Source organism: Lycium ferocissimum, chromosome 7 (assembly GCF_029784015.1).
Source record: "Lycium ferocissimum isolate CSIRO_LF1 chromosome 7, AGI_CSIRO_Lferr_CH_V1, whole genome shotgun sequence".
Lineage (NCBI taxonomy): Eukaryota > Viridiplantae > Streptophyta > Magnoliopsida > Solanales > Solanaceae > Lycium > Lycium ferocissimum.
Genome location: NC_081348.1, coordinates 8591681 through 8653355, shown reverse-complemented (window position 1 = coordinate 8653355; position 61675 = coordinate 8591681). Strand labels below are relative to the sequence as shown.

The following is a 61675-nucleotide window of genomic DNA, read 5'->3' as shown; positions in this document are numbered from 1 at the left end:
GTGGTGTGGTTCAAGGTCGCGGGAACAATTTCGGTTCGAAAAAAAAAAAAGGGGCATTGGCACTGATGCCCTTATTTTGTGCTCGTCTTTAATTTTTTCCCCTCATAACAAATAACTTTTTTCGTGAGGCATAAATTTATATTTTTGCGTCATAAGATTCCACAAGTTATGCCCCACAAGACTTTTGCCTTTAATGAACTTCCCACGTGACTTTTTCCCTTAATGAACTTATGTCCCGATAGGCATAATTCAAATTGCTAAAGGGCAAAAATTAAAGACCAACCTATCTGAAAGGCAAAAATTACAGACCAGCCCGTTTGAAGTGCAAATCGTGCAATTTCTTCAAAAGAAAACAAATGCATTATATATTGGGCCTTGAAGTAGTTTTTTTAAGAAAATCCCAAGCTCTAAGTAGGAATAGCAACGGATTTTGTTGTTTAGTTTAGAAATTTTTCTGTTGTTAATTCCTACTTTCTTAGTAGTAGTTGTTTCCCAGTTATGTTTGAACAATGCATTCTGCACAACTGAAGGACGAAGATTGTGTGAAGATAATGAAGAAATGCAAAGAGTCAATTCCAAGTAAGGAGAAGGGAGGGAAAAGTATAACTATCGCCTCGGTGATGGAGGATTCGAAGGAGTACGGCACCAAAATGGCACAAAAATGGACCAAAATTTTCAAAAGGGGTTGTGGAATTTGTGATAGACCAAAAGGGTTAATCGTGCATTGTTGCACGATTTACCCCAATTCATTAACGCCCTTCTTTCCGTCCGTTAACTTTAAAAAAAAAAAAAGTGAAAAGGCAAATTGTGTACATGGACACGATTTGCTATAATTCTTTTTACAAATCGTGTACAGGCACACAATTTGCAAAATTAATTTTAGCAAATCGTGTCCATGTACACGATATATATATATATATATATATATTTGGTTTTTCATTTGTTGCCACATTCGATTCAAGAATATTTTAACTAAAACAAAGTCATGCAATATTTAAAAATTTGTGAAATAATATGGGAACATATAAAAAACACAAAAATAAGTTTAATATACATCACACATTATCTGAATAAAACGCCACACAATAAAGACAACAACATATTTGTAGAAGATTACATAAGGAATTAATCACCTAGAACTTAGGAAAAAACGTAATAACAAAAAAAAAAACAACAACTACTGATCTCGCAAGGGGCAACGATTCTTGTTATGACCCGTTTCCTTGCACCTACACTTCCAACCATCTTGGCCAGTGTGCTATATCCATTCATTCCTCCTTCATTTGTGCTCCGAACTCCGAAGTTCGCTCGTATTCCGTGTTTGCAATTAAATTGAACGGAGAAGGTGGCTAATATACCTCATCACCCGTTATGAAAATATCCATTGTACGTTTGTCTGTAAAACCTACAACTGTAGTACTTGCTAACATAGGTCTTTGGTTGAATGCCACAGATATCATAAAATTTAATGGCATGTGAACATGGCATATGGTAATTTCTCCACTTCCCACACGAACACTTTTCCCTTAAATAAAAGACTTATGAATATTCCGCCCCTACCTTCGTGTGCAAATGTATGAATCTCAAAGATCCCAGTTGCTGAATTGTATTGCTGCATGTTAGTGTGCTTTGTGCCCTCTCCCATTATTCATCGAACTTCTTTTCAACAACAGGCGGTCAAGGCTTATTATCCATAATCAATAAAGCATCATGGGAGCTTCTTTCAACAAACCGATCAACAAGATTTTTAAACGTCATATGGACCATGGCAGTAACAAGCAATCTACGAGTTTTCTTTAATAAACCGTTGTAAGACTCGGAGACATTCATTGTCATAGCCCCTTACCTATGACCTTTCGTCCTTAACCAATGTCCATTTCTCATCAGGAAGATTTTTTTAACCATAGATGCGCTGGAGGTGACAACGTTTTTATTTGTTCCATCCTCATTTTGTACTTCTTCTTCTCGATCTCAGAGTCGCCAACCACATCAAAATTCTCGGAGTCTTTGTGAGGAACTTTTTTATTAAAGTTGCTTTTCAAATGCCGAACACAAAACCTATGGTGTGTGAATGGTGGTTGTAACCATTCATGTGTTTGGACACATTGCAAGATGTCTTGATGACAGTCAGAAATAAGTCCAATTCCTCTTCTCCCACAAACAACATGGCTCCACAACAATATAAGGAACCACATCCGAGACTCGAAGCTCTCGCGTGCAACAACAGCATATGCAAGTGGAAAAATGTTATTGTTCGCATCAATTCCAACAGCAATTAACAGTTTCATCTCATACTTAGTATAGAGATGAGTGCCTTCTATTGAGATGACCGGCACATGATTTTGAATCCATCGATGCTTGGTTTAAAACCCCGCAAAACTTGAAGATGTGATCACCTTGCATTGTAGTTGATTGGTGCTCCCACTCAACAACGGTCCCCGTATTAAAATATTGTAGGGCAGCCATGTATCGGGGCGATGACTTGAAAGAACTTTCAAAATCTCCATATACCATTTCAAAGCTTTCTTATGCCCCTTTTGTGCTTTTCTATAGCTAGGAGTAAACGTATAAAACCCTTTTATTTTTTCCTGAACAACCTTAACACTGATGTGTAGGTTGATCATAATACATGGTATCAACGTATTATCAATCAGGTGACTGCTCAAATTGGAATGATCCTCCTTGTAACCATCCATGAGACAAATGTGTTTCTTAACCATTTTGTCTGTCTTCCACATAACACTTGAAATCTCTCTAAAACGGATCATCCACTCACATCCCAACATACGATGCTTGCAAATAACCTTCAAAATTTAGCTTTTGACCGGATCGAAAATGAACTCTTTCTTTTCTTGAGACAAAAGATAGTCTGTTTGACCTAATTCTTGCATTGTTCGAAACAACATACCTAATTGCATAATACAAAGAAAATTATCAACCCTCTAAAAATGGCCAAAAAAAAATGATACATTTTGAAAATTCATTGCCACCATGCTAACCTGAATTGATAAATTCTAGGTCTTTACGATCCCAAAAATGTAGGCTGAGCTGGACCAGCATCTCTCATGAAGGCAAAATCAGTCGGGCCTTTTTCTGCATTATCCAAATATGAAATCTCATTAGAATGATAGCTAACGTTACCATCACCTCTGGCAATAACGTCTTCATAAGAATGGCCATCATCACCAGACGATTGATCATCGTCTGTCTCATCGTGATCTAATGGGATATCACTATCTGACTCATCTGATTGTTCATTAGCTGCATCATTGTTGCTCACAATTTGTGTGAGCTGCGTCAATACAAGGTTTTCTTCAAAATCGTTACACCTACAAACATAGCAAAATTCTATGAGAGGTGAATGAAAATCATAAATTCATAGCAAGACTTATTTTTATCCAATAAACTCACCTTAAATTTGACCTAAAGAAGATAAAGCTAAAAGAAATCTCTAGTATAGATATTAATATTGACCCACCTTTACGAGAGGTGAGTGAAAATCATATGTGAAGAGAAGTAAGGCCGGAGACATCATACTCTTCAGACAGCTTCAAGGAGGCTACACTTGAAATAAAAATTTTGATGCTTCTTCGCCGTGTGTTATAAGAAATAGTTGATTGTTAGAGCTTTAACTCTAGTCATTAGGTCGGATAGTATCTGTACTAAATGTGTATTGTTATGGTTGACTTGTGCTGCAAGAGATGATTAACAAAATATCTTTTATTCTTAGGTATTTTAGGCTGATGTTACTGGTAATAATAGTATTAAATATGTCTTTGGTGAACATTTTGTATTGCTATTACTTATTGACTGTTATGTACTGAAAATTAAATTCAAAGCTATTGGATTGTTCATTTGTGCAGCAACTTTATGCACTTTAAACGCAAATTTTGCCCAACAACTTCACATTGAATATAAGCTTAATAAAGCTATAGGCTACAACATCCAATAAACCCGCGAGTCGAGGAGAAAGAGAGTGTGGATCAAATATGGAAAAAAAAAAAATTAGGTCCTGTTCTCTTAAAATATCGAAACGATTTTGAAGATATTATACGGAACCAAATACAAAAAAGGGTAAAGTAAAAAATACAAAAGCAACAACATAGTATGTAACTGCAAAAATATAGCTTAATAAGCAACAATATACTTCAAAAAGAGTGAATTGTTTCAACCTACTATAAATTAAAAGGCAGAATATATAATTTACCCCTGATCTTGATGTCAAATTTATGTGGCACACTTCTGTAACATGGATAACACGTTGCACACCCAATATTCGAAGTGTGTCTTAGACACACCATTTCTATTATGTGGCACTCGTGTGCTCTACACACAAAAGGGGCGAGCGAACACATTTTTTTGTGTGTCTGATAAAACCTGATATGAACAAGACGTGTCCATATTTTTTATATTCGTTTTTTTTCATCATCATCTTTCCTTTTTTTTTTTTTTTTTAAGTTTCACTCCCTTTCTCTCTCATCTACGAAATCATTGACCTCCGATAACCAAACCTTTTCCAACACAAAATCAAAAAATTTGCTTATATATATATTTGCATAATTTTGCTTATGACAATGACTGACGCGCTAGATAATCAATTCTATCAAAGAGATTAGATGATAACTGGTAAACTCTAGCGAGAATTTCGATCTTCTCGATGACGCAAAATTTTTCTAGCATCAAAAAAATATTTTCATCTCTTCACAATACACACTTTGTAAAGGAGCTGGCAAAAGGGGCTGGCAAAAAATTAATATACCAAAACGGGTATATCGTGGATCGCACAGATATCACGATATACCAAATTTTTTTTCGACAATTCAACGAAAAACAAAAAAAAAAATTATTGTATAACGTGGGTACCGATCCACGTTATACAATATAAATTGTATAACGTGGATCGTCCACGTTATACAAGTTATAATTGTATAACGTGGATGGGTCCACGTTATACAATTATAACTTGTATAGTGGGTGATCCGAATGAACTCACTCATTCTACCTATTATACAATTAATGCATGTTTGTTTTTAATATGGATGGGTGAAGTGGGAGAACATCGATGGTACATAATATTCTTTGATTTCCTTTGCTTTTTTTCCTCCTTTGTATAACGTGGATATTTTTTTCATACTCGGTAAGGCGTTGCCTAGATTTAAATCATTTTTGTTATGTTTTTAATAAAAAAAATTATTGATTTTTTTAATTTTTTAAAGCATGATTAACTCAAATAAACATTTTAACACATGCAAATAATTAAATGTGTTATATATGCAAACAGAAATAAAAAATTAAATATAAGTTAAATAAACGTCACACATTAACTGAGTAGTAAATGTTAAATTACATACTAACTATTAAGCGGCACAAGACATGTTATATATTCTTGGAAGAGTACATAAGGAAACAACAATCGTACAAGTTAAGAAAAAAACATAAAAACCAACAAGCAACAATAACTAAGTTACATCGAAACGATTAACATTATTATGACTGTTTGTTTACGTAGGGGTAAGTGAAATATAGTGTAGTGTAGTGCATTGCGTAAAAAACAAACACTATATTTCCGCCCTTACCTACGTGCAAAAAATAAATTATCATAACATAATAATTTACCGTCCTATTTAAATCAAAGTAGTTATTGTTGCTTGTTGGTTTTTATGTTTTTTTCTTAATCTGATTATCATAGCCTTTATACTCTTCCAAGATTATATAACATGTCTTGCGTTTAATAGTTAGTATGTAATTTAACATTTACTACTCGCTAATGTGTACGTTTATTTAACTTATATTTAATTTTTTATTTCATTTGCATATATAACACATTTAATTATTTGCATGTGTGTTAAAATGTTTATTTGAGTTAATCATGCTTTAAAAATTAAAAAAATCAATAATTTTTTTTATTAAAAATATAACTAAAATGATTTAAATCTAGGCAACGTCTTACCGAGTATGAAAAAAATATCACGTTATACAAAGGAGGAAAAAAGCAAAAAGGAAATCAAAGAATATTATGTACCATCGATCGTTCTCCCACTTCACCCATCTCGATATTAAAAACAAACATGCATTAATTGTATAATATTAGGGTAGAATGAGTGAGTTCATTCGATCACCCACTATACAAGTTATAATTGTATAACGTGGGTGATCCACGTTATACAATTATAACTTGTATAACGTGGATTTGATCCACGTTATACAATTTATATTGTATAACGTGGATCGGTCCACGTTATACAATAATTTTTTTTTTTCGTTGGAATTGTCGGACTTTAAAAATTTGGGGTATATCGTGGGTCGATCCACGATATACCCGTTTTGGTATATTAATTTTTTGCCAGCCCCTTTTGGTAAAGACCGTGTATTTTTATACCATTTAGGCTCCGGACTCCTTTGTAAAGGTTGAATGTACAAAAGGTTGTATCATGTTGAAGACGCCTCTCACATGAATCTAGGCTCAAATTCAAGAGGTAAACTATGGATCCTGCTAATTAAGAATATAGTTTAATGAGCAACAACGCATAAAATATTGTATATTAAGCAGCAACAACATGTCACGACCCAAAATCGTGAGCCATGACTGTGCCCCAAGAACAGCGATCTAGGGATACCAAACCATTAACCAGAACGAACTTATAAGATCAAATACACCATAATAATATAAATAGTAAAGATTGCCACGAAGCGGAGGGACAAATAACACTATAAGTCACAGTATGCACCCCTAGACCCCATAATACTGTTAAGAAGCATCTAAGAATATTTGAGTATAACTGTGGGGTTAACTCCGAAAGACAAGTAAATCAATAGAAAAGGGAAAAACTGATGATAGCCCCCACAATCAAGAAAAGAATTGGTTCACCTCAGCTGAACTCAGCAATTGCCTCGAACCAGATCAAACAAGAAAGTACGATAATAGAATTAGGATTTCTATAAAATCAAAACAACAACAAGGGTGAGTATAAGCCTAACAAGATAACTGACCCACCCGCCGTCATACCCCATTGAGCAAGTCCTCAAGAATAACTTGCATTCAATGTGTGTGTGCACACCCATTGAATATATACCCACTGTATTCATTATTTTAATGTTTATTTCAACTTTCGAGTAACAAATTAATACATTTCATACGTAAATTTTTTACCGGCCATCCTATTTGATCATGGCAATTTAATTTGTACTGACTTTTTTCAAAAATAATAATTGGTCCTTCTCAAGTTTATAGCAAGTGAATATAATGCTTTGGAGAAATGGATGTTTGACATTTTTGAATATGTAAAGTAAGTTAAAATCAAGTGATATTGTTGGAAAAATTTGAAAACATTGACAAATCACCGTTGTTGTAAAATGAGTTTGTCAAATTTGTTGTTTTGACAAATTGATGATTTGAGTTTGATCCTTATGATATCTGAAACTTATGTTTCAAATTTAAGTTCATTTAAGGTAGATTTGGGTATTGAAACGTGTATTGCAGTGTTGAAATTTGAAGAATAAGTTATTTTTGGGGAAAAAATTATTTACCTAAACTTCATTCCAAAATGTCTTAAGTGCATCTATGTATATATGCTTGAACTTCATGCAAAATGTCCAAAATGTAGCAATTGTAAAAATGTCTGAAGTTTGACCTTGCCAAGGCCATAATTGCAGTAAATATCTAAAGTTGTGTATTTCTAAGTTGGCCTTGGTAAGTTGGGTCGAACAAGGCAAAAATGTTCGAATGTTGACCTTGACAAGGTCATGCTTCTAGGCAAAAACACCCAAAGTTTTCCAACTTTATTCATAGGCTTAAGTCATAGATAGCCCCCTAAACTTTGCCACATTTTCCTCTGGGCTACCTAAACCAGGTTGTACCTATGGGTACTTAAACCGATCTAAATTGATCCTATGGGTACCTTTTTCACAATAATCAAAAATTAAGAGAGTGTATTACACTCTCCATGACGTGGCAACTTTGTCCAATGAAAACGTGACACGTGGCGGTGGGGTCCATCATAATAATTAAAAAATAAATTATACACCCCTCTCCCCTAATTTTCATCTCCTTCGCGACCGCCCCCCCCCCCCCCCCCAACCGGCCGCTCCCCCACCACCGCCGCGCGCACCACCGCCCCCAACCGCCGTCTCCCCACCCCATTAATAATTTATTTCCCTTTTCTTCTTATTTAGGTCTATCAATGTTTTACAAGACCCCAACTTTTAATGAAAGGTGAGATAAAAAAGGAGTCATAGTAATGGTGAATCCCATTTTTTTCGGTGAACGAGTCATAATAATGGTGAATCCCCATTTTTTAGGTGAACAAGATAGCAATGCTACTTTTTCGCATCTAAAAAGGAAAAAAAAAAATGGTGGTAAAAAATAACATCCAATTCAAAAATTAATTTTATATAAATAATTAAAAGAAATGAAGTGTTATAATGAAGAAGAAGAAGAGAAAAAAAAAAGGAAGAAGAAGAAGAAAGGAAGAGAAACAAACGTACGAAGGATTAAAAAAAAGGAAGAAGAATGGAGAAGAGAAGAGAACTACGCGAAGAAGAAGAGAGAAAAAAAGGAACGTATAGTGGGGTGGGGGCAGGGGGACAGTATACGGGGCAAATTGGGGGGGGTGAAGGTGGGTTAGTTTTTTATTAATTTATCTATTAAATTTTATTTAAAAGAGGTAAAATTTTAACCAAAAAAAAAAAAAATAAGGATGAAAGTACGTCCACGCGCCCAATAAAAAGTGGAATCAATCGCCGCGCCACGTAGGCGCCACATAGGCAAAAGGTACCCTAATAGGATCAATTTGCGGGTTTAAGCGCAATCCAGCACAACCCTCGATTGGTGTAGCTGCAGAAAAATGGCAAAGTTTAAAGCTATCTACGCATTTAAGCCTTATTCATAAATATTTACAACTTTAGTCCCTTATATCTAAAGCACTCCAAAGTGGTATATTTACCCAAAAAGAGAAAAGAAAAAGGATAATGGCTGTCCGGCCAAAACTATTGACAATCGGATGGCCAAGAAGCTTAAAAGATATTTTTAGCCTTTTAAAAATAATTTCATTTTGTAGCCTTTTTTCAACTAATTCCAGCATATGTATAGAAACTGTATCATTGCTGTATAGAAAATATATCATACGTATAGAAACTGTATCATTGTTGTATAGAATATGTATTCCTATAGTATATGTTTGGAAAATGTATCATTGTTGTATAATTTGTGCTTAATAAATGTATAATCAATGTATACTTACTAATTATACACGTGTTATACAATTATTATACACCCATTATACATGTTTTCAAATATTTAGGCTTAATCAACGTATGCTTACTAATTATACACATATTATACATATTTTGGGATATTTTTCGAAAGCCCAATATGAACTTCAGCCAAAAATGTTCGAATGTTGGCCTTGACAAGGTCATACTTCTTGGCAAAAAACCCCAAAGTTTGCCAAACTTCATACATAAATATTTACAACTTCAGTCCCCTATATCTGAAGCGAGTTGTATATCTACCAAATAAAAAAAAGTTCAAACTTCGACTGTAGTTTAAACAATTTTTTTTGCGCGGATTGTCCTTCTTTTGGGTGGTCTTTAATTTTTGCTGCTCAAATTGCTGGTCTTTAATTTTCGTCCTTTGCTTAAAAATATGGTCGAAAATACCCCGAGGTTTTGGGTTCGAACCTTCGCTCTCTCAAAATTAAAAAAATTGCAAGGCAAGACTTTGCAGAAAGTCTGCCTTATGTGGTAGACTTTGGTTAAGTCATAATTAAAAAATCTTGCTGAGATTTATGGTACTTTTGCCTTTATAAGTAAAACTCTCCCAAGAGTTATCTTTAACAAAATCGCCGCATAAGGCTACTCTTCCAAGACATAACTAAAAGTTTGCATTACAAGGCAAAGTCTGCCGTATCCGACAGACTTTTAATTATGTCTTAAGGCAAAATCTACCGCATAAGGAGACTTTTTGAAAAGCCTTGCCTTGAGAATATTTTAAACATTGTCCATGCATTACTATTGGGCCAGTGAAGCCCAAATTAAAAGACTCAAAAGCCCAAACTTATTCACTTCAAAAACCCTAACACCACACTCTTATCGCCTCACACACACACACACACACACACACCCATTTCCACCTTCCAAACCCCAAAAAAATGCAGAAGCAAGAAGCATCCACCGCAGTGGAATCCGTCCAATGTTTCGGTCGGAAAAAAACGGCAGTTGCAGTAACCCACTGCAAACGTGGACGAGGTTTAATCAAAATCAACGGTGTCCCAATCGAGTTAGTCCAACCAGAAATCCTTCGTTACAAAGCCTTTGAACCAATCCTTCTTGTAGGACGTCACCGTTTTGCTGGTGTTGACATGCGCATACGTGTCAAGGGTGGTGGACACACTTCTCAGATCTATGCTATTCGTCAGAGTATTGCGAAAGCACTTGTTGCTTATTATCAGAAGTTTGTTGATGAAGTGCAGAAGAAGGAGATTAAGGATGTTTTGATAAGGTATGATAGGACATTGCTTGTTGCTGATCCTAGAAGATGTGAACCTAAGAAGTTTGGTGGTCGTGGTGCCAGATCTAGGTTCCAGAAATCTTACCGTTAGATTGAAAATCTGAAATGCTTTTGGTTTCCTGGTTACGGTAATTGGATTATGTTTTTGGTTAAGTGTCGTTTCTGTTGTTTTGTTTAAAGACCAGTTTTGGTTCGGAGGATCCTAAGTAATTTTGCTGTGTTTGGATTATTTATGAAAATTTTGCAGTGCTACTTATAATGTTGTTAGTTTCGAATACCTTTTTTTTTCCCCCCTTTTTGGTGAATGTTTTGCTTGATATTCTGTGATATTTTATTAGAGATGGTGTTAGAAAACTACACATTTTTAGCAATATTTTTTTAATTTTTTCAAAACCTAAGGAATGTTCCAGATTGAAGCTAGGCAGTTAACTTTATATCCTTTGACAGACGTACATGTTTCATTATTGAACAGTTTTCAGTATGATATTTGTGATTACTGAATGAAATTGGTGTTTTTCTATCATTTGGTTTTAAAAGTATACCCAAACTACTGACGTTTTGGATACTATCAAACTTGTGAATGCCTTTAGTGAAGTTATTAAGGGTAGTTTGGTTTGTTTAGACTAATGTAGGGATTAGTCAGGAAGGGTTTAGTTATTCATGTATTAGTTATCACTTATCGTCTTCGACGCTGCATAAAATTATACATAAATTGGCTCATAACTCACATATGTGGGATTGTAAAATAATAACCGAACACCGTATTTGGTGTGCTGAATGTTATACAAAAAAACTAAAAGCTACTCCCTCTGTTTCCTTTTTAGTCTGTGTCAAAATGAATGACCTCTTTCCTAATTTGAAAATAAATTCACTCTATGAAATGATTTACAGTCACACAAATATTCAAGATCTATTTTGAACCAGAAGTTTCAAAAGTCTTCACTTTTTCTTAAATGTTGTGCCCGTCAAATGGGTTCACATAAATTGAAACTGAGGAAGTATGAAACATGATTATAATACATTAATTCTTTTCCTAACTTGCAACCATGACTCCTTAGTGAAAGTTTAAATATTGCATCTTTCATGTACAATTTTGTAACCATACATGTTAATGGTTGGGACCAACTAGATTATGATACTTTCCCCTTCTAATTACTGTAAGCGATTTCAGAGTATCTTTGGATCATTGTAGATGAAATTTTAACATAAGAGTGTTTATAATGAAAAGAAAAGCTGCACGCTCACGTTTAGCCTAGTGTTATTGGGCCCTCGCTGTAATTAAATTTTTAAGAATATCTTTAGATTATCTGTAGATGAAATTGTAGGAATGACACCAGTTAGCGGCTTATGATAGCACCATTAAGTTTTTAAAACTACTAGTTTAGCCAGTGTACTATCTAAAGATTAGCCAGCGTTGGTACACTTCACACTTGCTGCACTCTTCTTTAAGGTCTCTAATTCTAGTGTGGCTTACACAAGGAAGTTAGCCTAGACATTTGGTTCTGAAGTATTGGCTAGTTCCCAACTTCCCACCTTTAGGTTAGGAGATTGCCAATCATAATAATATGCCAATTTTAGACATTGGGATCTGAAGTCAGGCTTCGCTTGTCCAACTTCAAACCTTTGGGTTGGAAACTTTTCAAGCCTTCTGAAGTACGAATTGTACCAGCAATATGCCTACTTCAGACATTTAGGTTTGACGTTAGGCTTGGCTATTTTCCAATTTCAAACCCTTGGGCTGGAAAATTACCAAGCTCAACTTCAGACTAAAATGTCTTGTTAAGTTTGAATGATACACGTATATGCATCTTAAGATAACTTGGATATGAAATTAGGCTTGACATTTTCCCAACTTCCAACCAGTAAGTTTGGAACTTTAGACCTACATGTTTGATAATTGGAATTTCAGACCGTGGGTTTCCACCTCAGTCCCGTGAGTAAAGTTGATTTTGAGGCGATAAAATTTTGAAAGTAAATATAAGCTTTGGCTGTTCTTTAAATTAAATAGGGATCTTAAATATAGCCATTTGTGCATTTGTCCTGATAGATTATTTTTCCTCCCAGTATAATGTAACGCGAGCATATGATGAGGTTCCACAGTTCATGTTTTTTCAAGTAACGTTAAGTTAATAGATGAATTAACCAAATACCGACACTAGCTCTCTAGAGAGTTATAATAGACAAAATGAATGTATTACAAACCTAAACAACCATGAGAAGCATGAGGTGAGAAGTGAGACTAGGCAAAATTTTGGCATGGTAGTTGCATATAACCCATATATCTTGGGCGTTGTTTTCAAGTGATGATCGACAGAAAGATACCTAAATAGGTAGAAGATAAGTTGGCATGAGATGATCATGAGCCCAATAATGTCACCAGGGAGCATTTCTGTAATCCTAGCACACAGTTGTACCAGATTATACATTAAAGATGACCACATTTATAAAACAATATTACCTTTTGATGCATTTTTATGCCACGAACAACATCACCATACCCAGTGTAGTGCGACAAAGGTGTTAAAAAAGATTGTACGTTGATATTCATCCAGGCCAACTTCCATTGAACATTCTTAAGCGAGCGAGAAAGTATAACCCCATAGGTGCATATGAGATGGATGAATTTTTCACCGTGAACAGCTTTGTTATGGTACCTTATAGTGTGTCATATTTTCACAAGGCTACTACATTTTACAACCCAACTTGAAAACACAAAATTTGAGAAAACCTATGTACAAAAGCGAGATAGAGAATTTAACTAGATTATGAGCTAGCACATTTCATGTTCAAGGTACATACACAATGTTGAGATAGAGAATTTAACTAGATTATGAGCTAGCACATTTCATGTTCAAGGTACATACACAATGTTCGCTTTGGAAGGAAAAAAGCATGTCAAATAAGGTCCTCACTCAGCTCTCAGGCTGTCTGGGAATAGCTGCTAGGAAGGAAGACCCTGAAGATGACATAAAAAAGAGCAGAGTTGGCAGCTCTGGAAGCACTGATAGCATACTTCAAAAGGATTAATTGAACTTCATATATCCTCGCAAGTATGTATTTTTCAGGATATTACCATCTTCTTTATGACATTTGTATTACTTTTTTTCATCTTATAATATATGAATTCTTTAACCATCTATAAATTAGGGATATTTTTTAGTGAATTCTTTTTTCACATTGTAATATTCTACATCCTTGAATGGCCCCATTTGGAGAACAATTGGTTGCTCCGAAATTATCAACGCATGCATAGTTCTCAATTCTGTAATAGTGATAATAATGTGTGAAAAAAGTCCTTATATATTCTGTCAATATAAATCTCTGAGGAAGGTGAAAACTTTTCATCTAGTAGTCATGGAATATAGAAATCAAGAATTGGTCGGTCGACCTGTTCTTTTAATAGAACCAATGATCTTATTCTCTGAACAATCGAATATTTTGTACTTGTGTCAGATCAATTTATTATATGGTAAGACGACAAATAAATTGAAGAAAAAGAAAACGATAAATCAAAACTCAAATTCTAAGAGCAGCTTTGTCCATTGATATAAATGTCAAACAATTTAGAGGATTTAAACTGGACTGAGTTCCCTACTACAATAAAGAAAGAAGATAACAAAATGGGAAAAGATAATTTCATCACAGAAATATATACCTGAAAAGTGTATTACGTCGTCATACTAACTATACAGCATGCATCAAACCCTAATATTCGTCATAATTAGAACACGCATACATGAATAAACGATTTTTATTGCTTGAGGCTATTTTCCAGCGTGTGGTAACTCAGTCCCCAGCAGGAAAAAAAAAAAAAAAAATCTAAAATGGCCTAAACAATGATGAGCATTGTCAATAAAACTGCACTATCCAAGTTTGGTACACATGACAGTGGGCAGATCAGCTCTACTGTGTTTCGATCAACAATAGATAATCTTCGGCTACTTTCTGGTGGTGTACTCATAATTAAAATGTCAGACATGAGTATGGGCAACCTGGGAGGAAAATAGAGAAGAGAACATGTTCTATGCTGGAGATAGAAATGGCTTTATAGAGCTCGTTCCTTCCAGCCCAAGGTCCAAGGGCCGCAAACATGGAGGAGAATAAGCATCGAGAGCCTTCCGTACATTCTCCTCCATCAGTCCATCCTTCTTGTCAAGTTCATCATTGTTTTTTGCATCCTGATGACAAGTACCATTAACATCAGCTGACGAACAAAATAAACATACAAGACATAACTTTTCCATGAAACAAAACAGAGGGAAAATTATCTTAATTTCCATGCTTGAAAATGGACTGTCTAGCACCATGTTAGTCGTACTCAGGGGTGGATCTAAGGGGCCGGGAGGGTGTTCACCCGATCCCCCTCATCAAAAAATTATATTGAATATATAAGGTAATTTTTTTTTGTTTTTTATGTACATATATATATTTTGAATCTCCTAAACACATCACTCGAGGCTGGCCAAGTGGTTTAGGGGGTTCAAATCAAGGTTCCAAGTTCAAATTCCAGGCACTACATTTTTACTTTTTGAACCCCTTTAGTGAAGATCTTGAATTTGCTACTGGTCGTACTCATATGCTTTGCTAAAGCAAACTAGTCCTGCCAGTTGTCAGCTTTAATCAAAATCAACAGAGACATTGTGCAGCAAGGATTTCTAGAATTAAGAGTAGATATCAATGTCTATACTAGCTTGTGTGAGAAGGAATTCATCAAGCACTCTCAATGACATAACTGTACAGAGAAAATCTAAAACCTACACTTCCGGCAATACTGGACCTCTTATTTAGTGGAACCATGGATGTAAAGGGTCGAAATCTGACTTCTAAGTTAAAGGAGAAAATGAAACATGTTTTCTTCAGAAGTCCCGCAATGTATTTTTACTGTCTTTCGATGATATATAATTTATTCAAAGAACAAAGCTCGAAGCAAAATAGGTAGAAATTTTGAAAAGTAAAAATGATTCTCAATGATTTAGGCGTTTGTAAAATGCGACCGCTTTCTAGAGCCCTTCTTTACTCCAAGGAAAAGATGAAGAACCTCGGCAATATGACACAAGCATAAAAAGAGAACCTCGAAGTCCCTTGGGTGTGAGAGCAGTTAGAAAAATCATTTTTTCCAGTTGTGATCCATATCCTTAATGAACACAATTATTCCACAAGGTCTAAACCATCTATCGGGAGGCTCAGTACTTCAACTAGTCTCCATGTTCGTCGTGATCCACATCCTTAATGACCACAACTTCTCCACAAGCTCCAAGGGTGAAATAGATGGCATATGATGCTAGAATGTATCGCACAGTATAGACCCACAAATTCAAACAAATTTAGTTGTTGGTGTGTTCTTTATGTGACTTTGCACTGCTTCCCTGGAGCTCTCCTATGGGATGGGGTGGGAAGGGAAGGGGAAGTTCTGAAAGGTATCAATGAACAGAGTAGTTACCTGAATTGAGGCTTGCTTGAAAGTCGGAAGAAACCGAATCTTGCAATATTCGTTAAACAGAATAGTGACGACCAGGAGAGGGATAACGGAGAAGGAAGCTGAAGGCTTGGCTTTCAGTCCAAAAAGACCGATCATTGTGACTTGCATAAGTATGATTGCAACTATAATATAGTGATGAATGTATGGCCAATACAGACCACATGTCTCGTATGTAGTTATATACACATCTTCAATCTGCATTGCAAATAACATCACATTATACGTTATCCTCATATTTATTCTAAAAAATTTGAACTCACCTGCAACACAGAAGCACCAAATTAAGTATAAAGACAATGTACTTTACGTCAACAGGATACTTAACCCTGGTGATAACAATGTAGTTTAAGAGGTGTAAGAAAAGATGAATGTAATAACAACTAATTTGGAAGCTAAAATTGTAGCAATCCCCTTTAAAAGAAGAAAACTAGTAACTGAGGATAAGAACTATCACCATTTCTCGAAATGAAAGAATGAATAAAACCAGACAGTGGATATCTAGGGCCTGCAATAGCCTTGATAAGAGAAGTCTAATCAAACACAAAAAGTTGAGCTGCTTCATATAAGTAACAGTGGTGCAGGTGTACAATAGCAGCTAGGGGTGTCAATGGTTTTCAAAAACTGACTTAACTGACCGAACCGTACCGTACCGAACCGATTTTTAGGTTTCGTTTAATTAAACAGACGGTTTTTATATAACTGTATAACCGTACCGAATAATTAGGTAGGTTTTCAATTTTAGAAAAATAAACCGAAAAAATACGGAACGGAACCGAACCGAATAGAATAAGTTTATATATGTAAAATATATTTTATATATTAAATTTAAATATAATAAATATTAAAATTTTCGCCTTGGGTTTGGGATGATGAAAATTACTACAAGCCAGCAACATAATTAACACCTAAAGTTCCAACTCTGAAGCCTATTATGTTACTCCTATTGAAATTAAATTAGTTCTAGCATCTCGAGTAGTAACTAGTAAGCTACAAGGTATTCCAACGATCTTGGTTAGAAAGCTACAAAATATTAGATATCTTTCCTCTTGTATGATTTTAAATCCTCTTATTAGATAATCTTAGTAATCTCAGTTCTTGAGTCTCATCTTGATTGAATTTTCCGCCTCGTGCGATCTAAAATATGTATTATTTTTTTGTTTTTGCTTAACATTATTTTACACTACCGTAAAATAGTGGATCAATCTCCATTCTTGTCGTCTTTCATGTTTTCATGATTTATCACCTTTTAATCAGCAAAAATATCTAGAGATTTTTTGTCAAAATCCTATGTATAATATTGTGTCTTAACTTTTACTAGTGAATATTAACATGTTCTTTTTTAAAAAAAAAAAAAAAAAACAAAACTTAACCGAACCGTACCGATACCGAAAAGAAACCGACATGATGGGATGGTTTCGAAAAGTCTAATTTTGGTTCTACAAAATGAAATAACCGAAAAATTGATACGGTATAAATTTTATAAAATAATAGCCCGAACCGTACCATTGACAGCCCTACCTAAAGCACAGAAATCTTCTAAATATCCAAAGTAGTACACATGAGCACTTAAAACTTCATAAATATAAAATGTTAGTAATTCATATGGTTCTAGGTTTGCATCTATCCGCAAATTCACCAACAGGTGTAACACGGCATATTATCAAGAGGAGATACAGGAAAATGTTACATAAACTGTTTATAGTTGGGTGGTTGATTTTTTTTTTTTTTTTTCTCTTTCCTGATCCATGTTGGGTTTTTTTTCTTTCCTGATCCATGTTGGGTTTAACCGAAGTTTTAGACCAGTCAAGGAGATCTATCTCAAAGCAAAGACAGTACAAACTACAATTCCACATATGCACAAAGTAATGTGGGTCAGACTTATAAGCAGATTGTTCTTTAACACACAAATATTTCAAGTAGAGAAACTTCACCTGGTTGATGAACACCGCATATCCAAGCAGAAAGTAGCCTACTATAAATGGAAGAAGCAAAGGTGAGACCACCGCGTAAACAATCCCAATCAGCATGATGAGACCAACAAAAGGGATTATTCTATAATAAGGTAATGAATAAACATAAGGAGATTTCTTCTTTCCACAGTCCCAAGTGTAAGATTTTAGAGTATCCCATAGGAGTAATCCTGGCTGAAGCATCTCCAAAGAGAATCCTGCCAGCCCATTTGTCAAGATGTACGTAACGAAGAAATCTGCCTGAAAGAACAAAAAGGAAAAATACAAATGCAAAGATTAATAATCCACATGTCAAGTAGAATATAGTGACTATGATAGGCCCTATCAGTTCTTTATTTGGCTACAGTCAGATATTCAACATTCTGACACAGGATAAAAATAGATATTAAATGAAAAGAGAAGAGCCAATAGATATTTAAATGAAAAGAGAAGAGCCAATATATTTTCACCTGAGCAGAGACAGCACTAGCAAGACGGTTGGGAATATCCTTGGGATGAAAGAAAGATTCACCGATTTGATCCAGTAAAGATCCCGACAACAAGCTTAAAAAGAACACGTTCCCTACCAGGAAGTAGAACACCATGTTGCATGCGTTTATATCCTTCTTACTCCGCGAGATATAACCGGCTAATCTTGCTAGGCCAATCATGGCAAACGGAACAATGTAGATGAAACCATTAAGAATGGCACTAGGAAGATATCCAGTGACAATGGACCTTAACCCCGGTCTGCCACAATATTTCAAGAAGATTGAAGATCAGCAACCTGCTACACAAGTTTTCAACTAAAAAAGAGCTGTACCTAGGAGGATTCAGTAATTACCCCTGCTCCACCTCAACCCCCATCCCCACAAAGAGAGAAAATGAAAACCAAAAGGAGGAAAGAAAGCACAATCTATCTGACTTGAAAGAAAGAGGAGAAGATAAACAACAATGAATGAGCCACCTAAGAGCAAAGACAATTTTGTCCAGAACTCCATCTTCGCATTTTCTGATCTTCAATCAATGCACAGAAAAACGTTTTTGTGAAACGAGCTACTCCCTCCATCCCAAAACAATGATGTTATAACATTTGCAATATTCTTAATAATAAAAGTTATTATTTATAGTACTCCCACCAGATCAAAAAGAGTGTCCAAAGCCATTTGCACACCCCTTAAGAAAATACTAACTCCTAGACAAAAGTAGGTAATTTGACTAAATTAGCCCTAATTAAATAGCTATTGGGATTTGATCACATAGCACTTAATAGGGGCAAATCTGGAAAGATAAGGTTAATTCTTTCTTGATTTGATAAGTGGACACTCTTTTTGACCCAAGAAGAAAAGGCTAAGTGGACACTCTTTTTGATCCGGAGGAAGTACTTCTTATGTCGTTTCTAAATATGTAAATTTTTTCTCAAAGCTAATAAGGAACTGATGCCAAATTTCACACTGAAAATTACAAGCCCTGACCCTTGTATTCTCATCCCCACCATTCTTTTCGCAGCAAGGGAAGTACTTCAAAATACTAACTGTGCTGGAAAGTATGAGATATTACAGCATGAAACATGTTAAAATTTGAGAATCAAAGGCTGAAATAATGAAGAGATGAAGTCTGTACATCAAGTCCACAGCCATGGCAGGGGGAAACCATTTCTTCAGTCGATCATATTTGGCAATTCCCTGAACAGCTGTCACTGGTAACACGAAGAAGATGGTAAGAAGTGATGCTGCAACAACTATCACTATCTTGTACAGTGGCAAATGACGATATTGGATTGCCAAATTTTGCCAGATCACATCTCTCGGTTCTGGAGCCGCTTGAGTGATCCAGAGGAGTGGATTTGTGTGCTGTTGAGATTGGGCAGCTAGAACAGCGCCCCATCGTGAACTAAATGTAACAAAAGCCACTGGCAATTCCTAAGCAATGAAAATATGGCCAAATTAAACCAACTGTTCAACTGTTTAAAATAACAATAAAATTATTCCATGACCAGTTATAAGATAACAGACAAATCTTCATTACACGATCTCAACAGCACACAAAAGGCGGACAATAGATATTATTTTCCTCACTCCTATTTAGATGGCAAATTCACCAAATGACATGGACATATACCTCAAAACGCTGGCATATCATGATGGTGAACTCATATGAGATCATAATTGAAACGAAAAAATTGAGGCATTGTCTTTACAAGTGGCAAGCAATAAGAAATAATTTCCTGAACAAGCAAATCCTTTTTCATATCAACCAATCAATCTTACTATGCCTAAACCTCAAACTAGTTAGATGGGACATGAGTTATCTTTATCCGTTCCGTTCTATTCAGACCCATTTCATTCCAACAAAGTAATTTGTCCTGTACGGCAATATAAGGATTCTCCAAAACCAGAAGTTCTCCAAATCTCACAGTTATGCCTACATATATACAAATCTCTAACCAGAATAACAAAGACTCCTCGGGTACATCAGACTTCAGACCTAAACGTAAACGTAATAACAACTAATTCTTAACCAAAAATTCTATAATCACTACTTAGATCCTATATTGTGGTTTGTATTACCTAAGTCCTTATTGATCCCTCAGGCATTGTAGATATTATGAAACAAGTTTCCTTCAGTGATTTAAGGTTCACCTCATACCCTTATATCATCTTCAATCATCATAAAGTCGCACATGCAGATGGTGCATATGGAGGTTTATATAGAATGAGAAAACCTCTCAAACAAAACATAAATCTTATTACCAGAGTCGAAGAAACCAAATAGTGGAAGTTTTTGTGGTGTACTTCAGGAGATAAAATAATTAGTCTAGAAGTTGCTTTCAAAACGTTCATATCTCTTGGAGGAGGACCCGCTCCACATTGACGCAATCAGAAGCCTATGTTGCACTAAATATCCTACTCCTAAATGAACATTCATAAGACCTCTGACCTGGGCTGGTAATTCACGACGGTTGTGGCTCGAGTTAAATGAATTATGCCACCAAATGCAAAGAGTCTACTGGAGACATGGCAACAGGAAAAAATGGCAAAAAGTCAGAACCCAATGTGCAGAACAATTCCCCTATGTGTCTTATGGACAATTCGGCAGGAGAGAATTAGGATGTGCTTTGAAGGGATAAAACAGCATGCGTCCAGGATAAAAGGTAGATGTCTTCTGAATTTCTTTTTTTGGTGTAAATGGAGTGTTATGGAAAACATGGAACAGTACTATATTTATACCCTCTTAGTACCTCTATTGTTAAAAAAATGTATCTCGGGCCTAACTCAACCCCAAAAGCTAGCTCATAGGGTGAGGATTGTCCAAGTCCGTATAAGGAGACCAATGATCCATCCCATATCCGATGTGGGACTCTTAAAACTCCCCCGCATGCCTAGACCTCATTAACTGAAGCGTGGACAATATAATATGAGGGCCCAACAACGGTGAACAAAGAATTGGGTGGGCCTTGCTATGATACTATGTTAAAAAAGAAATGGATCTTGGGCCTAATTCAACCCTAAAAGCTAGCTCATACTGTGACGATTGTCCAAGTTGACCATCTACCCATCTCATATCCGATGTGGGAGTCCTAACATTTATAAATAAAACCTTCACCTTATTTTTAAAAAAAAGAATACCCCCTCCATCCCAAGTTATGTGCCTTGTTTGACTAGGCACAAAGTTTAACGAAGAAAGGAAGACTTTTGAAATTTGTCGTCCAAAACAAATCTTAGATATTTGTGTGGCTATAAATCATCTCATTAAGGGTAAAAGATGAATTATAAAGTTAAGCCATTTCTAATTATAGAAAGGTAATATTCTTTTGGAGATGGACTAAAAAGGAAAGTGTGCCAAAAAAAATTGAGACAGAGGAAGTAATTGCGTGTGCTTCATCTTACAAGTTCCTCTTTTCACCTAAAACCTTTAAACTTGATTTGTTCAATAGAGCTTGCGTCTTCGAAAAACATTTGGAGTTCCTTCCCCTCCATACAGTCCACCAAAATGAAAGCTGGAATGGTGTTGCTCTAGTTTAAATTGTGTCTGCATTAATAACTTTTAGCACCTCTTGCTTGGCCTTGATTTCAGTGACACTTCTTCTTGATCCCAGGACTTCAGACTATAGAACTCAAATATGAAATTCAAGTGATGAAATGCTTGACTTAGAAATTAAAATTTAAAAGGTACGTGATGGATCATGAAGTGTTCACTGGCAGTAAGCTATTGGTATCTGTTTTTGACAAAAACTTTAGTTAATAGTTTGAAGCTTCCTTTACAAAAATCTGAATCCCAGAGTTATTTCATAATAGAGTATGGCACACAGCAATATCAGACAAACCTGGAAACTCACACAGTTACTTCAGCTGGTCTTTAATGAAATCGAGATAGTGTTTTTAAACTGTGATCCAATCATCGACATCAACTGCTGATGAAAGCAATAGTAAGAATTACCGGCAAGTATAGCTGTGACCGGGCAGCACAAGCTCAGGAAAGAGACATACTTTATCTATTAGGATCTCGTCCCCCTCTCCGTTGTCATTATTCTGACAGATAAGGCATGCAAAGTTTACTCTAGAAGTTTCCTCATCTTCTATGGATGACATAATTTAACAGAGTTTTCTTTTTGATATATCTGACAGACTTAACCTATTACCCCAGTTAATAAACCGTAAAGAAATGGATCTTGAGCCTAACTCAACGAAAAGCTAGCTCATAGGGTGAGGATTGCTCAAGCCATATTAAAGCGCCTAGGGCTGGACATCTGGCTCGTGGGCAATTTAATATGGGGGCCCAACATCAGAAATGAGAATTGGGATGGGTCCTGCTCTGATACCATGTTAAGAATAGATATTGGCCTAACTCAATCCCAAAAGCTAGCTCATGAGGGGAGGATTTCCCAAGGCTATATAAGGAGACCACTTATCCCTTTTTCATCCTATGTGGGACTCTTCGACACCCACCTCACGCCCAGGGCTGAACATCTGGAGCGTGTGCATATATGGGGGCCCAACATCGGCAAAATAACAAGAAGTCTAAGAGACTACTATGCTAGGCTGGATCACAGCATATTATGAGAGTAGGCAGCACATAGACTGAACAAAAAAGCTTCTGGGGACCAGAGCAAGTATATCTGGAAGCAAAACAATCTGAACTCCAGTAGTGTCATTACCATCACAGACTTTTGCGGTAAATACTAACCTTCTGCTCAATCGTCATTCTGCACTGTATACGCCTTATTTCACGACCAAGGGTTTGAAGCATGTCCTCCAGCTGCTCTATTTTAGCATCATATTTCCACGCATCAGATACAGATGATTTTCTACTATGTTTCTTAGTAGAAGAAAGATGCCTCAGGTCCTCAATCTTTTTGGTGAGAGACCTTGCCTGGCACTAGGAACAATCCCATCTGTCAGTACCATGATGAGGGTAAAAAGTATAAAAATTGAACTACGGGGAAAGAAATTCTACTAGAAACACTTATGATTTTCAATCTTATCAACAACAAGGTAGAGTACCTTCTTTTATTCGCTATCCTTACCCCTTATCTTATTTCTTTTTGATAATCAGTGAAGCAGCCTGGCTAAGGCTGGCTATATCTGGACTACGATAATACTATGAGCGGCATATTTCTTTACAAGGGTTTAACTTAAAATTCTGAGGTGAATTTTAAAATTTATCAGTCATACAGTTGTAGTAGATTAATGACCGCCTTTCAAACTTACCTGTTGTGACTTGACTTGAGAGGGTCATTATGACACAAATAACGTGGACTAATACATAAGCTGGAAAGGAACATCAAACACGGTGCCCCCAACTTAACTTTGTATTCTTTCAATACTGAGATGTGTCAATTGTTTGAAGAGTGAAAAGGCAATGACTTTTCAGTTATGTCGGACCAGTAAAGCTCCAAAGAAGAGTAGACTCTTCCACTTGTGAGTAGCGTATATTATCTAGATAAATCATAAAAAGAACTACAACTAGTTCGAGATAAAGGTAATACTTCTGTCTGAAAATTTATACAAGGAACTATTACAAACCTAGCTAATGGGATCTAAATTTAAGGCGCTTAATCTGCTTTCCTTAATAAGGTAAATAACTTGCATGCACCAAGTGTAGTTTGTCTTACTAGTAGATTATCCAGATGCTTCCCATCATATAAAATTTGAGAAGACTGATATGAGTAAGGATGATGTTTGGAAAAGAAGTGGTCTATGTTGCATCCACGAGTTTTGTGCTCATTGCAAAGTGGAATTTCTCGAACCAGAATGGTGAATTGATCAGGTTCACCCCTTCTATTGCATATCTGCTGAATCCTTCTGCAAAAGATGTTACTGTACTCCTGAAGAGGCCATGGGACAGAAATTTTCATGTGATACAACTTTATGGATTATATCCATGCAAAACCCCCCCAAGAAAAATCAGTTGAAACAGTTGTATTTCCTGACCCAATAATTGTTTTTCCCCAAAACCCTTTTTACCAGCTCACAGGTATAAACAATTCCAAGTTGGATAGATCGCCAACTAGAAATGTTTTATATATGATCTGAAAAAATTCTAAAAAAAAGTAAGAATTAATTAGATATTAGCATATTACTGCAGAAAAGAATTTGAATGACAAAAAGAAGTCACAAAACCAGTATATCTAGAATGTCCTTTTTACATAACACTCTCGGCCACCCAAGAGGACTGGCTATCTTTCTCTTTACACTCAAATATCTTTGAAAGGCAAAGCAAATTCCCATTGGAGACAGCATACATTTCAAATATCACAACTTATCAACAATATTAGGAAGCAATAGCGGTCAAATTAGTCTAACACATGATTCAAGAATACATGATAGCCATTACCTTGTAAAGTAGGTACATTCCATAACACGAGACAAAGCACAAGATAGAAAAATGCACCCAGAGCCTGTGAATGACAAAATAAATGCAAAACGAGTCTATTTCGTTAGAACTCAATGATCCAATCATATAACAGACTGCATTCAACTAAAAGACAAGAATGACGATGATTATTGGCTACAAAACTCTATGTTATCTGAATGACTAAATAACAGAAAAAGAAGATTTATAGAACTATGCTAAACCAAATGATAACAAAAAAAATTTACAGTCAACTCATGCTACAAAGGTTATTCACATGCTGGCACACAAAACAACCAGTTACCATGGATTCAAATCTGAAAAAGAAGCTCCCTTTAAAGTGGTGACTTGTTTCATGGTTGGTGATATTTTTTATCCTCTGCAACATAACTGCCCAGTTATGAAAAATCTTTCTGAACATTGTGGGTCTTAGATAGGTGATGCCCAAAACCACAGCTCAATTATTACAATGCAGCAACAAAAGGATTAGAGGGAAGACAGTGGGCTGGAAACCATACCAGCATGCATTTGGTGGACTGTGTAGAAGGAAATATATACTAGATGTTTGCAAGACAAAGCTAACTCAAATCAACAGATCGGCTTGGATGTGCACTTTGTGATCTTTTTGGTGCAAAAAAGATTTTATAAACAGAAATAGAATCGATACTTGGCTTTTAGAATCCTAACAAGACTAGAAAGGGATTGTTTTTCTTTATGATTAGACTTATCTCAGCACTTTCTTAGTCCTGCAGCTTTACTATATTAACAGCTTTACAAAAATTAATTATAGTTGATGAACACCACTCTCGGAGCTCCAAATAAGAGGCAAGAATGTTCTAGTTTGTTAAGACTTATTTGAGGAGTTCTTTAACAGTGATGATGTATTATCGCATAATCCTCATATAACCATCTAACAGGCAATACACAATTTACGGTCTAAGCATTTTAACTACTATAACACACCATTTATAGCTTGGAAGCTGTGAGCAAGTTAAGAGATTAAGTTTTTAAAGACTCAAGAACCAAAGAAATTAGGGGAAAAAACATTTCCCTATTTGTTGAAACTATTGTTTTAAAGCATTTGAGATTAGAAAAACATCAAAATGTACTAGGTAGCTGTTTCATAATTTGAGGATTGGAATCGGCATCAGCTAAAGTACAGTGATTTTGCTTTAGGCACAGGTAGAGGTTCAATTTTAGCCCATGAAAATATAATCCGTATAACCCGCCCAAATTGGCTTGGTATATATTCATTGGCTTTTCATTTTACGCATAGCCGAAGTTAGCTTTCACCCATTAAAAACAAAGTCTTTTTGTTGATATAGTCATAAGAAATCCAAGAGAAGGCTTTTATTAGTTTTATTTGGACATAAAACAAATTATAAAAGCACAAATAAACAACCGAAAAATGATTATGAGTTGCGCGCGTTCAAGCTATGAGTTTAGCCCGAAATAACCTGCCCATCTTTGACCCGAGCAAAACTTTAGGCGGGTTATGACCCAATTCTTTTACTAATTCAATCCATTTTAATCCGTCCAACTTTAGTCCAAACCATCCATTTGACACCCAGTCACCCCTAGGTACAGGCTTGGATTTTGCAGCTCCTTATCAAGCAAACATGGGTTATGAGACTCAAATTTGTTTCTACCTTAAAAATAACTAGTCTCAACTCATTAGCTAGATGGTCAAATGCTTCTCCAATCTAATTAAAAACTTCAATTCCTGGTTCCTTCCTTAACCATCTACACAAGTCAAGAGACTTGGTTCTTTAATAGCTCCAGTACACTTTATTTCTTTCTCCAGGTTCTCTTTTAGTTGCTCTCCCAAACTTAAGAACTTGTTCAAATCCCAGTAGCCAAAATGAACTTGAAATATGTTCTCACATTTCTGGACATACGGACATCTTACGAGTAAGGTACCTGGTATGATGAGGAGTCAAAAAAGGGTGTTCACGGCGGTACAAAACATGCCCCTTATTGTTCAAACCTGTAGCTCCTTAAGGTTCTTGTCTGAAGTCTTTGAGCCAACACAACAATACGGAACTATCTACCTCAGTCATATCAACCTTACTGCTTCCCCTTCTTGCGTTAATTCAACTTTAGAACTTATCAGAATCCAAACAGTAGTCTTCAAAAGCACAATGAAAGTCGCAGAAATGCGTATGCTGTGGTGGATGTGTGGACACACTAGGAGAGATAGAATTAGGAATGAAGATATCCGAGACAAGGTGGGAGTGGCATCGGTGGAGGACAAGATGCGAGAAGCAAGGTTTGAGATGGTTTGGGCATGTGAAGAGGAGAACGGAGAATCTTTCGGTGCGGAGGTGTGAGAGGTTGGCTATGGATGGTTTCGAGGTAAAGGACGAAGAAGTATTGGGGAGAGGTGATTAGACGGGATATATGATTTCGGCTGAGGACATGACCTTAGATAGGAGGTTGTGGAGGACTCGGATTAGGATAGAGGCTAGGTGGCCAGCCTTTCCTTAGTAGTTGCAGTTTCGGCTCAAGAGAGCATTTGTTTATTACCTTTGGTTTATGCATCTGATTGCTGCTTATAGTTGTTGGGCCGTTGGTACTTTGATTATTTTATTTATATATAGTAGTTAATGCTCCTTTATGCCCGGACTGGTCTACCATGACTTTCTCGCTTTTGGTATTTGTGTTATCATATTGTTTTCGATATGCTTGGCCCTACGACCTTTTGTCTTGTTTTCCTCTTATCTTCCTCTCTCTCTCTCTTAGCCGAGGGTCTTTTCGAAAGGAAGCTTGACCGCCCCTACCTGTCAACAACGTACAAATCTTCCCGGACCCCCATGGTGGTGGGATTATACTGGGCTTGTTGTTGTTGTTGTTGTTGTATATGAAACAACCAGCCAGATTTCGTTGCAAGAAATGAACTCAGCAGTTGTATTAACAACTTAGCGTTCAACAACTACAAATATTGTGTGACTTATGAACAGGTCAAAGTACTGAGAACCAGTTGTAGATAACACTTAGCATACGTACGTGAGATATGTTATCTGCATTAATTTGTGGAAATATGCAAGGGTTGAGAACATAACCTGTCAGAGCCGCTGCTGATATTAGATATTGTGAAAGCATCCAAGGAATGAGAGCTTATATTTGGTCCATTACTCCCAGTATAATTTAGCGGTAGAAGTACCAGAAGTCCAACAATAGAGCAAACAAGAAAGAATCTGATCCTGAGGATGGTTCCAAGTACATATGTGAGTTTAATCCTTGCATGTCACTGAAGATAATTAAACTATTCATAAGTTTGGATTGATATGAGAATGTGTGTTTAAATATAGACGTTCACATGTCATATAATTAATTATCCTCTTTCACCTTTCAAGATATGTAATCCTCTACTTTGTGTCATTCTCTAACCACAAACACCATTGAATTTAGAGGACAGCTTAACTTATGGAGATTTACTTTGTAGAACCTTGTACCTGTACTATTCTCCATGCATGATACAACATAAGATTGGTGATGGGAAATCTTTGTCTGAAGTTGTTAAAACTAAGACCGTAACCCGCCAGAGATCAAGATTATAAGTGATCAAATTCAACAGAATGTGCAGTAGCACATGGAGGATAAAATGTCCGGTAAGTTGAAATGGTTTGATCATGTCCTACTTAGACCGCTCGATGCAGTGGTCCATATGTGTGAAGCCGACCTACAATCTATTGGAGTTCATATAGACTTCACAAAAAACACACACACACACAATGGAAGCAGAAATCCATATTGGCTACCCCAATTAGTTGAGACTAAGGCTTATAGCCTGTTTGGCCAAGTTTCTAAAATCAGCTTATTTTGAGAGGTGTTTTTTCCGAAGTGCTTCTCAAAAGAGTACTTTTGGGGAAAAACTATTTTTTTAGTTTCTGAAAAAACAGCTTATGCTACTCCCTAAGTACTTATTTTCTCCCAAAAGCTTGGTCAAAAACTTCACTTTTTTAAAATAAGCACATTTTAAAAGAATGAGCACTTTTGGCCTCCCAAAAACTTGGCCAACTAGGCTATTAGTCTTGTAGGTTGCGAAATGGACCGAGGATCCATATAGTCCACGGTTTAGTTGTTAGTTGTGTTGTTATGATACTTTCATAGTCTAGCTAGACCACCGCCAAAGATGTGGTGCAGCGGATGGGGCTGCTTCTCCCTAAACCAAAGGTCTCGGGTTTCGAGTCCTGGGTATGAAAAAATCCTTGGTAGGAAGCGCTTCCCCATAAAAGGGTCCTACGCCGGCGCGAATCCGGATATAGTCGGGCTCCAAGGTGGTTACGGGACACCGGGTGGCAAACCAAAAGAAGTAGTCTAGCTAGCCCAACTAAACCAGGACCCATAAATTAAGTTTAAAAAGTTGCTTTATCCGCATGGTCTTGATCATTATCAATGAACCCCTAGTCACTGGTATTTCTCTAATTTTTGTCCTCTCCAAATATGTTTACTACATAAAATTTCTCTATACTACGCTCCTTTCATATGGTATCAAGGATCAATAATGAAAATCTACAACTAAAAGCAGTAAGACGTAACGAAAATCCTCAGAAGTACATAAAACAATTCCCATATAGCTGTGACTCACCCAAATTTGAAGAGTCTAACAAAGACGAGGACATCAAGGCCACAATTCTCAAGAATCTCCTCCTCAGTAACTCGAACCGCACGACAAATCCACTCCACCTCCGGTAGCAACCGCCGCCAATTAAAAGGCTGCCTGTCCGAATTAGGCACGTTACGGTGGCCTAGCGAGAGGGGGCGAGCATAATAAATAGGAGCATAAAAAGGCTGTTTTTTCAGTAAGGCGAAAAGAGAAAGAATCACCAAAGCTAAGCCAATGTTAATGGCTGCTGATACCACTAAACTCTCTAACTTCATTTTTTTTCTCTTACTGTTTCCTTTTCTTTTGTCTCATTTCTTCTTCTTCTTCTTTGCGAGGAAGTAAGCATGTTTGTGTGATGGAGTAGCTTAAGGTTAAGGGAAAGAGAGGAAGGGAGGTGGCAAATCCATGGAGACGTGGCGAAGGCTGAGAGATCGACGTAAACAACCATGCATAACTGCCTGTCATTGGAGAATATTTGGGTGAATATGAGACCTCGTAAAAACAAATGTTACACACATATCTTAAACCTCACTAGTATAAGATACTCCCTCGTTTATTTTTACTTAATTGTCTGATATACTAAAAGCAATACAATTATTTTATTATTACAAATTATAAATATTGTAGATTGTTAAGTCTGATATACTAAACGCAATACAATTATTTTATTATTACAAATTATAAATATTGGAGATTGTTACTCCTTTCCGTTTAAAATAATAATTTTTGGGATGTGACATACCTCTTAAGAAAATTATTAAATGCACTAATTAAAGAGTTATTCGAGAATATTACCCCCTTTTTTTTTTCAAAATTTTATTAAAAGTATAAATAGTCAGCATTGCCCTCATCCCCTCTACCACATCTTAGCTGAGATTGCAATAAGAATTATGTAAGAAAAAATATTTTTGGTCTGAACAATGACAAAGTTTTAGATTAATACTGAGAATAAAATGGTGAAATTAAATTGTAACTTATACACATAAGCAAGTAAAATATCATTAAAGCTAATTATTAGTAACTTTTATATCGCAATTGTTGTATCATTCTTCACTGCATAACAATATTTATGTTATAAAATCTATATATAATATAAAGCTAGGCATAGACAATCCTATGTGGCACCTCTCTATGACCTCCATTGGCATTTATCTTTTTTCTCCTTTTTTTTGAATTTTTCCTTATTTAAAAATTAATATTCTATATTAAAAAAATCAAAACATCACTCACTTAATTCTCTTAATTATACCTCTTAATTATCTTACTCTCTTACTCTTCTATTCGTTATTATTGTTTTAATAGAGAGGAAAATGAAAAGTTATGAAGGCAATTAAGAATTGCAGGAAATGGATGACAATGAAGAGTCAGCCAATCCTTCCGTTGAAAAGAAGAACATTCTTCCCAAATGATTTTTATGAAAATTAGTGCACTTAATACTAATTTTGTTACAATGATCAGTTAATGCATTCAATATTAGTGCACGTAATACTACTTTTATTACAATCAATTGATGTATTCATTTATCAATACTAATTTTATTATTACTATAAATACAAAAACATATCTAATTCATTGCATAATTTTTTTCTCTTCTTTCTCATTTATCATTTTCACTCTCCTCATCCCAAAATCTCTACACAGAAAGTTTCCTCCTTTTCTTTTCCTTTTTCCCCAACGTGAGTGCTTTTTTGCTCATCATTTTCTTTTTCGTACTCTTATCTGACTCTTCTATACAATCGGTGAGCTTTTTCACGTATTTCGTTTTGGAAATACAAAAAGTATGTACTCTTCTGAGGCGAACGAAAATGGTTGTAGGTTCAGTAGGAGGGTAAATCACACGAGAAAATGAATTTTGCAAAACAAGATAGAAGTGATGCACATTGTTGTAGAATTTCTTTTTATGTAGGTTGATTTGGAGGGTAAATTCACAAGACAGTGAGAATTACAAAACAAAGGTAATAATCTTTCGAGGTATTTTTTCGTGATGCACATTGTTGTAGATTATGTTTTATTTTATTTATTGTGTTTGCTTTTAAAATGATTTTGAGTTTCTGATAGGTGACGATAATATCAGAGAGAAAGGTATTCACTCCTCAAGAGCTCGAAAAAAAAGGGTATATAAATTATATACGTGTTGTTACTCTTTTAGTTTGTTCCAAACTTAATAGTTATAGTGCTAATTCATGTTTAGTAACTTTGAATTTTAGGGGTGATATTTTTCTAAATTCAAATTGATTTTCGTTATATCTTCATTGCTCACAATAGGGGGAGAGAGAGAGAGTGTGTATAATCTTTACATGCCCCCCAAACAAATGATAACATGAAAAGTATGTCATTGTTTTCCTACGTATATGCAAACAATGGAAAAAAGTCGGAACCACAAAAAGGACTTAACTTCCTCCAAAATCTGCTATATAGAATTTTTTTATGGTGTTTTAAAGATGTTGTTTCTCCAATAGTTTCATAAAAATGAAAAATGTGTATTATGGTGTACAACATATAATATGTTTTCTTAAATATTTGAATATCCATATTTTATTCTTAAAATTAGATTTATATAAATAAAGATTAGATTGTAAATCCATAACAGATGTTTCAAAATTATATTTGTTGGACAAAGAGGTTGATAAAAAATTTGATGTGTTCTGAGCTTTCTAAATTTATAAGGCTATTTTGTGGTTGAATGTAAAAAGTAAAGTATATAAAAGGAGAACAAATCTAAAAAAGACGTACAAAATTATAAGAACTTAGACGTACAAAATTATAAGAACAAAGATCATTAAGAAAAGACTCCTTCAAGAAATATTAAAGTGTTTTGCTATGTAATTTATTGGCATGTAATTTTTATTAGCTAAATGAAAATAGATAATGTTGAAAGAAGAGGACGAGATAGCGAGAGAGTCCCAACTTAAAAGCTGATTTTTAAATTAAGCATGAAAAATATAAATGTAAAAAGTCACTAAATCAAAAGTTTTATTTTTTATCTCCAAGCATTAGAAAAAGGACCAGAGACTATGTCGATAGTACCACCGCGCGAAGCGCGGATAAGTTTACTAGTACTAGTATATATGAGTCCTCATGTTATTATTCACATAATAATTCATGTATTTATAATTTTTACATAACTAATTTATGAATTAAAAAACCCTACATGTATAATAAATACAACATCAATACCATAGTTAAAATGATCGGTTCTGATATCGAGAACAGTTCTTTCTTTTTTTCTTCTTCTTCTTTTTTTTAAGGAAATGCCATATTTTATAATTTTTTAAGTCTGTGAATGTTTCTTCCATTAATTCATTGACAGAGTACATACAAAAAATAACATTACCAAAAGAAGAATCAAGCAAAGACGGTGAAACAAAAAGGAAAATATTCTGCTATTTTTTTTTTCTCTCTTTTTCATCATTTTCCATGTTATCATTTTATAATTTACGCGGGCTTTTACCTTTATTGTTTTATATAGTATAATATATTTTTCTATCTTTTCCTTTTCCGCTTTTCCTTTTCCCATATAGATGATGGCAGCTTGGCGATAATAAATTGTCAATGACTTTGCAGGTTTCTTCCAAGCAGAGGAAAACCAACAAGATGGATTTCTGTTACGCTCATTAAATAACTCGTGGACTTCAAGATGATGTCACAAGACGAATTTCGTTTTGCCTAGGTTGTGCAGGAATTTTCATAAGAGTTTAAATAATCCTAACCTATTTTACCTATAGTTAAGCACTTAAGCTTTTCAATTAGATCAAATGTTCTCACATTTTATGAGCCTATTTGCTACAACCACTATATTTCCTTGTTTTCTATGTATCCCTTTTCACATTGTTATGAGGCTTTGTGTTTCTCTCTAAATTTAACTTATCGAGCCACTAACATTACTCTAGACTCACTCATTGACTTATTGAGCCTAAAATGTCTCTCTGCTCAAAGGTCACTCCTATTGAGACTCCTCTCATTCTCTACTTAAACAAAAAAGAAAATCAAATCCAAGTATAAACCCCAAAACGGTTACACTTGTACCTCATCCATTGTGTAAGAATTTCAAAGGGGTTTAAACGATCTAGGCTACTTCACCCATTGTCATAAGGTTTCTGGATTAAAATGCTTAAATAATGTGCTTCTGAGGACAAAAAGTTCCATTCATCTCCAATAAACCTTTTCATTGTAATTTGTGCAATGAGAGAAAATTTGCACCTCAAAAAGATTATCTGTATGAGCACGCACTATACAAAATTCAAGATTTCAATCAATCAACAAATAATTGAACAAGTATACAAAAAGAAAAAGAAGAGCTTTTTGCTCATTAACATGATGTCTCAAAAATAACTTGATTGAGGTTGCAAGAGCTCAAGTTGTGCTAATAATTTAGCCACTGTAGGTTTCAACAATGAGTCACCATTTTGTGCTAGATCAATTAACACCACTTGTGCATATTCACCATACTCTACTCTATGAGCCTCCACTCTAAAAATCCTTTCCAAAATCCAAAGTGCTTTTTCTTGAGCTTTTAGGCTCATCCCTTCTTCAAGAATCTTGATAATTGGTTGTACACATGACATTTTCACTAACAAATTACTCCCATTTTCCCAAATCTCGTCCTGTAACAATGTTGCAAGGCAACTTAGGGAAGCCTCGTCGGCTTCCCTTTCGTTGCCTTGGAATATTTGGACTAATGGAGGCACTGCCCCTGCTTTTACCAAGCAAAATGTGCTTCTTGGAGAGCAATGTCCATCATGTACTTGACAAAATGCATCTGTAGGATGAGGAGGGGCACATGAAAACCATCTTGATTTTCTCGATTTTCTTAGAGCGAGTGAGTTTTGAGATAGTTGAGCTAGTGATGTTGCAGCTCTACATTTGGCAACTATTGAACCACACGTGAGCAACTTTACCAGTACATTGATCACCCCATTTTCAGCAGAGAACTGTTGCAGTTTCTTATCCGAAGGAAGAGTGAAACGGATTAGTACTGCAGCGATGTTCTCAGATAGTAATCGTGGTGTTGTAGGAGTAATTGTTGTCAATATGGAAACCAAAATGGGTAATAGGTTTGCCCTCATAAACGTATCCGTGACATTCTTATCACTCACTGGGAAGTTGCTTAGTATGCCAACAGCAGCAGCCTTTTCATCATCCGTCGTGGATGATGATGATACAACGTTGATCAATGTATTTAGATGCATTTCTTCTAGCTGTTCCATTAGCTCCCCACCTTGCATATCATTAGACAATACATAAATCAAATTTAAAGCTCCGTTTCTGATCTTGGTATTCCGGCTTTCTGTTAGGAATGGTAAGAGAAGGCGAACAGCGCCATTTTCCTTCATTTTTCTTCTGACCTTTGAGGCATTTGAACGTGCAGCGATGGAATTAAGTGCTTCTAACAAGTGACACTGGATTACCGGACTAGTCAGGTGAAGGAGCGAAATCATCTGCTGAGCAACATCTTGTTTCACTAGTACTATGCCAGCTTCCGATTGAGCTGCTATTTTTGCAAGAATCGCGGATGCTGGCTCTCTTAGAGTCATGAGCACCGATGTCACGGAAAAAAGAAGCTGTAGCAGAGTTGCAACGATGCCCGATTTTATCAGACATTGAACGTTTGCTTTCGAGGAAGATAAGTTGTGCAACGCGTTTAGAGACGATTGCTTAGCTTCTAGGTTTCCGGTGGTGAACATTTTGACTAGGAGTTCAACGGCTCCATCTTGTCCAAGGTTAGCCCTGTTTTGATCTGTGAGTTCCATTCTTGAAAGTGCTGTTGCCATTAGAATCTTGCTCATGTCAGAGCCTGCAATAATATACATATAGCTTATTAAACTGCATACTATAATGGGCAGAGGTCAAATTTGCCCCTAAACTATGCGAAATGGAGCAGATTTGCACTTTGTTGATAGCTGAGGTCAAATATGCCCTCACCGTTAATAAATGCGCTAAAAGAGGAAGGAGGGTGATTGGCGGTCGAGGTCGTGGCGGGAAGAGATAAAGATGGAACAAAAACTGTTTAAAAACTCAAAATTAAGGAGAAAGATCAAATTTACCGTTGAACTGTGTGAAACGTTCAACTTAATCCTAAATTGCAAGACATGTGGCATCATCAGGTACTAAGCTTCTGGTCGCGTGGAAATAAGGGCAAATTTAGCCTATTTTACTAACGGCGAGGGCATATTTGGCTCCAACTATTAACGAAGGGCAGATCTGTTCCATTTCAGGTAGTTCAGGGCAAAATTTGACCCTTTGCCCTGCTACAATTTATGGAAGTGTCCCTAATATACCTTGGTTCAAGTAGTGTACAAGAGGCTTGAAATAGCCAGCCTCAGCCATATGAAGAGCATATTGGGTATTGCCTGATAGAGAATTTAGCAAGTTGACAGCATCATGAGAAGCCATTTGATCATCCCCATTAAAAATTGCAACCAACATGACAATGCAGCCTTGAATTCTCCCAAGTCTTCTTCTAACTGCAGCCACATCTGAGAGACTCACCAACAGCCCCACTGCTTCTTTTTGCTCTTCCAAATCACGACCCAACGACTTCACAAGTATCAATAAATTCCCCATTTCCGCCATCTTTTCCTGCACAACAAAGTGAAAAGTAACTAGTCAAAACTTTTCAGCTTCTTGATTCTCAATATTTAGATTCAATTAATACTAAATGTACCTTATGTTCATCATCTTGAGCGACCAGGGCTTGTAGTATTCGGAGTATAATCAATCTATGGTCTGTTTTACTTGAACTCAATCGATTAAACAGAGCAGGGATCACATCTTCATGATGAACCCTTTCTTTAGTAATCATATGATCCAAAACCAATGAATTTAATCCATGAAGTGCACATTTAAGAAGTTGATCATCACCATACTTGATTTGAACGACAACATCATCGACATCTAGAGTTATTCCATCGTCTTCTTCCACTATCCCATCGATATCTAGTGTTATTCTGTCGTCTTCATCCACTAACCCTCGATTATCATATGATGAGAAGTCGGATTCATCTGAGCTCATGATCAAATTAGGCTTATTAACAATACTCATCTTCATCATCATCTCTCTTCTCAGTGCCTCAATCTCTGCCTTTTTAGTAATTTCGACGACATCATGACTAGCAAAGAGCACAAGGCCTAAAGCCCTTGCAAGATTCTGAATTACTTGTTCAGTGTGCTCATCATGTGCAGGGGAGATTGAACTACTTTTCACCAAGGCCTTGGCACGTCGAAAATCGGCTTCAAGTGATTCGACTGCTTTCTGAATTTGAGGATTACTGACCATAATAACCCTTTTATCATCTTTCAATTCAGTGAGAATTGAGCTCAGTTTCTCTATAAACTCTGAGAGTTGTTCTTGAGGAGATGAATATTCTGAGTCTCCCATACTGTCATCTGTGGTTGTAATTGATTGCTGTTCAGTGGACACTTCTATGATTAATGTTTTTTCATTCACACTCATCTGGAGTTTCTTTTATTGTTTTTTTTGAAGTGTGAAAGAAGAGAACATTATGAAAATGAAGACCAAAGACTTGGTTCAACTCTTAACGGTAGTTAGTTTGTCTGTTATGTTCATCATCTTAGTTCATTTGACGTCAAATACAAGGGTTAATTTTCCTTAAATTATTGAATTTGGAAGTTGTGTTCTGCTTTTGTTTTACATGTGGCCATTTTTAAAACAATTATTTTCAATAATTTTATTGAAAATTTCTTTTAGGACGTTTTTCATGAGAGAGATTGGAAGGATGTGTTTTGTATGGATGTGAAGGCCGGCATCGAATAATCCAAGCAAGTCACACATCGAATAATTAATAAACTTGAATGTTTGACTTAGTCCCAAAATTATTCTTGTATGACTTGTACAAGCGCAAATCCCACACTCCACCTTTTCTTTTTCTTTTCCTTTTCACTTCATTTCTTTTTTTCTTTTTCTCTTTTATTTATTGCGTGGTCCTTCTTTGAACCTCCTGTAAAATTAAATTATTCTGTCACTGAATGTAGGGGAGGACAATAATAATTACAAGTAATATATATTAGTGAACTAAGGATCTAATGTTATTTCTTGTTACTAATATGTAAGTTACATACGCGTCAAGTTACTTTATAAACATAATTATGCGAATTGAATTAAGTCACAAAATGGAACAGAGTCATGTTTGAATGGAATTTATTAAGTAGTCAAAAGAGGAATGACAAAGTAAACGCCACTTACTTTGCTCCAACTTAGAACTGATTTTCCTCCACCTTTTCCTAGTTTGCAGGAGTAACATAAGTGTTCTAGATTAGTAGGAAAAGAAAAAGTTGAGACATTTGGTGGAGGACGGGGCTGGACCATTTTGACAGGGGCGGCCGTAAGAGTGTGGACACAGAATTAGTAGCTGACTAGGATAATATTTATTATTTATTATTTGGAGAAATATAATAATAATCCTCTCTCCATCTAAGATAATTATTTGACATGACATCCGTGAACAGTCGAAAATGGTGATGTTACCTTATTCGAAAAAAAAGAAGAAGAGAAAAGACATGTTTTAATCCCTGAACTTGGCACGAAAACTCACTTTAGCAACTAAACTTAACTTCTATTTATTTACCCCTTAACAACTTACGTTTCAATTGTTTTCCCCCCAAATGCGCGTGCAAAAAAAAATAAAAAAAAAAATTAAGAGAGTGAAAAATAAAAAAAGTGGACCCGCTCATATATATATTATTATAAATTAAAAAATAAAATAAAAGTTATACAATTAAATGATGTGGCATTGACGTGGCAATGACGTGGCAATGATGTGGCATTGACATGGAAATGACGTGGCGCGAGTGTAATACACCTCCCATTGTGAGAGTGGTATTATTTTTTTAGGGTGGTAAACAATTGAAACGTAAGTTGTTAAGGGGGTAAATAAATAGAAGTTAAGTTTATTCTTAAGTGAGTTTTAAGATCACAAATTCGGGAGTTAAACATCTTTCTCAAAAAAAAAAAAAAAAAAGTTGAAATTGGTGGAAGACAGATAGAGAAAAAGTTGTATTTGGAAATGTAACATTGGGTATTATATCGCTGTCCAACTTTTAGATAATATGACATGTATTTAGACGTCCTTTTCAGCGAAAAGATAGCATCTTGTAAAAAAGGTAGTAGTCTAATACCACCATTGTTGTAGTAATAATAATAATAATCTCCCTTCCATACCCTCATTAATATTTTATTAGATTTTAGCTCGATTCCATATTTCATGTTGCCCAGAGAATATATCTGATTTGATAAATTGAAATATCAAAAGAAGTGTGTAAGAACATTGGGATTGAAATGAAGCGCCAACAAGTTTCCAATAAAAACTTTAGAAACAAAGATTAGTTCGAAACCAGTACAGAGGCAAGAGATGTAACAAGCGAAACAAAACTTCAATTCAAAATAGGTGACCCTTGAAATCTTAGTTTTAAACGGTTCAAACAGTTGTACATTTGAATTTACTTTACAAAAAGTTATGATTTTACCAGAGGCCGACCGAGGAACCACGAACAACCAGACACTCACTGTTTTGGTGAGGGTCTTGAAGTGGTGCGGCCTGTGCCCCAATCCCACACCCTTCACCTACGTTTGTCCCACCTCCAATCTTTACAAAATGATCTTTACCGATGATATGGGCTATTACAACCCAAGAAAGCACAATTTCACTAAACATTCTCCAACTAAGTCAGGCCTATGTATTCAAGTTACTCATGGATATTAAACCGTGCCTCTTGTGGAAGTCAATTGCAGGCAACACAGCATTGCATTTGCAGCTGTTCTACCATATCTGGTCTTTGACCTGACAACCTTCAAAAATATCAATGCATCTTAGGCCGCTAATAATCAAGGCCATAGTTACATCTCCCAGGCAATCAAGTTCCATGGTTGTCTAGAGAAGCAAACTTGGAGTGCAGCTGATATTACTCTTCCATCTTGCTTTCCACATTCGAGTTGTTCTCGAGGTCCATTTCACAATTATCAGCTCTTTGGTCCTCTCCATCAGCCTCTCCATTTGAATGGCTTGCAACTAACATCTCTCCATCATCATGTGGAACCTTCATGGACCCGGTTGATGTGCCCAGTCCACCACTATCAACTCTTTGGTCCTCACCATCAACCCCTCCATTTGAATGGCGCGCAACTGACATCTCTCCATCATCAGCTGGAACTTTCGTGGACTCCATTGACTCTGAAGGCCCAGTGTCTTGGGCACCATCTTCCACAGCGGTCTTATCAGAAGCCATTCGATGGGATAGGGGAATCACATTCTGCTCAACACTTTGCTCGGGGACAGATTCTGGATGAGCTGGATACTCAACATGGCATGTCATCCGTGCCTGTGCAGAAGATACAGGAACAAGTCGAACACCAAATTATGAACAACAGTAAATACCATGATAATAAATTTGTGCATACACTTGTTCAGATTTCAAAGCAGGGTACTACTTGAACCCTGTTTTGAAACACCATATGTGCAAAAATGCTGTAAACTGAGAAGTATTTCGGCAAACATTGAGAAGTGAAAGGCCTCTCAGGTGTAGAGTTGAGCAGAAGGCAATAAAGACAGGTGAAAAATGTCTTAAACTACACAAACAGGAGATAAAAGAACAGTTCCTCGACATTTACAGCATTTCTACCATTTCATGTTAACAGAGGACTACACCATCATGGACCATCTTATATCAGTGTTTGTCTCTAGGTTTCATAGAACATAGGAGACACTCGAGCATGCCACAGTAGATTACACCATCCTATAGTATATTATTGTTTCTCAGTGACTTGTGAATAAACTCATACAAAATAAACCAAAAGTGGCAACACCAGTACCATCTTTTAACCAATGTCCCCCAGATATCAACGACAAAGGAGTCAAACTACTCCCAAGGTTTTGAATCAAATCCACAAGACTAAGCTAGCAAATTGCTTAAAGCTTCCAAAATCTGTCATCCAAATAAATTACCATCCATATATTGCAGTCAGAGAAAAGATACCTGATAGACCTGATGCATCTTGAAATTCACAATAGCCTGCATTTCCTCAGGCCCACCAACAAGACTGACTGGTCCAGTTTCTCCAACAGGGCGATTTGTCAAGGATGTCGCCTCCTCAACATTGAGGGCGAGGCAATCAGGTCTCTCTAAAAGAAGTCGGAACGTTGGTTGAAGTTCATAGCATTGTTCAAAAAGAGAACGTCGACAAAAAACATAAAGACCCAGACGAGCACGGGACATTGCAACAATCAATCTTCTGACATCACGGAGGTGGCCAACAAATCGCGTACGGACTAGAGACAATAAGATAAAATCATTCTGCTGACCTTGAAATTTATCAACAGTTGCAACCTGTTCCAAAAAATTACCAGATATTCAGAGTGAGAAACTGTTAAGCATTTATTAACAACTTCCCCATTTTTTGTTGGTGGGGTTTTTTTTTTTTTTTTTTTTTTTTTTTTTGGGGGGGGGGTCCTTTAAAGAATGATAGAGGAAAGCATTCATTCCAAAATACAGACACGTTACATTATTCATGACATTTGACGTAGTATTTGACCTTAACAGTCATGTTTCAACGCAACCTCCTCTTCTCCGAAAATCTCCCTCCTCCGCCGCCATACACCCCCCCCCCCTCTTTTTTTCCCGAAGAAAGCTTACAAAGAGAGAACAAAGGAGAATTTTGTTTTCCATGTCTAAGACTAAGAGCATCTAAACTTTTTTTTTTAAAAAAAGTGTCTTAAGAGGATCTTCACTGCAAAAGTTAAGAAACTTCCAAAGTACAGACTCACATGTTATACTATTCATGACATTTAAGGTACGATCCCGCTTTTAAAAAACATATTTCAACAGAATCACCCCTCCTACCCCCCCCCCCCCCCCCAAAAAAAAAGAAAACAACAACATACCCAGTAGGATCCCACAATGTGGGGTCTGGGGAGGGTAAAGTGTACGCAAACCTTACCCTCACCTTGAAAGGTAGGGAGGCTGTTTCCGAAAGACCCTACCCCCCCCCCCCCCCCACCCCAAAAAAAAAAAAACCCTCCTTCCCCAACAAACATGCCAAAGAAAAAATAAACTAGAGAGGATTTTGCTTTCCAATTCTAATAAAGATCCTAACTGGAAAACCCAGATACAGCTGAAAGAGGTAAAAGTATATTTACCTTGTGTGGTGGACCAATAAAGTCATAAGGGACACATCTTCTGTTTATAACATCGCGGATCAAAAGTTTCTGACCATTGTAAGTAGTCAAGATTGATATCTTATTCGCAGGATATCCAAGTAAACGCATATACATATAGACACTGACTATGTATTCAGCCTCTCCCTCATTTTGATAGAACCAGGGTGAAGGGGCACTTTCACCTCTGCCATTGTAATCGGGCACATCTACCAACTGATAGTCATATGAGAATCCAGCATTTGCTTTATGAAAGACCGCATTCTCCTTCACATTAGGCAGATCCCCCAGTTCTCTGTATCTCCAATTGTAAAGCCGAGCTAAACTTGGACGTGCCCTACCCTGCGCATTGAGCTCAATATATGGAATCCCTAGTCTGACAAATCTTGTGAAGAGACTCTGATCCATGTGGCTGTACTTCTGAAAAGCCATATTTTTCACGACAGGGGGCAATTGATGATGGTCGCCAATCAGTATACAGCGTTTAAGACGAGCATAGCCATCTTCCTGCCTCTGAAGCAACATCGGGATGAAAGTTTCAATTTCCAAAATTTGGGCACTTTCTTCCATCAACAGGTTGTCATACTTAAAACCCACTTGAAGAAAATCCTTCCTTTTAAGTGCCGCATGAGTGCAGGTCATTGCCACAATTTTTGCCTGTTTGGTCATCAGGTAATTAGATCGATCAACGGTGGACTTGAGCAATTCAAATGCCCTACATTCTTCGAGCTCTTGAAACACCGTTTTCAAATGACGAAAGCAACCCTTAGCTGCACGCATGTCCTTTTCGAAGGACTGACCTGTGAAAACTGGCTGGGGAGTATCAGAAAAAAATTCCTTAAATGGAAACCGATCCTGAACAAACGTTGGTTTGTCTTGATTTGCAGCGCAAGCAGCTAAAAATTGTTCCCATCGTGAGTATACATGAAGCAGCCAGAAGTATCCCGCAGTTTCACATGTATAACCAACATCTTCAGGAAGTTGAAGGGACCTTGCAAGGCGTTCAACTTCACTAAGCAGTTCTAGCCGCCGAACAAGCATGGCATTTACTCTCCCCTGACGACTGAAGTCAAGATCAGTTGCTAATTCTTGCTCTCCTTGACCAAGCCGGAGAAGATAACGAGCTGGCACATCTCTCTATAGTGAGGAACGTCATTATTAGTTACAATAAAATTGCAAATTGCAGCAAATTCATGTCACACTTCAAATGCATAAAACTCATATCAAAGACCCAGAGAATATCTTACTTGCATTATCTTCTCAAAAAGATCATTTAAAGCTTGATTCGAATGAGTGATTATCAGTGTCCGTTGAGAAGGGCAATTGTGATAGAGAACATTCAAAACCTGCACAGCAGTATCAGTCTTTCCTGTACCAGGGGGACCCACAACCATGGATAAACCCGGCTGAACGCCTGAGATGATTGCTGCAACCTACATAGGCCAAAGATAGCAAAGATTTCAGAGTAAACTTAAGTGGAACAATCAGATTATTAAACCAAATTAAAGCGATCAAACTTGAATCTTCATGGAGACAAGCTACAAGGAGAGTGAAAGAGAGCAATCACTTGAGGTCGAAGATATTTGATTTGATTGTATGGAAGTAAGACAACAGCAGATTCTCTGGTCTTTAAAACAGAAAGAATGTCGTTAAATCAAGCAATCCACTATGCCTTAGTCCCAAATTAGTCGGAGCCGACTATGTGAATCATTCATGTTCATTACGCTCTACTCGGGATTCTCTACAACTAGAGGTTCGCTAACCTCACACTTATCCCCACACCAACATACCAGTCTCTGGCAAAATCAAAAATCCCTGAGTGCAACAACAACTACTACTTAATTCCAATCACTCCCTCCATCCATAATTTGTTGGAACGTTCCATTTATTGAGCTCTAATTGGACCAACTTCCGAAGCTAAATCAGACGACAAATTTACTTCTTTTCATATTAAAATTTAAACACTTGGAAACTACACAAAAAGTAACATACGTTGCAATTCTCCCTATATCAAAACGGCAAAAAAATACAATATCAAAGTACTGGTTAAAGTTCATGTAGTCTAAATCTTGGAAGTGGAACTTGCCAAACATTTTGGGACACAATTCGAAGGGATCCTTTGCTTCCATTGTGTACTTTCATAGATAAATTCGCATGTATCTAGAACGATGATAGGTTCGAAGGGATCCTTTGCTTCCATTGTGTACTTTCATAGATAAATTCGCATGTATCTAGAACGATGATAGGTATTCGAAATAATCTCTCTCCACGTGATTCAAATGGAGAGTCTACCAATATATAATTTGTTGCTACTTAAGCTCAGTGCCCCTAACAGGTGTTGAGGTCTAAATAGGACAACAGCATAGCTCCGATGAAACTTATCCTTTCAGGACCAGGTAAAAGTAAGGAGGTGATATGAGAATTTATAGGTTATCTGAAGCCAATTCTGGATATTGAATGTGTATCCAATCATCGTTTCCTAGTTGCGTGCAAACGACGACAGTTAATAGAGATTGACGTCAGTCTGTCTTATTTTGGACATGTCATACTCATACCAGCAGAGCCAAAAAGCGTAGTATTTCATTGGCGACTCTACAAAATGCTCGTTCTTTTTAACTCGTATTAGAAGCTCAAAAGAACCAACAAGCCCAAATTCTGAATCTTGAGATTTAACACAACTAAGACAGAGAAGCTTCACCCACATGAGCAGAAAGTAAAAGCAAAAAAAACAAAGTGATAAATGGAGTCAATTACAACTCCAAAAAAGGAAGATCAAAGCGAGCTTCTGTAATGCACAACTTGCTTTCTATGTAATTGTGCCCAAAGGATTTGGCAAAAGCATCATAATTCAGAACTCTAAATACATTTCCCCAATTTCCATAATAACTTGTTTTATGAAAGACATAAACACCTTATAAGTATATCTTACATCTCTGTCTGGCAAAGACAAGCATCTTCACAACGCCATTGACAAAAATAGTCTTCACTTATCATCATATTCTAAATATAACCAATAGTAGCACAATGCCGTTGACAACCATTGCGCATAAATTCAACACCATGAAAACACCGATGTATGGAACCCTTGACATTCACATCCTCCATGAAGTAAATTACTTCTCTTTTCCAAGCAATACAAACTTGACTCAGTTAGGGCAAAAAGGTATATAATTGGATCTATTACATATCATTAACGCATAGAATAGAAAGGGGTTAGATTTTCCAAAACCTGAATAAGATACATTCTGTTTCGAAATCTCAAAATGGATCTATTACATATCATTCTAGCTTTGGGGGGCACCGGTGGTGTCAGAACAACATTTTAAGTATCACTTTTCCTAATATATATAGACTTCATGCCAAAAGGAGATTTTAGTGCAAGAGGTTTGAAGGCTACAAGGTGGTGAAGCGATTTGGGATTTGAGTATTAGGATGAACTTGCAAGATTTGGAGATAGCAAAGTTTCAAAGTTTAAAAAAAATGTATAGCCGTATAGGGGTCAAACTTTATTCCTTTTATCTCTCTTATGCAGCTATACAAAAAAATTTCATCCTCTTTTTTCTCTGCGCCACTACCTCTACTATCAATCACCCTTTTTTCCTCCTTCACCTTGAAAGGTGAGTAAGTATGCGTTGCTAATATGCAACATCCAAAAATGACCAAAATAATCCCATTAAAATAGTATTCTATAATGCATGTTTAAGCGTTTAGCGCATTCCCTCCTAGTGGTACAGGTGGTGGTGGGGTGACAGGAGGGAGAGAGATAGAGGAAAGGGGAAGAGAAGATGGTGGGGGAGGTGATGATGACAATTGTGGCCGGGAGAGACAAGGAGGAAGGAGGAAGAAAGGGTGATTGGTGGTAGGGGTAGTGGCGGAAAGAAAGAAAGGAGGAACAAAAAAAAAAAAACTCATATTAGAGGGAACGGACAAATTTGCCCTTGAACTATGCGAAAGGGTCAAATTTGCCTTAGAACTATGCGAAAGGTTCAATTTACCCTCCATTCGAAAAAATTAATCTATAATTGCATGACACGTGGCATCACCGGGTGCTAAGATTTCACCATTTAAAAAATAAGGGCAAATTTGTTCCATTTCGCATAGTTCATGGGGAAATTTAACCCCAACCAGTAACGGCAAGGGCATATTTGACCCCAATTATTAACGGAGGGCAAATCAGTTCCATTTCGCATAGTTCAAGAGCAAAATTGACCCTTTACCCAATTAGTTTTAAATATAGAAAGCTGACATTCTTTTTGGAACAGACATAATAGGAAAGTGTGCCACGTAAAATGGGCCAACAGGAGTAACAACTTTGTGTCCAATCAAATGTATTAGCATACAGAAACACACTAGCACCTCATTTCCAAGATAGCGATTCATCTATCAGAAATACATCCCAGTGGACATCTACGAAAACAACAACCTCTGGTTGTACAAACCTAAACTCCAACTACATTTCAAAAATTACTTCCATCATTCCATCTGATTCCTCATGGAAAAAACACTTGAATACCTCATGGTAAAGAACATATGTTTCGAATTTCTTTCCTCTCACCACTTCGAATATCTTCCCAGTCGATGATCGATATGACTAATCTTCAAGTCAAAACTAGACATAACGGCAGTTTGTTTTTTTAAAAATAAAACCTAGATATGCATTGTCCAAAAAAAAAAAAAAACTAGATATATAGAAACTATTATAAGTACTACTTTTTAACCCAAACTTATTACATTATTAGCACACCAAGATGGGAGGCAAATGTACTTGAAAGGTGAGTAAGTGGCTCAACCACGGTATCCATCAAGTTGTCCTAATCGCTATAAATACGTGTTTGCTCGCTAAGAAAGTACACTACACTTTGCAATTTTTCCCATCCAAAAATGACCAAAATAATCCCATCAAAACTTCAAACTAAAACCATTTCCTTTAAAATTTCCAGTAAGTGAAATGGGTCAAGGATTTCGAACAGCGGGGGAACCGTTTATCAGTTATCACCATATTCTCATTTTAAGCTTATCTTGCAAACAAGTTGTTCGACAGCTTTCTACATAAATCTATATTCTGCTGTTTATAGGACACTGAACTCTCCAACACTCAACTCTTGTACACAGAAATAATGAAAACTAAACAGAAAGCAAAAGGCAGGTGGTATAGTTTATTCAAATAGAGTATATTTTACCTAATGAAGCACCATAGAGTTGCTGAATTCCGCACTCAAATTACATGCTGAATGTAAAATTTATTGCATTAAACCAAATTCAAATTGCACATTGATATAATTTCATTAGATGTAAAGCACTTGCCCACATTTTAGGCATTTTAAAAATTATATCTACAAACATGTGAGTCCGATTGTAATCGAAAATCCGAGGGTCATAGCAACAGGTGCAATTGGATTGGCAATATTTTTTTACTAAAGCGCGATATATGGGCTCACAAGCACATATTAGATTCATCCTTCTCAAGAACCAAGTGATTTTCTCTTTAGCTGGAAGGAAACTGCCTTATGCCACAACCGTTTTTGTGATCCAACCAAAATTGAAGAAAAGAAGAACCAATACCACATGTTCACTTCAATGTAAAGGTAGCCTGCCGACTCAAGAAACCCATACAGCATTCAGTATTACTAATGTCATTTGAACTTATAGTTAACTACAAAGCCATTTTATATTTCACTTTGCCCCAGAATCTGCATATTTCTTGTCTGATTAAATACTGCATCCTCACATTCAACACAAAAGTATTAACTATTCAGCTAGCTCTTTCTTCAAATAATATGAGAAAACAAATGACAGCATTTTAGAAATTAGGAACCTATGATGTGATGTGATGTGATGAGGTGTGGTGTGTACCTGTGTCGGGGTAAATCTAACTGAGTTCCGTTTTGGTTGATCCCGAGGATATGGACCTGGATCAGGAGGGATATATGCTTCGACAATAAGCTTGTCTCTTTCAGAATGAACTTCTGGCATGCCTACAGCATCAGCTGAAACTATAGTAGAATTCTCACTTCCAGGAAGGGCATGAGCTTTCCCTTTCAGATTCCTAGGAAGCTTAATCTTAAAGGGGGGGCTTGGTTGCAAGTTTTCTATGCCATCTTGGTTGACGAAGCAAACCTAGAACAAAGAAGATAAGGAAATAGCGAAAAAGATATAGTGAGTATAATGAACACACCAGCATAAGTACAGAAGAGAAAGAAATACAATAAATACCTGATAATCAGGAAAACTCTCCCTAACATGATCAGCATCTAGGAAGGTATCTTTACAATCCACTGTTTCAAGAAGGTCAGGCATATTGGTCCACTGTGCTGCAGAAGGATTTCCATAGCCCAAAAATATGTCGTGCAGCCAGTCAGGAACTATGCATGTCTCATTCATCAGATCTCTTATAGATTCTAAGATGGCTTTGAAATTATTCTCCTTTGGTTTCCTCCTCATCAATATATTAAATGTACCATAAATATCTTCTGCACCTTTCTCTGCTATATCACCAACATCCATATGGTATTGCGCTGTGTCAAGCGCAACAGTAACAGTTCTAAGGTCTCCTTTTGGGGGTTTCCACTCGTCCCGCTTGATTCTTCCAGTAAAATCGTTCATAAGAATTCCCTCCTCATCACGCATCTCGATTATTTCACAACCGCGAACATACTGAAGACCAAGCCTCTGTGGTACAGTTGCATTAGCAGCCTCTTCGGCACTGAGAGGCTCAAATGAAGGACGAATAGACAGTAAAAAGAGAACATCGTGCTCTTTAAGTGCATTCCATTCTGACCTTATTTGTGATTTGTAGCTGGAGATGCTGAAAGTAACGTCTGCTGTTACAGCAGATGGCTTTACTTCACCTATATTTGGTTGTTTCACTTCTGTAATCTTAAATTCTTTAATTGGCACAGCCATTCTCGACCAACCTCGAAAGGCTGGCTCTCCTTCATTATTGATATGAGCAAGGAGATGTGGCACAGCTTCTTGGATGTCCTCACGGATTTCATAAGTCGATTCAAGGCGAAAGAGGTTGAAGTTTCTAAGAAGATAATCATGAAGTGTCAAAAACTGTAAGTTGAGCTTTGGAAGAGCCAGGCATCCTTCCCCAGTGTAGTTGATGCTAGGTACAAGGCTTTCATCCCACATTATTTGCTCATTAGGGTAAAGGGGAAGAGCATTTATGGCCTCTTTCTGTGACTGTTGTCTCTCAAAGAAAGATACCATTACTTCAATTAAGAAATCAACTCTATTTGAACATGGATCATCAACTGATATCAGTTTTAGCTGCAATGCAGGAGGAGGTATTAGACATGAAGATAATTACTCATGCTCTCAAAAAAAACAAAAAATTACTCATGCTATCGTAGAGATAGGTGAGTATAACTACCATAGAGATAATAGAGAAAATGCACTAACATTAAACATTTAGCGATAACAACCAGAAAGCAATTTCGAGGTACAAGATACATTTTCTAGGCCACCAACAACACACCACTGATTAGCAGTTTAAGATGCACTATCCGACATGATATCACTCAGAAAGTGTACAGCAATAGAAATCTGTATACTTCTTTTGTAAAGGAACAGTAATCATTCTTTGCAAATATAACAAGCCAGGTTTGCTTGAGAGGCAGCTCTCTAAATAGACAGAGGTAAGAGGGAGCGCACAGTCTGACTGCCACATCAAACAGCAATGATCGGAATTCCACTTCAATGAGAAAACATATTTTCTAACAAACATGTTTTAGCTTTTGTCTACAGCTAAATAAATTGCACAGAAGTTCTAGTCATGTGCCTCAAATTTCTTCTTTTTCTTTTGTGGGTCCTCATAGACCTCAATGCCCCGAAACGAACAATCATTTGCTCCATCATTTCGAAGGTAAACAAGTTAATCATTTTTTAGATACCCTCGGCAACAACTGAAAGAAAGGTATAACTATGTTTAACAGTCTTATTTAGCAAGAACGACCTGCAAATCACACTGATATGGAAATAGGCAAGGAGGAGTTGGCATCTCTAGTAGACCCCAATATAGTCAAATCAATGAAGCAATTCAAACAGTGTAAGCTATCCGGATTGTATTCCAATCTTTAAGGTTCATCAGAAAGGAAAACACACAAGTAAAGACAAGTTAGAACAGTTGTAACCCCACTAGCCACTGGGTCAGTGGTTTACAGAAATAATTAGTCCTTCAGGGCTGACCTATCTTTGAATCTTATATCTCCATAAGAAAGTGTGGTTGTATCAACATCGTATAGTGTGCTGAGTCATTAACTGTCAGAAAAGTTGATTTAGTCATTGTCTAGGTGTCACTACTTCCGCTGAAATATACTTCGCATAGTATTTGAGGAACGAGGTACAACAATAGAAGCCATAACAACATGACCATCAACACCGTTGAAGAATATCACTTAAAGGTTTTAGTATCCTTCCAGCAACAGCTTTGACACCCAGCAACTAACTTCTACACGACAAGTAGTGCACCTGAGTCCTTAGTAGATCCCGAGTACAAAAAGTATTTCCCCGTGGAAAATATCAAAAGGTTGAACTCTAACTTGCACTCTTTACAATTTTTATATAGAAGAACTTTACATGATAAATAATGCACAATGATCCTATTTTATGTCATATATCGGGGATAGTAAACAGCTATTTCACGAACCTTCCGGCATACTAAATCCCTCAGCTCCTCAGGAGTAAGCACAGAAAGTTTCTTAGATAGATCAGCGCGCCTGTTTATTGCACCAACATTTGCCAATGCAAGTTCCCGTAGCTACAGAAACAGAGGAGAGAGCGTGAGAGATAAACAAATTGGATATGATACAGTTAGATTGTCCACAAAGAGTGAGATTATCCTTATTTTTTATTTTTATTTTATTTTTTTAGGACAAAGAGTCAATTATCTTAAAAGAAACAATATTCAGATCTGCTCATCATCATCAAAAGAAACAGAAATCAAAACAGACCTTGGGTATCTTCTTAAATGCAAGAAGCTGGAATGACTGGAAACGATCATAATGAGCCTGAAGCACCTCATCATCAGTCATTTGTCTCCCTAAATGGTCATCAATTTCAAAACCTTCATAGAACTGAAGTAAATCAACCAGCTGGGCAAAAAGTTTTCCTTTTTCATGCCTATAAAGAGCACTTAAATGACATTTTGCAACCACAGCAACATCAGCAACAACAGGCTTGATATATCTGCAGAATAACCAAATTAAAAAAAGTGATGATGAGAAAACAGTACCGAGTTGAAATAAGTTTAGTGTTGCTAAATACTATAGCAAATACAAATATGGTAGTGAACATCAGCGATTCTTGGAGCCTGTTTGGCCAAGCTGCCAAAAGCTGCTTATTTGAGAAGCACTTTTCTCAAAACAGCTTTTCAGAAAATCACTTCGGGGGAAAAGCAGTTTGTGTTTGGCCAGTTCATTTGGGAAGTGTTTATTTCAGTAATTGATAAATAGATTGTGTTTCGCCAATCTTTTCAGAAAGTGCTTTTGAGTGTCAATTACGAAAAAGGACAAGTACCATGACACGTTGAATTAGGATTGTTTACACAGAAATCATTTCAAAAATTTATTATGGAAGCCTTTGAAATTATGTGATAAAATATTAACTCGTGCTTTTTCTAACAATACTTTGTTATTGCAGAAAGGGAGAGGAGATATAGAGGAGAGGGCCGGTAGAAAAAAGGAGAAGTAATTTATAGTTGACGGACTATTCCAAAGAGGAAAATGAAAAGGAAGAGATAGAAAAAAGAAAATAGAAGGAAAAGACACGGTGGAAACCAAAAGAAAAAAAAAACAGTTTGTACTTAATTGAAAGATAAATGCATTAAATTAGTGAGGGTAGTTTGGTACATATAAATTTATGGTAAGGATATTTGTCTTAAAAAATAATTTTCTGCTTCTGCTTTTGGGAAAAAAGCAAAACAATTATAGCTTCTTCCCAACAGCAGAAAAACTACTTCTGCTGCTCCTCAAAAGCACTTTTTTTAGTTGGACAAAAACCTCAAATCTAGGGACAAAGTGCTTTTGGAGAAGAAAAAATGTGTTTTTATTCCCCAAGAAGCTTGGCCAAACAAGCTATTAAACTCACCAAGCTCCGCAAAAGGAGCACAAGAAAGAACAAAATGAAATAAAATAATGCTAAAGTTGTTTTTACGGGTTTTAAAAGACTTGTAACATCTCTAAACTTCAATGTCTTATCGGTATATCACTACATAACAAACTGAAAATTATACTGGAATAGTATCATGTTCCTAATTTTCAAACACTCATCACTTTGAATATGACTCCACACTATGCATGACACTCATGTTTATGTTTGCATTAAATGGCCAGCATCTTTTAACTTCCTCCATTGGAAGCTGTTCTGACTACAGAGGGCATTATTACCTTCTAGTTGGCAGTTGGCTCAATAGATCAATGAGAAACTCCATAAATCGTTCGCAATATAGGACAGAGGCATCATTAACACCTTCAAGTGTGATATCCAAGCCATCATCAACCTCACTGTTTGGCTGAGGAAAAACCTTGCAATCAAGAACCTGGTCATGGAGAACGAAGCATCAGAAAGTTTCTGCTAAAACAAGCTGAAAAAATTGGTGGACAGACAAGTCCGTTATCGGATACCTCAAGAAACTCCTCAATTAGATGTCTCAAGAAATTCACTTCTAGCATGGTTGAGGTATCAAAAGATTCCCCTCTTTTAGCTGCCTCCTTGGCTTTTTTTGCAATCTTCTTCCATTTCTTGATTAGATCAGGGTTAAGACAGAGCTCCATCTATTCTCAATAATAATAATAATAATAATAATAATATTAGAAATAGACATGGAAAGAGGAAGATTCTACTCCATTAGCAACATAGTAAGAGTTACCTGAAATCGACCATATGACAAGCAATGCCAACACTGCAGACCAGCTAACCTCAATACCTTTTTACTTACTATCTCGTCTTCTAAACTCTGAAAAAACAAAAGTTGTAAATAATGCATCAAAACAAAATAGGAAAATAATTGTATATCAGTTGCAAACACACCAGGAAGCAATGCAGACCCTAACAGCTGCTACAGGTAAAAATAAAATAAAATATGCTGTTTTTTTTGTGATCGGTAAAGAAAGCATGTGATTTCCCAACATTCAAGATGGATTTGGCTATACCATGTTGAGAAATGAACCTCAACACCGTCAAGCCGTAAGGATTATCGAAGACCATACAAGAAGACTACAACATATACAATTAGCAGTGCAATTCTAACAATGAGAAATCGATTATATGACTCAAAGATATGTTCAACATTGACATAGGTTAAGAATAATTTCGTAAAAACTAGGGAAGAAATGTCAATGCGTCTCTCTCATATGCTGGTAGAACAGGGAACATTGTCCATACTTTACAATCTAAAACTAGAGAAATAAAATCCAGATAATAGAGAAAAACAGTGGGGCTTTGATTGGCAAAAGCGGTTTTCGCCTTCTTCAAGGAGAAGGGAACTGGATCAGAAAATTAGAGTAAGACCAAGCAATAAGGATGTAGATGTACCTGGAAAGCATTGATCATGAAAAGTAGATAATTGATTTTCTCAGGAATTGTCCAGCTTCTACCCTGCAGTGAGATCTTAAACTGTTAGCTAAAACAGTGAATAGAAGCAGCAAATTTAGCACTAATGAACTACCCATCAATTTTTTACACAATCTATCAAATCACAGGAATGTTCAACCATATGAAAAAGCCACAATGAGAAAGTTATCTTAAACAAGAAACAGTTCACCTAAAGAAAAGAAAATACAACATGAGAACCACAGACTAGGGTGATGTGTGACGCATGAAAGTGTCACACATCGATCAAATTAGGAGAAAGAAACAGTGACGTGGAGACAAAGATGATAGGAAACAATAGCTTTTTAGCATTCCACTGCATCATGAACAACCTCCACCATGAAATTTTAGAACTCCATAAACATACCAAACAAAACCATGCCATCACTGTCACGTACATAAGGTCTTAAAATCTATCAAGATAAAAGTAATCATTGATTGCTGACCATTATAAATTCTTCTTTGTCACTCAGAAAGAGATTTCACAATTGCTCAAAGATTTTGGACAAATAATAGTTACCAGTAAAGTTACATACAGCTGGAAAGTATGTGCTTTTTACATAAAACTCTACACAGTGCTTTTTACATAAAACTCTACACAGCTTTTTACATAAAACTCTACACTAGTAGCAATTGGCATTTTCTTTTCCTATATAATTATACTTGCACAACTTAAGCGGCATCGATGTATTTCTTTAATCAAATCGCCCGACCCACATACTCACCCCATGACCCAATACCCATTAAAAAAACCACCCATCAGCACATCAACCACTTGACTTGTCTACTCCATAAATTTGCAAAAGTAAAATCATCATCAAAATGCTTTGCTTTATGCATTTTATGTACAAAGTGGAGGTGTTTCTCGTCTTCCTGCCTTGTTAACCAACCAATTGCTATGAATGTTAAAATTTCAAAGATTCAGAGATGTTTGTTGATCTATCCTTCAACTTTCGTTCAAAGGTCATTGTAAACATTTATGCTTTGAACTCATGGGTAAAGCCGAATACTCTTTCCTTGTGAAGAAAGAACTTATGTTCATGAATTAATTTGAGATATCAGTGGCTATCCAAGCAGTTTTGACTGTAACTGGTAATGTCACAGTAATGAAAAAAGAATTTTAGAAATTCAAAACCTTTTGACAATCAAATGAGGAAAACTAAACAGATGGTGCCGTTGAATCTCCTTCACTTTGTCATCTCCAAGGACATCAACAACACCATTTTTGATGTGTTCATGGGTTTTTTTTAATGGGAATTGGGTCATGGGGCGGCTATGTGGGTCGGGGCGATTTGATTTAAGGGAAAAAATCTGGTGGGGTTGGGGTTTTAATTTAGTCCAATAGGGAGGTGCCACGTAATAAATATTAATAAAAATAAACAGAGGATTGCTAGTTTTAAGGGCAAAAGTGAGCCAAGATAGGTGGATGAAGGGTATTTTTAAACCTTTTCAGGTAGTACAGGTGCATTTTTAGCCCTTTTCCGTATTTTATATGTGAAATAATGTGAATAAGAATAAGTGTATCAGCAATACCTGTGAGCACCTAAAAGGCTAAAATAGACAATAATTCCCTTAAAGGTGGCTTAACCTAAAGTAAGCTGCCATATTTTTAGATGAGATGTCTTGTCATAGCAAAAATAAAAATAAGAATATTTTAATTAAAAAATAAGAAATTATTACACCCTCCGTCTCAAATTATATGTCGTGGTTACTAATCATTTTAGAATTCAAGGCACAATTAATTTTTCTTCCCATTTTACCCTTAGTGAAGGGGAGCCTTGGCGTAACTAGTAAAGTTCTTTGCCATCTGACCAAGAGGTCACGGGTTCGAGCCGTGATAACAGCCTCTTGCCGAAATGCAGGGTAAGGCTGCGTACAATAGACCCTTGTGGTCCGGCCCTTCCTCGGACACAGCGCATAGCGGAAGCTTAGTGCACCCAGCTGCCCTACCCTCTAGCCTAAGTAGAATTTTGATATTTAATGGAGAGAGATTATAACTTAAACATAAATAAGGGTAAAGTTAGTCAAATACCTCTCCTAATTAATATTTCTTACGGTGCGTGTAAATCAAAAACGCGACTGATAATTTGAGACGGAGGGAGTATATAGTAAGGATTCTTCATATATTGAATTTAAGAATTTTTTTTAAACTATACCATGTACACATGTATCAATTAGTAAAGCTAATTAGGTGATCCCTGCATAACAACATAACAATCCCTATATTATGATCCCTGCATAACTAGCCCGTCACCAAATGATCCCCACATGCAAAAGTTATACTAACTCTGTAATCCCATGGTTTGCCAACACTATATAGAACCTAACAACAAAATAATTGCTTTTTCAAGGTAAGTTGCAAGCAAGATATGATCCCTAGGCTCACATAAGCTGTGTATTATTTTGATCATTCAGGAAAGTAACCTGTTCACTTAGGCATTTTTAGAGGTCTCCGCACCATAATAGATGTTCGTAGAATGGTTATGCGCTCTTGACAAGAATCTATTGGTTTTCTCTGTTGACCTGTGTTTCTTTTCCGCACTTTCAGTTTCAAGCCCACTCTCACATCAGAGATTGAAAGAACTGTGTTGAAATAGACTCCTCACACATTGCAAATAATGTGGAGCTAATAAAATTCTACTAATCAATCATCCACCAAGGATGCGTTATTATTCACATAAGTAGCCGAAAAGGGATCAGTTATGCTTAAAAAGTGGGTCCCTAATGCAGATTCAGTGAGAAAAGAAAGATTTTGGATAGAACAAATCATTACCAAATTGCTTGGATAACTGAACCACTGAAATAAGCTTAGCCCAAGACAAAAACAAACCTCTTTCAGCCGAAGAACCCTGTCAAGAAATGCCTTGAACATATCCTTTCTATCATAGAAGCAGATCCATGCAGCCACATTCTCCCGAAACTACAGGTTGCAAAACAAAATTGATAACCAGTGAAAAAAGACGTGCAAAGGATAAATAGAGGAATCATAAGCATTTGCACGACCCAGAACATGCTTATTTATAGCACATGACAGAAGCTAACTTTTCTGCTAATGCAGCCAGAGTCCAGAACCACCTGAATAACTCAAACAAAACTCAACTCGCTCCTTCTTTCATCATCTTATAAGTCAAACACAACTCTCCTTTTTTTTTTCTTTTTTCTTTTCTTTTTTTTTGGTAACTATGGTGTCTGAGCAAGCTTGCGCGCACCTCGACTAATTCCACAGGATACCTGCCACCTCCCACCACAGGTAACTGTGTCCACCAAGGCTAGAACAGATGGGAAGAAATCACCTAGTATTTTTGTCTTTGCTGGGATCTGAACCTGAGACCTCATAGTTCTCAATCCACTTCATTGACCACTAGGCTACACCCTTGGATGCAACTCTCCTTTTATTTAAACAAGTAGGAAAGGGAACAGAGACACCAATTTCCATTTTGAACATAATCTAACAGAGTACAAGAAGACTTAAATTATTTTATTCTCATGAATTGTTGTTTCCTTGTGTGTTGTTTTTTCTCTTCATTCCATATTGTTCTGTTTTTGGCTTCGGGGGGGAAGAGATTATTCTCACCAAGCATTTCCACTATTAAGCTTCACTTGGATTTTGACAAAAGTGCATTTTTATTCAAAGCTAACAATGTCTTATAAGATTCTTTTGACAGTTTCATTGTTGGGCTTGGGACAGGGTTACAGTTCCAGTCAGAGTGGGCATGTAGGGTATTCTTATGCTGGAAACTTGTACCTGAGCATTGATGGGAAAGTGGCTGTGCAGATTTGCATGTGAAGAACAATTATATGGGGCCCTAATTGCTAGAAGCTTAGAAACGACAAGAGCAGTTCAATCCCTAACGGGTTTGCACCTTTGCGTACTGAAATAAGATTCTCCAAATTTATCTGTCGTTACAAATTATAAGAATGCCATTGTTGTAGCTCAACTGATTAAGAAGGAGGAACAAAAGTGACCTGGATGTTTCTTTTAGGAGAACCTAATAGGACAGGGATATTGAAGAAGTGAAAGGTTTCTTTCGGAGGCCATATAGCCACACAAACTTTATTAAGGATTGATTAGATTGATTGGAAAGGCCCAAACACGAGGGAAACTACAGTGAAATCATACTACAATCTCTTGTACGTGGGGGTGACAATAGACCTCTATGAATCAATATGGAATTCAGAGTTCAGAAAAAGGTGGATTTCTTTGCGTGTCGTGCAGCAAGGGATTCTATCAGGTAGATATTAGTATCATAAGTTGTTTTTTGCAACACATCGTAAGAACATGCAACACCCTTGGATATATCATAGATTTGCTTCGGAGTTGTGAGTATGGATATTCTCCCCGTTAAACACTCATTGGGTCTCTCCTAGAACTGTTACTGAAATGCTTACAACTTACAAGTTGGCAGACAACAGGATAGATGTTATGCTCACAGAAGAAGGAAATGGAGGGTGCAACATTTTGTGTATTTTATCTTTTCACACATGAGCAGAGCGCGCGCGCACACACACACACGTGTGTGTGTGTGTGTATATATATATATATAAGTAGAAGCTTTATATTATTATAAGTTTTTTTTTTTTTTGGCAGAAATATGAAAGTACAACGCAGCTTTGCCTTGGAGTTGTGAGTCCCCTGTGGCAAACACCCAACAGGTCTTTCCTAGACCTGTTGCTGAAATGCTTACAAATTGCCAGACAACAGGATAGATGCTATGCTCGCAGAAGAAGGAACTGGAGACGGCAGCATTTTGTGTATTTTTTCTATATATACACACAATGTATTTAAATGTTTAAAGAGGGAGGGGGAGAGAGAGAGAGAGAGAATGAGGTAAAAGAATTTTAGATGAGATTGAGAGTTCAATCTCTTATGCAAACAGTTCTCCGTTGTTGACGTTATACATTTGGCCTAAGCAGTAAAGACAATTAGTCACAACTTGCGGAGGGCCAAAGCAGATTTTCCTGCTTCCAGGTTGCAAGAGACAACACCAACTTAGTAAGATACTAATAAGCACTTTGATGTATCCCCAAAAAAGGAAGGAAGAAGAAATAAAGAAGGAGATTCTGAGCCGGTTTGGATTGGCTTATAAGTTGTTGAAAACAGCTTATAAGCTATTTTCAGCTTTTTTGAGTGTTTGGCTGGCCAGCTTATAAGACATTTTGTGCTTAAAACAGCTTATTTTTTTTTGGCTTATAAGCTGCTTTTTTTATGCTAAGCCAAACGGGCTCTCTATCAGCAATTGTTGATGGGTTGAGAGCCATGATGTCTAAGGTCCAAATCCGTTCACAAAAATACTAGGTGATTTTTTTAATGTGTCCATGCGTTGGTGTACAAAGTTAAATACTAGGTGATTTTCCCCATCTGACCAAGCCTAGGTCGGTACTTGTTGGTGGGAGGTAGGCAGCATGTACCCCGTTGAACTAGTCAAGGTGCGTGCAAGCTGGCCTGGACACCACGATCATAATAAAAAGAAAATGTCGATGTTTCTGCAGTAAGCAGAATCTTCACTATGTAATCACTATTCAGATATACAGAACTTCATTGTATTTTATTTTTTGATCAGGTAAAGAGGAACAGATATTTTTATACAGAACTTTATTTCCGGAGTAAGGAGAAACAATCACTTCCCATCTCCGAGCATCCTAACAAGCAACCAGAAACACCAAGTAACTCAAATGAATGCAGTAGTAGTAAAACAGCATACCTTCTCATTGACCATCAGTATCATTGACATCACATGCTCGAATGAAGAAGCCTCTGGATCAAAATTGGGCCAAAGATAATTCTCCAAATACTGGCTAACCTCCAATATCATCACCCTCTGCAGCGGCACCGGCTTTCTCCCCCCTTTACACAAAACATATTGAAGATGATCAATCAAAATTTATTTCAGGACCACCTAATCAAAAGACATTATCACATGCCACCACACGCATTTGCAAATACCTATAACCAATAGAAACTCATATATATCCAATTATGTTATTTATCAATCCCAAAATTTTAGTCCTTTCTTTACCGACTTTCAGACTTCAATGGAACACATGATACTTTACTTTTTAAGAATTAAACACAAGTAGTACACATTAAAATACTCTTCTTTTTTCAATTCCAAACAGGACATAACACATTTACGGTCAAAATTCATTATGTTAAAATTCTGAGAAGCGAGAAGTCCTTAAATTATGGGAAACGCAAACAAATTACTCCCTCCGTCCATTTTTACTTGTCCATATTTGACTTGGCACACCCCTCGAGGAGCTATAAATAAACCATCAATTTTACTATATCACCCCAAATTATAACAAACCATCTAAATACTTTAAAATCAATCAAAAAATACATTAAAAGTTGTGCAGCCACTAACAATTCCTTGAAGTTTTCAACCCAACAACCAATAATAAGAGTAAAATAGGTATGAACGAGGGTCCCTCTAAAACAGCCTCTCTACCTACCAAGGTAGGGGTAAGGTCTTCGTACACTCTACCCTCCCTAGACCCCACTTTGTGGGATTTAACTGGTAAAATAGGTATGAAATAGTAAATTATACATCTATTTTTAGTATACTAGACAAGTTGGTACTAACCTTTAACAGTAAGCTCTGTGTGGTAAATTTCTTTAACGAGGTCGGGACTAAAAGGCTTCTTATCTTGAGTTATAGTCCAATTGGAATCAGCGATTTTAGTCAAGCGGTCACGTTGGATCTCAGCAAGGGTTATGGAGCTAGCTATGTTCGACTCTGGCGTCGGCGTTTTCTCCGGCGGCAGCGCTGATGCTTCCACGGGGTACTCAGCTACGCGGTGCCGCCGGAAATCGTAGGTTCCAGTTCCGTATACCTTTGTCATAACTGATGTAATTACACTTACGAAGTGAGAAAATTAGGAGTCCTTAATTAGGTTTGAGAACCTCCTAGAGAAAGAAGAAGAAGAGGAGGGTTTATGGTAAAGAGAGGTTTGGGGTTTTGAAGATATTGTGCAGTCACTTCACAGACCGAAGTGAAAGTGAAGAAGAAAGCGCATAACTTGGTTCTGACCCGAACCGGCCTAACCCAAATTTAAATGGATCTATCTAACTCGAAATAATTCATGGGACCCCCAAAGAAAATTTTAAAAAAATCATTGAGTAAAGGGTCAAAAATGCTCTCTGCTTTGAAAAAAGGGCTAAAAATACTCTTAATTCTAAATTTAGATAAAAAATATTCCTCCCATCATTAAGGTTTTCAAACATTTTTTTGCACGGATTGCCCTTCGTTTGGGGTGGTCTTTAAATTTTGCCCCTCAAATTTGTGATCTTTAAATTTTGCCCTTCATATTTGTGGTCTTTAAATTTTGCCCTTTCTTGGAAAGATGAGCGAATACATGAAGTTACGGGTTCGAACCCCCGCTCGAGGCATAAAATAAAAAAATAATTTTAGCGGGCGGGGGGGAGTGTATCGGGATCCAAAGATACAATCTTTGAGAAAAAGTTAAAGTTATGCGGATCCGGATAACTAAATGTCGCCTCGAGCAAACCTTTCCGGCAGACTTTTAGTTAAACATAACTAAAAGAGAGGGGGCATACAAAATTTAAACTTTGCCTTATAAGGCAAACTGGTAGTTTACTCATAAGCGGTTTTGGACCAAAAAAAGCTCTGTGGTTTATAAAGATGCTTTAAGATTAATTGGCTGAAATATGGACTTGAAGTGATGCTTTGTTTAGATTCTAAGAGTGTACATATTTGAAGGCATCGGGAAGATATTATGTGGGAATTGAAAAAAGAAATTAAGTACATCACGATTCAATATTTACATAGGTTTGTGGATGTTTGTAACTCTGTTCTAACACGTTGAAGTGGTTAAAAAAAAAAATACATGTATATGCTTCAAGACAAAGTTTGCTCATAAGGCATAAGTATGCCCCATCGGATAAGTTAATGGGCAAACTTTTATACGGACCCGGCATAACTTTGTGAAGGAATTATGGAGGGTTAGTTATTGTTTTGTAAATTGATAAGGCATAAGTATGCCGGGTCCATAACTTTGATAATTCCTTCATGATTATCTTGGGGCATACTTTTAATGGGCAAACTTTTATGGACCAGATAACTTTTGTGAAGGAATTATCAAAATGACCGGTCTTATGCCAAGTCGCACAAGGCATAAGTATGCTGGGTGAGCATAACTTTGGTATTTCTTAACAAAAGTATGCGGGTCCCAAGATAGCGAAATTTAAACTTGCCTTGCGAATTTTTTTTTTAAAATTTTGATTGCGCGTGGGTTCGAACCGAAACCTATGGGTGTTAGCGAAGGAGCAAATTTTAAAGATTTCAAATATGAGGGGTAAAATTTAAGACCACCCCAAAAGAAGGGTCTCGCGAATTGCCGGTTTTCAAACTTTTATCTTAATGAAAATCTTCAACATAACCTGATTTCATTTTTAAACCCGATCCAACTAAATAAAAAATGCATATGGGCTACCCGCTCCTGTGTCTAATGGCTGCAAATGTAGGACTCGAGAACAAATTGGTCGCATATGAATTT

At 36.6% G+C, this 61675-nt stretch overlaps 4 protein-coding genes across 6 annotated transcripts; 1 reads left to right on the top strand and 3 right to left on the bottom strand.

Annotated features, from left to right (window-relative positions):
- Positions 1 to 10103: 10103 nt before the first annotated feature.
- Positions 10104 to 10759, top strand: LOC132063267 (small ribosomal subunit protein uS9-like). The gene has a single exon (XM_059455736.1). The coding sequence runs from the start codon at positions 10149 to 10151 to the stop codon at positions 10596 to 10598; it is 450 nt and encodes a 149-aa protein (XP_059311719.1). The 5' UTR covers positions 10104 to 10148; the 3' UTR covers positions 10599 to 10759.
- A 3319-nt stretch (positions 10760 to 14078) lies between these two features.
- Positions 14079 to 29726, bottom strand: LOC132063266 (CSC1-like protein At3g54510). Of its 3 annotated transcripts, XM_059455733.1 has the most exons (10): positions 29382 to 29726; positions 27853 to 27993; positions 24773 to 24836; positions 24051 to 24263; positions 23123 to 23314; positions 19559 to 19857; positions 18406 to 18685; positions 17918 to 18196; positions 15948 to 16181; positions 14079 to 14685 (listed from the first exon to the last, which is right to left on the bottom strand). In XM_059455733.1, exons 1-10 carry the CDS (start codon positions 29672 to 29674, stop codon positions 14530 to 14532), a joined length of 2151 nt encoding a protein of 716 aa, XP_059311716.1. In that variant the 5' UTR covers positions 29675 to 29726; the 3' UTR covers positions 14079 to 14529. The 3 variants fall into 3 exon arrangements, with proteins under 3 accessions (XP_059311716.1, XP_059311718.1, XP_059311717.1); XM_059455735.1 differs by lacking the exons at positions 27853 to 27993; positions 29382 to 29726 and adding an exon at positions 26248 to 26909 and having other exon boundaries at positions 14131 to 14685; XM_059455734.1 differs by lacking the exons at positions 27853 to 27993; positions 29382 to 29726 and adding an exon at positions 25095 to 25162 and having other exon boundaries at positions 14131 to 14685.
- A 3796-nt stretch (positions 29727 to 33522) lies between these two features.
- LOC132063265 (U-box domain-containing protein 44-like) lies at positions 33523 to 37019 on the bottom strand. The gene is made up of 3 exons (XM_059455732.1): positions 36064 to 37019; positions 35678 to 35978; positions 33523 to 35193 (listed from the first exon to the last, which is right to left on the bottom strand). Exons 1-3 carry the CDS (start codon positions 36850 to 36852, stop codon positions 33722 to 33724), a joined length of 2562 nt encoding a protein of 853 aa, XP_059311715.1. The 5' UTR covers positions 36853 to 37019; the 3' UTR covers positions 33523 to 33721.
- A 1676-nt stretch (positions 37020 to 38695) lies between these two features.
- Positions 38696 to 60183, bottom strand: LOC132063263 (uncharacterized). The gene is made up of 15 exons (XM_059455729.1): positions 59743 to 60183; positions 58861 to 59003; positions 55989 to 56078; positions 53102 to 53164; positions 52437 to 52523; positions 52192 to 52341; positions 51955 to 52106; positions 50521 to 50755; positions 50217 to 50327; positions 47780 to 48838; positions 47420 to 47683; positions 42814 to 42999; positions 41549 to 42703; positions 40389 to 40739; positions 38696 to 39734 (listed from the first exon to the last, which is right to left on the bottom strand). The coding sequence occupies exons 1-15, from the start codon at positions 59999 to 60001 to the stop codon at positions 39318 to 39320; spliced, it is 4722 nt and encodes a 1573-aa protein (XP_059311712.1). The 5' UTR covers positions 60002 to 60183; the 3' UTR covers positions 38696 to 39317.
- Positions 60184 to 61675: the final 1492 nt, after the last annotated feature.

What these genes read in the sequence shown, in the direction of transcription:
- LOC132063267 (XM_059455736.1), top strand. Translation starts at nt 10,149, where the DNA reads ATGCAGAAGCAAGAAGCATCCACCGCAGTGGAATCCGTCCAATGTTTC.
- LOC132063263 (XM_059455729.1), bottom strand. Translation starts at nt 60,001, where the DNA reads ATGACAAAGGTATACGGAACTGGAACCTACGATTTCCGGCGGCACCGC. An exon ending in AGCCAACTGCCAACTAGAAG is followed by an intron (nt 50,756 to 51,954) that starts GTAATAATGCCC and finishes GTTATTCTGCAG; the next exon opens with ATATATCAAGCCTGTTGTTG. An exon ending in CATTTAAGAAGATACCCAAG is followed by an intron (nt 50,328 to 50,520) that starts GTCTGTTTTGAT and finishes CTGTTTCTGTAG; the next exon opens with CTACGGGAACTTGCATTGGC.
- LOC132063265 (XM_059455732.1), bottom strand. Translation starts at nt 36,852, where the DNA reads ATGAGTGTGAATGAAAAAACATTAATCATAGAAGTGTCCACTGAACAG. An exon ending in CTCAAGATGATGAACATAAG is followed by an intron (nt 35,979 to 36,063) that starts GTACATTTAGTA and finishes TTTGTTGTGCAG; the next exon opens with GAAAAGATGGCGGAAATGGG. An exon ending in TGTACACTACTTGAACCAAG is followed by an intron (nt 35,194 to 35,677) that starts GTATATTAGGGA and finishes ATATTATTGCAG; the next exon opens with GCTCTGACATGAGCAAGATT.
- LOC132063266 (XM_059455733.1), bottom strand. Translation starts at nt 29,674, where the DNA reads ATGAAGTTAGAGAGTTTAGTGGTATCAGCAGCCATTAACATTGGCTTA. An exon ending in GTTAGACTCTTCAAATTTGG is followed by an intron (nt 27,994 to 29,381) that starts GTGAGTCACAGC and finishes AACCATCCTCAG; the next exon opens with GATCAGATTCTTTCTTGTTT. An exon ending in GAATGTACCTACTTTACAAG is followed by an intron (nt 24,264 to 24,772) that starts GTAATGGCTATC and finishes TGGCCTCTTCAG; the next exon opens with GAGTACAGTAACATCTTTTG.